We start from the raw sequence: 72,089 nt of genomic DNA on the forward strand, positions 1-72,089 counted from the left end.
ATCACCTTGAATCATGCGATCTCTTTAATTCTTGATTCCATTTAACCTGCTGGAGTCTCTTTGTTTAGCCCCACGTATCCATTTTTGGATCAATGATTCATTTTCATCAAAATTGGTCTGGAGTTTCTCATGAGTTGACTGTTTGGTTTTTTTTTTTGCTGTCTTTGACAACATTCTTTGTAATCTTATTGCTATCTCTATATGCATTACATAGTATCCTCATTTTTGCAGGAATCATCCTCTTGTAGCCATTTTCCTTAGCCATGGTTCTTTTCACTTTATCATTTTTTCAATCTTCTCATTAGCTTAACTATACACATTTCTGTGCCACGTTGTAACGTGATTGTTTTCACTCTGTTCCACACAGACCATTTATTCTGATGTAAGAATAATCTCTCCTCCTCTACCTTTTCTTTTCATACAGGTTTCATATTTTCTTTCACTGCAGCCATTCACTCTTATTCTTTCATTTCCCCCACCCCCCCAATATTTACTTTTGAAAATATGGTTGTCCACATTCAAAATACTTGTATACTTGACTAATTCTCTCATCTTGTTCCTACTCATCTAATTCATGCAACCTAACAGAATAACATTTTTCCATTGATCACATTCATACAGAATGTTTCACAATTTTTCCAAAACTCATATCTGGTTCTTCTTTTGTTACTATTCACTGAAGTGTAAGATGCAATTATCTCCAACCTATATAGGTTGGACTAGTGTTCTTCTGAGATAGCACTAAAATCCAACCAAAAGGAGCCCAGAATATCAACTGATATTCAGGCTCCTTTTGAATGCTCCCCCCCCCCCCAAAAAAAATACTAGAACACCAGGATGAGAATTATAGATGGCTAAATTCACTAGTTTAGCCATCTGTCCAAATTCACCTTGTTCCAAGACCCAATCCTATTTCTCATTGAGAAAAATGGTTGGTGGGTGTTTTCTCATTCATTGGTGATGGAAGAAGTGAAAAAAGAAACAAAGCTGAGTGAATCATCTTTTCTTTTCCTAACATATCTTGTAAATAAGTAATATATCATACAGTAACTTCTTCATCATTATAATCTTTATTGTTATCATTTCAGCCAATGTCTACCCCCTGTAGAAGGAAGGTCTCTTCTGCATTTTTCCATCCCATACGGGTCCTGAGTTTTCTTTTGCCAATTGGGCCTGCAATATTTTCTGATGTTGTTTTAAGTCTCTTTCACAGACACTTTTTATCAAGTGGGATCCATTCTATGACTGCCTTGGTCTATCTGCCATCAGTTCTTCTTGCTATGTGACTAGCCCATTTCCATTTCAATTCTTTCACTCTTGATGATATTGTGTATTTTCATTTGTTCTCTAATCCATGTGCAGGTCTTTCTATCTTGTCTTGTATTGCTGAGCATGTATCTTTCCATAACCTATACAGTAACATATCACTGTAAAAAAGGATAAAAGTAGTGCTTATGGCAAGGCAAGGGACAAATAACAAAGGATGCATTGAAGCCTCGGGTTGCAAAACTCTGCCCCTTCTATACTTAGATTGCAAAATCATAACCCATCATCAGAATGTGGAATTTTCATTGTGATATCAAGATACAAGTGCCATCATTTTTTGCATCATCTTTATACCAGAAATCTCTGTATTATAGACCTATTTGTGTAATGATATGTGACCTCACTGGTTTCCCTCTCTCATGGTCTTTTTCGGCTCAGAAAGTAGAAAAAGCCAGGAATATACTGATGTGGGATCATATGCAATAAGAATATTCTTTATCAGCAATCAAGTAGCACAAGCAAAGAAATTTCTAAAGCAGCTTGAAAAATGTTATAAAAATAGTTGTTTTTTTTCACAGGAGAGGAAACATTTTTTTAACAACATGACTACTGGCTGCTTTACTGGCACACCAAGGGCTTTAGGAGTTTGGAATAGAGTATTATCTGCTTCTTAGAACAGAAGAATCAGAATAAAAGTATGTTGGTCTCTAAGCTAGCATTCCTTTATCTACAATGGTTTGTAAATTTTGTAAATTTCTCTCTAATTGTATTAGCATCTAGACTTCTCATAGTTTAATAGAATCATAAAATAATTAAATTCAATAATTATACTAAAGAAAACAAATCTTCCAAATAACCCTTTAGATTATTATTTTTTTGCAAATGTCTTCTAAATAAACAGCTTCTGCATCTTTAGTTGATGGTATAAAACATGGGTGTCAAACTTGTGGTGTATGTTGCTGTCAAGTGACATTTCATTATATTTTTTTCCATGGGGTGGCCGTGGTCTGCACGCGACACATTTGGCCTGCAGGCCACCCAGAGGTAGTATTTAGCAGGTTCTGACCAGTTCTGGAGAACCGGTAGTGGAAATTTTGAGTAGTTCGTAGAACCGACAAATACCACCTCTGACTGGCCCCGCGCCCATCTATTCTCTGCCTCCCAAGTCCCAGCTGATTGGCTGGGTCTTCTTTTGTTGCCCTGCAAGGAGAACGGATCTGGAAAGCAGGTTAGTGGAGTGGGGAGGGAATGGGATTTTGCAGTAACCCCTGGAGTGGGGTGGGAATTGAGATTTGACAGTATCCTTCCCCTGCCATGCCCACCAAGCGATGCCCACCAAGCCACAACCACAGAACCAGTAGTAAAAAATTTTGAATCCTACCACTGAGGCCACCCATTTAACACCCCTGGAACAGAACAATAAGGGGATATCCACATTCATAGGCCACCCTGGAAATGAAAATAATATGAAAGAATATTGATGTATTTGTCTTGCACTGTGACTTTTAACTCAAGAATCCATAAAATATCCATCCAAGCAGAGAGGTCTGCCTGGGCCTCCCTCCTCTACTTTTCTCCAGAACCTTGATAAACAAACTTAGTTGAGAATTCAGTTGCTGAAATTTTGATTGACATCATGCATGAAAATCACATTAGTCTGCTTGTAAAACTTGCTCTGCCTACCTGCATAGTAGAGGATTACTTGTAAAGCCCCATTTATTAATTTACAAGATATTAAAATTGACTTGGTTCCTGAATACCTCAGTAATAATGTGGGACCATATGTCTTTGGTCATTTTACCTCTGGTCTCTCTCAACTGGATTAGTCTTTTTTTTTTCTGGCTGAAAACATCAAGCCACAGGGCACTTTTAGCATTTGCTTCTACCTGATTAAATTCGTTAACCACGCAGGTCAGAGTGTTTGACTTTGCAACACATTTGCAACCTTAAGTTCAAGTGCTACATTTTCTGGCTGGCTATGCAGCCTTTATAAAACTGAGGTGATTCTCCCCCCCCTTTTTTTGTTAGGTTTGTGCCTTCTTTTTTATTTCTGTGGAACAATCATGCTGGAAGCATTGGTTTAATATTTTATGATTTATTTTATTTCTTCTATCTTGTTTTTGACTGCATACTCTTTTGACAAACAGCATTTTTAAAAGCATGAGATTCACATGAACACATGAATATTGAATTTATTCAATAAGATGAGGAAAGCCATTTAGAGTAGTGATTAAAATGTTGGTTTGGACTGGAAAGACTATATTTTTAAGTCCTCACAAGCTCAGCATGCACTGGATGGCTGGGGCATGACCATTCTCTGTCAGCTAATCTATTTCCCAAGGTGGTTGTGAGGAGAACATTTGGGAAGACCCCAATGTAAAACTACACTGATCTCTCCAAGAAAAGGCAGGATGTAACTGCAAAAAAGAGATAATAAATATTATTTACCCTGGAGATACAACATTCAAATAAATATGTTTTAAATATTTATTTCTTTTGTTATACAGTAATGCAGTGAATCAGTCAGAAAGAGGAAGAAAAGAGTTCATATTGCACATTTAGAAGCATGTATAATATTTGAAAAGATTATTATAAATAGCAATAATCTGAAAGGAACACACAATCCAGATTTTCCTTGCTATTAAAGACTTCTGTAAAAATACACTACTTTTGTACCAGTCATAGTGAATCTAGACCAGGGGTGTCAAACTCACGTTGTCATGGCAGCATCATGTGACGTATCGGGACTTTTTTCCCCTTCACTAAACTGGACATGGAGGTGGCCATATTGGTGGATGTGGATACTTGTACGTGATGGAAACACAACTATTCAGTGCAATGGACAATATGTGAAGTTGAAAATCCAAGTAGGCTATATCTTATTCCCAGGCAAAGAGCAACACTAGATTCCTGAGCAATCTTTCTAAAATATATGGGATATATACAAAAGGAGAGATAGCAGAGATGAATATGTCATCTCTTTTCCCCCACTCCATTTTCTGTTACATTTTCAATGTTATAAAGGCGCTGCATCCATCTTACAGATCATATGTAACCCATGAGAGGAGCGGGGGAAGAAAATGATGAAAAGGATGCTGCTTTGCCTTTCACTAAAGAAACAAATACTTAGTGTATTGTAATAGGAAGATTTTCTAATTAATAATTTAAATAACCAAGATGTCATGTGCCAAGTTAACCACTTAAAATACATTTAAAATGTTGAAATCACCTGTGGAGAAATATAAGACACTTCCATAAATATAGGTTTTTTCCTTTAAATTTTGATTATCTTTGACGTTCATGAAAGAGAGGAAAGGTTTTAATAAAATTATCCAATCAAATCTCCCTTATTCAACCAACTTTTCACAGAACAAGTTGACAGGGAATTAAGGGATATTTAGAGTATATGAAAAAAGGTCACACATCTATATTTAGTAGCATCCTAAATAGCTACAGTAATTTATTGTAATTATTCCATTATGCTGTTTCCCTGGGAATGCAAATCTATTATGATTTCATTTCAGATAGAAACCAGTTAAAAGCTAACCCCAACCAAGATGTAATTTAAGGTCACAGTTAAATTCCTTTATCTTTTCTGTCTATGAAAATATGAAGACATATAGAATCCACCAGGTAATAAGTTGTTTTGCTATATCATAATTCTGAAGTGAAAAATACATTTAGACCTATGATATCATGGATCCAATATAAGCCAATGAATTAGCCATGTGTTTTATGGAGACGTAATTCTGGAGAACAAGGCAAACAGATGTCAACATTTTTAAAATTATTCCAGCCATAAATTAGTGAACAATATGCAGCCAACTTCATAACTTGAGCATTTGTATAACTTCTTATACAACTTCACATACAAAACACCTTGAAGGAATTTGTAATGAAAGTAAGGTATTTAGAAAACATATTCATTAAAGGTATGGGATTGGAGTAAACAACAAACAAAATGAAAACATTTATTCAATGCATAGGTGGGAAATGACTCTTCAACAAGCTCCTAAAAGATGTATTAATGATAGCAATTATCCATAATTTGGTTGGAACTCATCTTGATTACCTCAATGTGTTTTACATGAGGCTGCCCTTGAAAAAAGTATGAAAATGTCAATTGGTGCAAACTGGATTGATTAAACTGCTCATGGAACACAAATTATGCAATGACGTATTGGAATATCTGCACAGATTGCTACCTGTCTTTTAGACATATTTTAAGATGCTAGAGATGAATTTTAAAGGACTTAGTGCTTTTATTATTTTTAGAACCCTCTCTCCCATTACGCCTGGTTACTTAGGTTAATGGCCTTTCTAAAGATGATATGTATCCCTCTCCAGAAGCTTAGTTAATCAGTACATGGGAAGTAGTCTTCTCCTATGTAACTCCTAGCCCATGGGTGTCAAATTCATGTTGTCACATGATGTATCATGAATTTACCCCATTGCTAAAATGGGGCTGGGCATGGCCCGCAGGCCACGAGTTTGACACCCCTGTCCTAGACAATGGCATGCATTTCCTGAGGAAGTATGTTTGGTTCCCATTCTACCAATACCTGGGAAGATGGTACAAATGCAATGGGGTTCAAAAGCTTCTGCCAAGCTTTTAATTCTTACAGTAATTCTTTTAATGTCTAATTTTGATGTTGACTTTAATGCTGTTAATTCTTATTTTATGTTTTACTTTGTTTACTTTATTGTCGCAAGTGTTCAATTAAACATAAAATGAGATAAATTCAGGCATAAATAAAAATAAGAAAATTAAGAGCCTCACACATTTTGGGAAGGGAGAAGATTCTGAAATGCATTCACCTTGATTAACTACAGAATAATAGTGTAGGTCAGGGGTGTCAAATTCATGTCATCACAGCAGTGTCACAAGACATACCGGAACTCTTCCCCCTTTTGCTAAACCGGCGTGGGCGTGGCCAGCACGTGACACAACCGGGTCATGGGGTGGAAGTTGCTTCCACACAAGAACTCTCAATAGGCTTCACAAGAGCTCTTGATCTCAGTTTTGTTTGAGAATTAAGATAATTCATTTCTGGCTCATCTGTAGTTGCTCTACAAATCACAGTAAAGCTAACTGTTGGTTTGTTTGGGGGGAGATGTTGGAAATATTGCTTCTCTGAAGAGCTTCTTTGTAGTTGATTTATTTACATGAACAACCATATCAATAAACAAGTACACGCAAGAGGAAGTAAGAACTGATTATTTTCTTTATTATCCTTTTGTATGGCAAAGATAAGAGGAGTTTCACTAAGCAGAATCTGCAATATCTTCCTGCAGAACAGTGATTTTAAGGTTTTGAACTTGGGAGATTTGAAGATAATTATTAGATCATTTGGAGAAAAATATGGAGTAAAGTAAATAGAGTGGAATAAAAGTGGTGGTATGTGGAGAGTGACCTCTATCAATCTCAATGCATGAAGCAGGACCTCATCTTATGATCTTAGTTATCTAATCAGGTATTAGGAACAATCAATAGGGAATAGATGCTTGCTTATTCAGTCTGTTGCATGGTCTATAGAAACTAGAGAAAGTTAACTTGGTTTCTCCTTTTCCATATTGCTAGAAATAGAATTAACTTAACAAAGAGACAGCCAATAGAATCAGAAAGAACTCAAAATAGAATTTCTTTCTGCAATATCTAAGACATTTATGGAAGCGATCATGACAACTGTCTGGTTTAGAAGGCAATTAGAACCAAAAAAACAGACCCATCAAGATTTTGGTGGTGACTGTTAGATAAAACCATCAGAGGTACTACGATTGTAATATGAGTTGTAGGGCAGGAAACACAGAACAAGGCCTACTGGTGTGTGTATGTGTGTTTGTGTGTGTGTGTAAGTATTCATCAGGGGATATGATAAAGTACAACCAAAAATATAACTGTGCTAATATACACAACATATATAACATACATACATACATATAGAATAAATTAGTGACATTTGTAGAAATTAAATATATATTCATAAAATGATAATTTAGAACTGGCTCATTCTTTAAAATATCATTAAATCTAGCTATCTATTGCTTCATCTTCTCTGTTTTGGTGCAATATATTATTTCAATACAATTATATATTTTATTGTATATATTTACTACAATTTTTATTGTTCCTATTCAAGCCTGTATTTTTAAAATTCACATGTTCTCTGTTCACAAATGTGCAGCTATTCAGTTTAAGTAAGAATGAGGGCATTTCTTCAAGAGCATGACATACACATATCTGGGGAAAACCAGTATTTCAGACTGCGGAATAATGCAATTAAGCAATTATTCAATTCCAAAATTCTAGAGATTACAGACTGGATACAAACTTTGTAAAACAAAAATGACTTGGATAGTGTATGAGATTATCATATGCTCTCTCTATACATATTGAAAACATTAGAAAAAATGCTGTTGAAACATAAGGGTATGTTGTTGCATGTCATATGAGAAAATGTAAAGACAGAATACGTACAAGACAATATATTATCAAGCAGTGTTGCAAACAGAACCATTTCTCATCCCTATGTTTTAATGGAAATGAAGTATACACTTTGCAAAGGTTGTAATAAGAGTTAAATATAATTTTCCAGTGTATGATTATGGAAATGATCATTGAAATCTGGATTCCCCTCTATAAAAAATGTGGTATAATTCTGCATCCTTTTATCAATATTCTAATAGAATGATATTGTGTCAGATAGAAATATTTACAAAAAGTGCCAAATACTTGTCTCTGTTCTTGGAATGTTAAATTAAGATTAGCAAAGAAAATGAAATTTGGCAACAGAGCTATTAATGCCGTCCTTTCAATAACAAGTTTATGCATGCTGGATGCATGAAATGGTTTGGTGCTGTGAGGGGAAAAAAGGCCTGCAATCCTTGAGAATCCTGAATAAATAATTCTCAATTAAATGTTAGCACCTAATTATATTAACATAGTAATTACCAATGCAATTATGAAATTGAAGATTAACCTGGAAATGTAGGCTGCCTAATTTATTTTTATGATAGCTAGAAGTTTAATAGAATGTGTAAAGCTTCTACATTTGAGGTATAGTGGGGTTACTCTAATACATAATTTAAGCGATGCTAATAAACGAGAAAAGCATCCAACACTCAGAAAAACTCTCACAGGAATGGGCTTGCTGACAAGTATTTTTATTTTTATTTCAACAATATTTATTTTAGCATTTCTGCAGTAGGGTCTTCTAAGCTGCATTAGATCTCATTGTCCGTTAATCCATCTAGCACCATATCAATACACAGAAGGAAACAGGCAACCTTGTGGTACTCCCGATTTCCCACAATCCCTTTTGAGTGGCCAAGCTGTCTGTGGTTCATGGTTTAATATGTCTTCAGACAATTACATTGCTTTTCCTGTCCATGAATTGGGTTCTTCCTTTGCTGTAACTAGAACTGCAGGAATTAAATCTGAGAACTTTTGCATGCAAAATAGGTATTCCTTCACTGGACAAGTAGTCTTTCCTGGTTTAGGATATATCATCTGAATATGTCTCTTCAGAAGTTCATTCAGCGGCCTTTAAAAAAATACTGTGCAGAAGACACTGCCTGATAGGGAGGGAACCCTACCACGGGGAATAAAGAGACATTCTGGCTTAGAGTTAGGCATTCTGGCTCAGATTAAAAAAGACCTTGACAGACTTAAACAACATGAAATTTAAGGTGAAGAAAGCTGCCTTATACCTAGGTAGGAAAACCAAAGGTACAAGTACAGATTAGGTGAAACCTGGCTCAAAAACAGTAACTGTGAGAGGAATCTTGGAGTCCTAGTAGATAGTCACTTAAACATTAGCCAGTGGTGTGCGGCAGCAGCCAAAAAAGCTAATACAGTGGAACCCCGGGTCCCAAACGCTCCTGTTCACGACCAAATCATGTGGTGAACAAAAAAATCCACCCAATTTCCTTTGGATTTGTCACCTGACAGATAACACCTTGTCTAATGGACCGTGAATAAGGTCCACCGAGGTCACACAAAAGGCGGATTCAAAGGACAGCTTCAGCTCGTTATAAAGGAGTCCAAACTTCCTTTTATTTGGCCTGGACAAATAGAGCCTCCTGATTTATTGGGATAGGACAGTGATTTTTTTTCCTCCTTAGCTTTCTAAGTTGGCAAAAAGATGATTGAGGTTGTTTTCCAACTACTTTGTGCTATCATTTGCCCATCATTTGTGATTGGAATATTGCTTGCTGCTGATCTGGTTGTAAGTACGTAGGGCATCAGTTGACTTTAATCTGAGCCTAGTAAAATTTAGGAAGGCAAGGAAGTAAATTAAATACCAGAGAAGATGAAGAGGGAAACAAGAAGAAATACATGACCCAGAGTAATAAGAGGACCAGGAGACACACTCCTAATAGGTCACTTTATGTTATATAGTTGATTTCTGATGAAAAAAATCTTACGTACTCAGTCAGAAGTTACCAAGAATTGTATAAGATTTACCAAATGTTTGTTTTATTTTCAATAAAATGTTCCATAGTTTAATGAAAAAAGACAAAGATAAGGCATTTTTGGATATATTTTTTCTCTATGGACCATTCCCCCTCCCCCAAATAATAGCTTGCATTAGCTTATATACTCAAATATTTCATCATTAGGATTATATACAATATGGTGGTTACTTTAAACAGTAGACCATCCATCACAAAATTAATTCCATTAAAAAGGAGTTTATATGGATTCAGGGATGTGCCAGGAAAAGCAGTTCTACCATTTATTTTGTATTATGAATCTAATTTTATCCAATTTACAACAGTTTAAGAGATAGTCGTCTGTAAAAGAAAAAAATGTTACTAATATGTCAAAGATTAATCATTGGTTGCACTGAGAACATGCAATGTGTGTGACTTTCTTTTTAAAACATAAATATTTGCTTACATTCAGAGAACATTTTGCACAGAAGTTTCAGTCAAGATCAATGGGAGAAGAGATAGGCCATGCTAAAGACAAAGAGATAAGATAGAGACAAAGAGAAATAAATGGACATTCTTTCTATTCCCCCAAAATAGGGTCCATATAAAGTGCCCTGTGTCCTAATGTCTTTTTATGCAGGAAGGAAGGAGATAGATAGATACTTGTTGCAGTTTATATTTTAGTCAATTATTCTTTCTTGTGTGAAAATGGTGTGTGAATCTATCCTCCATATTAACAAAATTTACGTCACATGCCTGGATTTTGACTGATTTTTGTGAGCATTGATTTTTTTCTTTTCCAAGTGAAAGTATAACATTATGAGGTTTGCCGTGATATTTGAATGTTCAGTTTTACCAAATAATGTCAGATTTATCTAATTTTACATACTATACATTACACTCTTAGGAGTATATATTTTCTTTAATTACTAGAACTGGTAGATCTTGTTCAACATGAAAAGTTTTACTCAGGCATTTGAGAATACAGTTTCTTGTTTTATTGTAAGGACAGCCATGATACATACTTTAACCTGAGAAGTAATCTATATTAGGTTTAATATGTTTGTTGAGTAATCTGGATAAGATACTAGAAACTGCTATGGGAATATGAGTTATTAGTATTCACTGATTGAAATCTTTCTTGTCATTTAAATACGCATATCCTTCGTGTTTTATGTTGACATTGCATTCCTCACTAGGAATAATCTTCTCTTTAATTCTCTAGTACAATATCCAGATATATTTAATTTGAACACTATAAACCAAAACTGTATACTACTGCTATTTATTGGCTGTCAATTGTTCAGAAACATTAAAGTTGGCATTTTATTTGTTATTTATTAAGAATTTTTTTATGGACACTCAGCTTATTCATGGTGACTCATGGAGGCTTACAACAATAAAACCTCAATACAAAAAGCAATAAACCCTCATGCCCTTGGCAACAACAATCAGATCAACCAATTGATAGACTCCATATTACCTGGCTCCCCAGGCCTGTTGGCAGAACCATGTTTTCAGGGCCTTTCGGAAGAGTGTCACAGTGGAAGCAAATTTTATTTCTCCAAGGAGGGAGCCACTGCAAAGAAGATCCTTTTTCTTGGTCCCACTACATTATATTTACTTTTTGGGTACAATATTCAGATACAAACAGACATGGGTGATTCAGCTCCAACATCAGCATCCACTCCTACTTATTGGCTACTACTTAAAAGGCCTGCATCTTTTCTTAAAATTAATAGTCAGCTTTTTAAAGGAGCTGACAAAGGTAAAAAGAGAATGATCAAGCTTTATTAGAAGTATCCTTGCTTGCTTCAGATCTGAATGCAGCACATCTCTTGACCTCCAGTTTTGACTTCAGCTATCCAATCCTATCATTTATATGCTATATTTCTTATTTAATTTAAATATGTATGCTAATCTCAGTCCCTTTCTTATTCTGAACCATTCTATTCTTCCCAATTCTTTTTCTCTCTCAATAGCTTCCTATTAATTGTTAACATGTATCAAAATAATAATCAAACTAACTCTTAAATCTTAATTACATTGGCACAATTAAAGCAACCATTCAACCCAGCTCACTGATATGTCTTTGACATAATCAAGCAACAGCAATAAACTACAGCAAAGAAAAAGCAATTTGTACACTTTATGGGAGCTAAATGCTACAAAACTGCTTGAACTTGGAACTTATGAAGTTTCCTTCATGTTTGTTCTCCTCATTCTGGTATCCTACTCATAAGTGGCAATAGGAATATTAACTGGAAAGAAAGTTGCTGGCTGTAGAAACAGAGCTTTTCCCTATAGCTGGTTAAAGCCATTTTAATTAATCATCATTCATCTGGGGATAGTTCAGTAATATGCCTTGGAAATAAATGTGGTCTCACATAAAACTAGCAATCAGTTCAATTTAGACTCTTTAAATAATAGCAAGAAAAGAAAAAGGTAGTAAATCAGGATAAATATGTCAGTGTTCAGTAAAATGATGCTAATTCTGACCACACACAAATTAACAGTTGCCAGGTTCAGAAACCAGAATACGCACTCGCTCGCTCGCTCTCCCCTACAGGAACAGAGGCACATCCCCCTGTCTGATGGATTCATCTTTGACATATGAAATCCAGGCAGAGTTAGAATTCATGGTCTTTCAATTTCCAGTCTGGTGCCTTAACTACTACACTAAGGTCACTCTCTGTTATCCCTCTTGGGCACCACTGTGAAATCTCCAGATTCTGAGAATACAAATCCAACCCACCCCCCCCCCGAATATTGTGCTGTAGCTCAGTTTGCTTCAAAACACAATTTAAAAATTATACAAAACACCAATTAAGATGGAAAATTCCCGAGATGTGGCAGGTATATCTTACAATTCCTAGGGAAATTATTTTTGATCTTATGAGTGGGAAAAAAAGTATCTCTTGATTGGCTGAAGATGTAATCTATCTCAATAAATAGTTTGGGCCAACCTGATAGTGAAAAAGCCAATTAAGGTTCAAAATTAGGTCTTAACATATGATCAGGCCTTTTCACCATACAAAGCCACTTTCATAAATATAGAAAACCACTATCCAAGGGAAATGGACGAAATATAAAAGATGGTCTTTGGGATGAAAAAAAGGATCCCTATGAAGATTTCCTTCATCATTGTTTCTAAATGCTTTAAAAGATAGCTTTTAGTGGTACCAGCTCTACACTTGCTTTTCTCTGAAGACACTCCGATCGAGAGACACTGTGATGCGAAGAAGCAAAATGTCTTCAAAGAAAAACAACGAAGTCCAGTTGCCTCTTGAAAAAGCACCTTTGGAAGAAAACTTTAACGAATTGCTGGTTATTTTTGGGTTTTTTGCAGCCCGTGTCTTTTTATTTATTTATTTATTTGCTTTATTGGTTTGCTTCCTATTTCAGAAGGTTTGGGTGGCTAACAATCAAAAATATCATGAAGTGGCATTCCCCTCCCCTCAAATAAACTGCACCATTTGAATATGAGCTATTTCATCTGTTTTTAGTTTTAAGGAGTGAAACAGAAAATGCTACTGGGTGACATCCAGCAGACACAATAGGAACAGCAAAATATTTCCAATATTGAATAATATGTAAGGAATCTAAAAAATTACTCCATGTAAGTCTTCAGTCCCCCACCCCCCCCAAAAAAACCCTCCGAGTTTCCTAAAAAGTATTTTAGCTGGTCTCATCTAGCTGAAGCTGGTCTATTTTTCAAGCAAATCTAGATACAGACAAGTAAGGAAGGGAAAGAAAAGTATATAGTCATGGAGCATAATGGAGAACTTACAATGGATCCTGGTTCAGTGAGAGGACTAGTGGTAATTCATTTAAGATACACAACCTGTTAAACAGGTTAATTTCAAGCCTGAAATACAAATGAACAGACTCAATCCTCTGAAACATTTAAGTTTCTTATTGTTTTTTATGTTTACATTTGAGGTATGTTGCAACCCTAATTATCTAAAAGCTTCCGAATGAAAATGTATTCATTTTCATAAAAGTAAGGAATTAGAAACTTGAATAAAAGATTGTAATAATGGAGCTAGATATAAATGTCAATTGGGAAAGTGTTTTGATTTTAGAAAAGAAACATAATAATTTTATAACCAATGAACCTATTTTCTGGATTAATATCTTTTTTAAAAATTTGAACCATAATTTAAATCAGTGTTAACAACTCAAAAAAGCTAAAGCTACAATTCTTGTTCCCACTTTGGCAGTGCATTTCAACCGTGTAGGAACAATTCAAGAAGTTGGCCTTTGAACATCTATGACCGAATGTGTGATTACCTGAGGAGTCTCATTGATAATGAGCTCATTTGACACATGTCAGAAAGCATTCATAGGAAATGTGCAATACTTTCACTTTTACTCTGCAATTACTAATGCATAGCTTCTTTTTGAGGATCAAAGAGTAACATCATTTCCTTTTAGTTTAAATGATATAGACCAAAGTTTAATTACATGCACATATTCTTGATAATCACTATCTCATTTTGGAAAAGACATGTTCTATTTTTTTTTAAAGAGTAAAAATAAAATGAAATAATCTCAATATATTCTTCTGAAAAGAAAGGAAACTGTAGACTAAGAAAGCACTAGAAAATTTAAATAGCCTTGTATGTCAAAAACATATTTCTTTGATGCTATATTCAGTCTGGTCAACTGCATATTCTATAGGTCTCGTAGGTCTACTTCAAGAACTAAACAGGCAAACTTTAAACTTTAATCAGTGAAGTGAAGCATAACTTTAAGGAAAATAAGCGAGTTAATTTTTCCTCACTTAAATCTTTATCTCCAAGATTGGAAGCCTGTTAGTTTTCAGAAGTTGTTGAACAATAGTGCACAGCAGCCAAAAGCCATCGGCATAGCCAGGAGTACCAAATACTGGAAGCTACAGCTCAATAACTTCATGAGTTCCTCTCTCCTGTTTTAATCTTTGGCCATATTTTAGAAGTTTTATTGATTTTTAAAGTACTTCTGCTCAGCCATCACCTTCATCCCACCAAATCTCAGAAACTTTGTGTATATCCCTGTAGTTGTCCTTCTCTCAACGCTTAATACTCCACAGTCCATTCTTGTTCAAGTAATGAAACACAAAAATACATTCGGTTTAACTGGGGCAGTGTATCATGGTACCTTAACTTCAGGAGAAAAAGAATGGAAACAAACATTTTTGAGTGAGGCAAGTATTCTTGTCAGTGGAAAACAATTTCAGCAATGATAGCTCAACATCATGTACATTGCATTGGTGTTCTGGATGGACCAGAATTGATTGGCTTCGTACAAAAGACCTCTAACATAATGTGATAGAAAAGTATTTACAGTGGATGATGTCTCACACAACACACACACACATACACACACACACACACACACACACCAGAGATTCAATTTGGTAATTATTTCCTAACTAAAAAGAAGAATGACTTGACTTTAAGCCTCAGTTTGAGGGAGATGAGAGGGTTTAGAAATATGAAATGTAAATAAATAAATAAGCAAGCAAGCTGCCTTTCCCTGGCAAAAACACAAGAGTGATAAACAAAAGAACACACATTCCCTTACATTCACACACATAAAAACTATTCATGCCAGGAGCAACACTCTGAAAAGGACGGAAAGGAAAAAAGTAATTAAATAACTTGTTATTAAAATTAAATTATTTGTAAAAATAATTCCTGGTAAAATTAATTGATTGCCCATTTGCATAGACTACTGGTCCTCTCCCCCTTTCACATACAAATTATTCCTTCACACAGAGACACACGAGTATGCTTACATTCCCCACTCTACTTCCAGACAAGATAAAGAAGGAAAATAACAATCACTAGTAACCAGATTGGACATAGTGGCGAAGTAAGAGCACTGTAGTTGCAATGGGAACAAAAGAAATAACTGAGGGCAAAAGGAAGAACAAACCTGGATAGAAATATGATCAGGCGAAAATAGAGAAACAAAGATAACAGAAGAAGCTTTAAAATGAAGTGTCTGAAAAATTTGAAGGTAAACAGTCCCTCCCAAGAGACTCCTCAGAGGCATCCATGCTTCTGCAACTATGTGCATCTCTAATCAATTGGTTTGTTTCCAGAAAGGTCTAATGTTTGTGGGTTTTTTAAAATAATATACAGTATTTTTATATCAAATATCTTAAAATAACCTAAGTTGCTTAAGAGGAAAAAAAATCTGTTAAATTACTAATATTCTCATCACAGTTTCATCTACAAGCAATTTGACTATGATAAGGCAAGTGTCAGTCCCTATCTAGTCCCTGCATGCTTATCAAACTAATCCCCCCCTTTTTTTTGATTACAGGAAATAATAAGCAAAATCTTTCTATTTTGGAAATATTCTCCGTTTTCCTGAAATGGGTGGACAATGCATGTAACTTGGGGAGTAGTCAATCTAATATAATTATTATACCCTCTTAAAAATGAGATAAGCTTTAAACAGTTAGCTAACCCATTTTGTTCTAATATTCAGCAAACTCCAAGAAAATCTCTTCTTACACAATCTTTTGGATATGTCATTTGCCATTTATATTTCATGGCCCTAAGGGGGAAAAAGTTATAAAAAGGTATTAATGCAAGTAGATAATAAAGCTGCATTCTATAAATCTATAGCAGCTTAGAGTAATCATTACAGCATGCAAAACTCTTTCATCTATTCAAAAAATATGCAGAGAGCAGAAAGCCTACTAAGGTGCATGACAAGTCAGAGTTAAATATATATTAATAAATGAATTAGCTTCATAAATAATAGTCATAATGACATTTTAGGAGACAATAAGTCTGAGGATTGTCAGAAAATGGTTGATGCATGGGCTTCACGTCTCAGTGATTCTTCAAAATGAATAGGCTTTGTGGAGATAGTTCAGACCCACAACCAGCCTATTTCTTTGAATAATTTACTTGTTGTCAATTTGTACAGCCACATTACACATGCAAATTGTGTTGCCTATGCAAACACCACTTTGAGATGATAAAAACAAATTTACGAAGGCTATAGAGGAAGGATTTATTTCACTTTCTCACCCAGGTCAAGCAATACATGTATCTGACGATTGTGTGTACCCAATTTTGTTGTAATTATATCAGCAAATTATTCTTTATAATCTTATTATTTTTAGCAGTCTCCTTGTGCTTGGGATAATTAGCTTTCTTCACTCAGTGTAAAAACAATTCAACTTGCCAGTGAGGCAGGGCACAGCTCCATTATCTGTTTGGGGTTTAAATTTATTCCCTATATTCTTGGACACTTTGTGTAAATTAAAAATTTCATAGTCCCTAATACTGTACACGCTGTTCATTCAGTGATGAATTAAGGTCCCTAAACCTTACGTTTGCTATTCGATATCTCACCCACTTTATATGTTAATCTGTGCTAATGAATTCCACAACCCCTAGCTACAGTGAGATGACTAAAATTATTACCACTTACTGAGATATGCCTTTTTCATTTAAAGTTCAATTCAAATTGCTCCCATAAACAGCCTGCCTCACAAAGATACCTCCTTTAAAGAAGAGTTACTTACCTGTAAGTAGAGTCTTCTAAAGGTAGTATTATCTTTGGATACACATTCCAAAATCATGTGACCTCTGGTTTTAGCACATAGGAAAAGTGAGCTTGGTAAAAATACTGCCAACTTATGAAAATCCCCAAAGACATTTCCTCTTCTGTCTAACCTTATATTTCCCTTCTACTGATCTTAATACTTGACTCATAATGAAAGATCATCTATTTTAATATTTGTATTAATTCTTATAACACTGAAACAGGCATGCTTAAAAATAGAAAAGTAGATTTAATAAGATGTTACAGCTTTTTTTAACCTTCCAAATTCTGAGTTGGGCAACACTTGTGAGTGGTTTTATTTCTAAATCATTCAATCACTATCTGCTAACTCAGAATTAGTGTGTTTATTTATTTTTAAATCTTTCAGCTATATTCAGTATTAAGTCTGTTAAGCAAAACATTTTGTAATATGACTCAATTGCTTAACTGATGCTTTGCAAAAGAAATCAGAATTGGATTGAAAAAATGTTTTTTTTTGGTTGGCAGAATCTTGATTGATTTCCACACTGCAGCCAAAATTACAATGATTTCTGATACGTAAGAAGTGTGCTCCATGTAACTTTGCATATATTTATAATAGTTAGGAATATTTTCTCACTGGGATATAAATCCAGTTAAAATACAGACCAATCTCAAGTGAAGTCATCGTTTTTCCAGGCCCATCCAAATTAAGTTGAAAGATTAAGATGAACAAAAAAAATACAAAACTTTTAAACTAAAGTTTATAAATAAGGATGCAAAATAGATGTATGTTAATTGTAACAGAAATAATAAATTGAAAAGAAAATATGGTAAGAATACATTCTTGGTAAGATAATCAGAGATAATAATAGCGCTTGTGAACAATAGCCCCGGAAAGAACAACTGGGAACATTTTGTTTTAAAGTACATTTTGTACTTCAAAAAACTAGAAATTTTATTTTGCGGAAAGGTAATAGTTCAACACTGTACTTATGCTAGAGTCATTTTATCCTCTAAAACATAACCTCAATGGTTCTTTAAATAATTACTTGCTGGTATTCAGGCCATTTTATGCTAAAGGCCTAGTGCTACACTTGTCTTATCCTGGCACTTGGGCCATGATCTGCTTCAAATGCCAAATTATGGACTGAATTTGGGATATTAAATAAATGGAGATAAAAACTTTTTGTTTTTAAAAAATTGGACTTGGGTGGAAAAAAAACCCCCTTCTAGTAGTTTCATATAACGGCTGATGTAACACTCTGACCAGAGGTGGCATTCAGCAAGTTCTGACCAGTTCTGGAATACTGGTAGTGGAAATTTTAAGTAGTTTGGAGAACCCGCAAATACCATCTCTGACTGGATATTTTACAGTATCCTTCCCATGCCAAGCTCACCAAGCCACGCCCACAGAACTGGTAGTAAAAAAAATTAATTCCACCACTGACTCTGGCCCTTTCCATAATGGCAACCCTGATGTACAGGAGCAGTGATTTATTTAGTATATTTATATACCAACTTTTCTAAAATATTTCCAGGAAGTTTATGTAATCTACAACACAACAGTTGATCTCAAGGTCATTATAAAGCTTGAATGAATCCTAGTCTGTCTACCCAATATGAGTTAATGCTACAAAATTCTATTATTGGCTGCAATTTGCCTTAAGATTTGTCCTACGTGATTAAAAGATGTTAGAATCCTATTATAAATGTACCTCAAACTGACAGAAAATACAGACAGCATTAAACCCTTTTAAAACTATCTTGAACATTATTATTTCAAAAGATTAATACAAAATAAAACCTGAAAATTTAGATGCTATTTTTGTCTTTATACATCTCTTTCTAAAATCATTAGTATTCCTTTTCAGCAGGGGGTGTTTTATTAAAACACAATCACTCAGTAGAATTTCCCATTATGTTCACAAAAATGAATATGGCATAGACACTATCCTAACACAATGACTGTAATCTACTAATACAATAAATTCTTCAAAGTATGTTTAAACAAGAACATCCATTCTTGATTATTTCAGCTTATTTCTAAAACACTATCTAGAATGAAGAAAATTAATATTTTTCTTTGTTTTTGAAAGAAAATAATTTCAGATTCATTTTTTGTCAGCCACTGTCAAGAACATACAGTGACATGTGATTGTTTGATTTATCTTAAATATACATTTTAACATTAGGATTATATAATTTGCTTTCTTCTGTGCAAACACATGCAATGTAACTTTTAAAGAACATTTATTTCTAATAGTAATGTTTTCAAGCAATATCCAACCAAATGTTTAAACAAGAGTTGTTATTCTGTGTGAACCAAAGTTTTAAAAATCCAGAGTATGTATAAGATTGAGTTCCTTCATTTGATCATTTTCTAGAATCTTTTGCACTGAAATTAAAAAATAAATATCTGTCAACTAAAGGGATGTACTTTAGATATTGCTTGACATTCTGTTTATCTAAATCAAGAATAATTGCCAAATATCGTATGTTTTTCATATCATGGCTTTAATCAATTTATCACTTTAACCAGCTATGACCAGTATAACCGACTGTAGTGATCTAGAAATACAACAGTGGGGAGATGTTGTAATTAAAAAAAAAAGAACTTTGGTCAAAATATATAGAATACATTCTATTCTATATGTGATAGAAAGATATGTTAAATACTGATACTCCAAAGACACACTGATTGTTCAGGCACTATGCTGGACAATATAGACTTTGTATATGAAAATCAGAATTTGTGTGCAAGTCAAATTCATGACGCAATGGTATAATCAGTTAACCTGAGAATAAATAAATTACAAGAAATGTAATGGGACTTAGTTCTGATATGTATCTGATTATGAAATAAAAGTATAAACATAAAATAATAATCCTGGGCATATTTGCCAGCCATTACCAAGTAATTTTATTATTTAATAAAATTGCTTCAAATGTTAAAGTATGAGCTAATCTGCTAAACCCAAACTAAACAAAACTAAATCAAGGCTTAGTCAGTATGTTAGCCCTGCCCTTCTCAGTTTTGCCTGGGGAAATTAAGAATTGAACCTGTGAGCAATACATCTGCTACAGGACTATGCTATGGGTATGTTATAAAGCACAAAAATTATGTATCTCCATTCAATATATTACATGTATTTTTATCGATGGATGTTTGCTGATTTCTTTCAAATTCTACTTGTTGCCTCATGATTTTTCTGCAAGGTATTTGGGTGGGGCAGGTTTATAACAAATACAGCTCACAAGCCACCACTAGCCTTGTGGTCCCAGAATGTCCCCAGAAGGAACTATGGCAAAAATTAGCCTATTTTTATTTGGGTAAGAAAGCAGACTAAAAATATCCTGATTCAGTATTTTATCTCTTTGGACCATGGAACACTACTTAAAACCTGCTGTGGCCCTTTGTATGCTGATATTTCAGATTACACAACCCTGAAATATATATGTGCTTATTAATTTGTGCTGTTTACAATGTGGCATAGGGGGTGCTATGGCTCAGCAAATGGAATGGTAATCTGACAGCAAGACTCACGCACCTTGCCAAGGGGTGAGCTCCCATTCTTGTATCAGTTCTTGCCAACTAGTTGTTAAAAAGCAGACAAACACAAGTAGATAAATAGGCACTACTTTGGTTGGAAGGTAACAGTGTTCCATGCTCTTTGGAATATAGTCATGCTGGCCACATGATCAAGAAGAGTCTTTGGACAATGCTGGCTCCCTTGCCTAAGAAATGGAGGTGAGCACTGCCCCCTTAGAGTTGGACACAACTGAACAGGAGAACTCTTTACTTTTCTTTATTGCCTGTCAGATTACACAACCCTGAAGTAAGATATATATCCACTTATTGATTTGTGTTGTGTACAATATGGCATAGACTTTTTGGTGTTTGCAGTAGCAAATCCTGTCCTATTTAGAGAAGTTTGACTAAAGCCAATGCTGACACAGATGCGTGATATGCACAACACCTTTATTTTATTATTTATTACCTTAATTTTTCAAGCAATAGCAACAATGGTTCTATAGCCTACAGTGTAATTGCTGATCCTTTTAGTTATTTCACATTCTGACACATCTCATTTATATGAGTAATTGTTTGGAAGACTTCCAAGATAGGAATTTGAGTAAAAAAAGGAAGTTACTTCCACTAACTTGAAAAAAATAAATCAAATGTTTAACATATAAGAACAAGATTGCTGATGTGAGAAACACATACACACACAGAAAGTGAGACAGAGATTAATCGGGATGTAAAACTGGCCAACATTTGATATAAACTTAATTATCTTAGATACAAGAAAGTTTACTGAGCAAACATTCACTTTAATTCCTATGGCACTTGTGGGGAATCAATAAGCTAAGAATTGCTTGTAAAATAAAATATATGATAAGAATTATTTGTTTCCCCAAAAAAGGAAAATCATAAATTGGAAATATAGATTTACACATTTTAATCTCAGAACTACCAATTTTTCCAGTTATATCAATTCATCTATTTGTATTATTATCCAACCCTTGAATTCTAGGTAGATAGTATAGGAATTTATCTGATGCCAGCAACTCAAAGCACTGCATTCCTTGAAAACAATCTGTATTGGCATAAAAATCCTCTTCTGTCAATGGAACATTACTTGTAGCATAAGAGACATATTCAATTCAAATGACTTTATCTGGATTTTAAGAGTTCTGGGATTACTGGACTAATAACAGAATATCAAAATACACATTAAATTGCTTAACCAATGGAAGGTATAGATTTCAAGGTAAGGATAATGAGTCTAAGAAGACTCAAAAGATAATTATTCTGAACGATAAAAGGAATCATTTATATGGAGTCCTGTCTCCTTGTCGGAATAAAAGCTAACTGACTAAACTTACATTTACAACAGGCTACAAAATCTGCATTGGTAGTAAAGGGTATTTTCAAAATATTACTGCTCTCTATAGTCTTTTGGATCTGTGCAGCCCAATCCCATGGCCTTAAAAGAGATGCTTATAACCAATCATTTCCATAAGGAATGTTTGGTTTTAAGAGAGAAGGGCAATTCAAGTTGAAACATGATGATTACTAATATCAGTTTTGTAGTGTATTCAAATAGAGACTTCTAAGAAGACGTTCCTATTGGTTAGCAGTTGCAATGATACGATTGGTTAGTAACGTCTGTATCTGATTGGCCGCCTATAGCGGCGGGAAGTTTAAATAGATTTTTGGTTAGCAGCGGCTTTAAAGGTGTCGTTGACTTGAAGCCAGTTCTCTTTAAGAGCTGGTCACCGACAGTTGAACAAGTTTGAAGTATTCTTATGGATTGTTTGATTAAGTTGTTGAGTTCATAGTCAGGAAAACATTTATATCCAGCTTGTACACAAATCCTTTGATTAATATACAGAAATCAGTAGGTATGTTTATAATAAATAGAAGTAGCCTAGCAACTGTTGTGATCTTCTTACTCATCAATGCAAATGACATTATCTACAAAAAACTAACACAGCTGAACCTCTCTATAACAAGGGACACAAGGTTTTCATAGTTTTATCAATAATTCCTTATTTGATTATTCCTTTGAAAAGCAATTCTGTAATTTGATTCATTATTTAAACCACAATGTTTGGTTTGGGTTTTGCATGGTATATGATTCCAAAGATTGTGACTTGTAAATCATAGCTCATGGTTTAACGTGTCTTAAAATAAGGGAGAGATTACCTGTAGTGATGCAAGTAATTTCCCAATATGTATTGATAAATATGGCCAATTACACCAATGTATTAATTAATATTGCCATCATGTTGGCTAAGATGAAGCAGTTTATTATTATTATTAAAATTGTTTGCTGCACATTCACCACAAGGCAAGTCTGGGTGGCTTGTAACATTAAAATGAAACCATAAATATATGAATAAATATATAAAATCACATTAAAATTACAATAAAATACAAGTTATAATAAACATGGGAACAAAAGAAGGACAATATATGTGGTGGGAGGAAATGTGGGAACTGCTGTTAATCGACCTTCAGTGTGAAATTTCCCATCGGGGTACCAAACCAACTGATAAAGCCAGGACTATAGGCGACTACAGAAAGTTAGGAAGGTGTGAGCCAACCACACTTCAGGGGAAAATAGGTTCCAAAAGGCCAGGGTTGTGGCAGAGAAGGCTCTTCTTCTGGGTCCTGCTTCCAAAATTCCTTGACTTACAGCACCTGCAGCATGCCTCCTTTGCTGGCATGAATGGGGTGGACCTGTCCCATAGGATGGCTTGTCAGGTAATCTGGACATATGCCACACAGGGCTTTTAAAGGAAATAACCAACACTTTGAATTGCACCAGAAGCAAACCAGGGCTCAGAATAGTGGTGTAACATGGGCCACTCTAGGGTCCCAAAGACTGCCCATGCTGTTGCACAGTGCACCAGCTGAAGCTTCCAAATTCTCTTCAAGGGTAGTCTCATATACAGCGCATTGCAATAGTCCAAGCATGGGAGGACCAGGGCTTGAATGACTGAATGCAGGGACTCCTAATCCAGAAGCTGCAACTGACATACAACCCAAAGTTGTGCAAGGTTCTCCTACCACAACTGCCACCTGATCTTTGAGTCACAAGTTGAGGAGAACTCCCAAGTTGTGGACTAGGTCTGTCTGGGGTAGCGTGAACCAATTTAGATCTAAAAATCTCAAAGTCCAGGATCTTGAAGCTCCCTTCCCCGTGAGTCAATTGTATTATTTTGGTACCCAAACAGAAACAACTATCCCTTTCTTGGCAATTTGATGCCTTTATTTTGTTTATATATTTTTTAAATAATAATTTATATAGATAGTTTTGCTTATTTATTGCTTTATTCTGAAAGCCAAGGGAGGGGAATCCAAAGATGCCTTATTTAGTGATTGCTAGGCCTTGGCATAGATTAAAAAAAAATGCCATGCTGTATCTATGTCTATAAAGACCAAAATCATGCAAGCTTTGATATTCCATGTGATACTCCTCCACAAAAGTGAAAGATGAACTTTGAAGAAGCAGGATAGGAACAGTACTGACATCTTTGAACTTTTGTGTTGAAGAAGACTCCTGAAAATGCCTTAGACATCCAAGAAAACCAATGGCTCATCTAACAAATCAACGCAGAATTCTCTCAAGGCACAAACGACCAAACTCAAATTATCCTACTTTGTACACACCATGCAAAGAATCAGCTCTTTGTAAAGGCTCTAATACTTGGAAACATACAAGGAAGAAGAAGAGGTGATGGATAGATCCAGATAGAGTGGCAATTGGGTGCAATTTTGAAAGACCTCAAAGACCAGGTTATGAACAATTGTTGGTCATGGAGAAAATCTAAGTTATCTCCAGCAGGCCAAAACGATTTGATGGCACGTAATTAAAGTTAGGGTGAAGCCTAAATATGCGGGTACTCTCAGAATGGTATTTTAATATAATTTTTGGTAAGCGTGTATGTGTGTTAGGGGTGATACCGAGACCATTTTCAATCTTCTTGGCTTCTCTGAATTTCCCCCTCAACTTTGCTTCCGCGAACCCAGAGAACGGCCCGCCAGAAAAACTGGGAACTTTTCGACAGGAGCCTATCGGCAGGGGAAAAAGAAGAACGCGCGGTTGCTATAGAGACGCCCGTGCCAAAAGGCTGGCCAATGCGGTTCGGCGGAGAGGCGGAGCTCGTACCGTCAAGGCCGGCTATGGGAGAAGCTCCAAGATGGCGGCAATGTAAACAAGATCCGGCGGTAAGTCAGGCTGGTAATTTGAGTGGGGTTTTTTTTTTGGCGGCGGGGGGGAACAACTGGGTGGTTTCAAGGAACCAGAAAAGTAAGTTGCTTGGGCGGTTTGACTTGGATTTTGGGTCCAAGGCGTCTCGGTGGCAGACGCGGGTGTGCAATACGGGAAACATGAGCCCGGCCGACGGCGCCTTAAGGCGTTCCTTTCCCAACTCTGAAGCGTCTTTTGTGCCCGAGTTTCGTCCTCCCTCTCTCTTTTCACCCTGTTTTTCAGTTGTTTTTATTGACTGGTCGATGTGTTGGCCATCGTGAGGTGAGAGCAAAAGCCGCCAACGGTAGTCTGGGGGAAAAGGGAAATTGCGTTTAGGTTAGGCGGTGGTTGTGTTGCTGCTTTTGTGTAAAAGGAAACTAGAACGAGCTACACATCACCTCAGCTGCCACGGTCTCGGGGCTCCTTAGCATTTCATACTAACTGCAGAACATTTTGCGTAGATAAGTTGGTGAGGGATTTAAAGAGCGGGATAACCATGAACTGCAACACGGACATAGAGGGAGGTGCAATCCAGGTGCTGAATCATTTAACATCATAAATGTTTGCTGCAATATACGAAACGAGTCTGTGTGTATGGTGTGTGTATGACATACATACATACATACATACATACATACATGGGTGTAATACACAGACACACACACACATACATTAGTGTAAGATTGGTCAGTAATAGAAATAACTTATAAACAAAGTGTGTAATGGAAGAGAGTACGCTTAACATGGCTGTTTTATAATTTTGGATTAAGACCTGTTGCAGTGAATGACAAGGATGGTCTGGGAATAAAAGGAATGGTGATAAGCACGTTTACTTTTCTGTTTTGAAAACATTAAGATGTTTCTGATTATTTCCTTTTCAGATGGGCTATAATACTGCAATCCCATGAAATTAAATGTAGCAGATTAATTGATTGATGGGGGAAAGAAGTTTTAGCTATACTGATTCCATACGAGTATGTTTGCTCCAAAAACAGGATCATGTACCTGCTCTGTACTTAAGTGTAGTAATGCTGGATTAATATCTATGTAGGTTTGCCCCTATAATGAGATTTGAGGCAAAAAAGATAATATTCTTGTGTGAAGGAAGATAGGCATCTTTATATTCAGGTGTTGCTTTGCTGCTGAAATCTTTGTAGGATAATGTGGTCTTGTGTCATCTATTGTAATCTGTAGCTATCCTTTTGCATTCTATGTATTTTTGGATTAGAAATCTTGGGATTCTAAACTGGTAAACTTGATTTTTCTTCAATGAAGCATAAATAAGTGTATATTCAAGTTCTGTACCTAAATATAATCTATCGGATTCTTTTAATAATACAAATAAGTGGTGAATAGGAAAACAAAAAGGACAAAGGTAATTGTTTTGTATTGTTTCACTGTTTTAGGCATACTCAGAGTAAGGGACTATCAAAGTTCAGCAATACATAATTTTATATACATTTATCAAGTTTAGTAGAAATCAGTTGGGTTTTAGTTTATTCTTAGTAATGCTACACATGTGAGAAACGCTAACAATTAAAAATTCCATTCAGAAGTAGTATATATCAAGAATAAAATTAATGTGTTGTTTCATATTGTGGAACAGAGTAGGAAAGGATTTTGGAGCTTATCTAGTACTATCTCCTGCTCAATGCATCCCTAAAACATCCTGATAGGTGACTATCAAACCTCTGATGTGGAGATCTCTAGTCTTCTATCTATCTATCTAGACTGCACAATCTTATTTTATTAAAAATTATCAGAATTTGAATTTTCTAAAATAAAACCTAACAAATGGAGAGAAATGTTTATAATGTTGCTGTTATAAGTAACAAATATTCAATTGACTATCTGTTTTTGAAAGACTAACAAGAAAACCAAAATGTAGTAATAAGCAAACAGAAAAACATTACTGTAAAAAAAGGGATGATGAGTCATTCAAAGGAAAACTACACAAAATTTTAGAGAGTGTGGTATGGTATTTATTTACATAGCACCAATTTGAGAAAGTTAATAATGGTCCACAATAACAAATTAGGGCAATAAAAATAAAATATAACTGATAATTCATAAAACAAAAAAACTAGTTAAAAACAGTATAATGCCTCATCTGTAAGCACCTTCAGCACCTTAAATATTCAATCAACATCATGTAGAATAAATTATCCTTTGTTAATTTTACAATTTAGATTAAAATCTGTGCCAAGAGGGATGCTATTTTATAAAGGTTCCATAACTGAAAAATACTTCCTTCAATTTCACCAGATAACGGAGATGAATACAGTGGATAGCATGTTTTTTCTTGGAGAAAATGGTCATGATGGAACCCAGGTACCAAGCCAAGTTGAGCTTTAATGGTCTCAATCAACACATTGAACCTCATAAACTACAAGCAACCAATGCAATTTCTGCAATATTGGTAAAACATGAGTGAGATGGTTATCTTCTACTAGTATTTTGCACCTATGATTTTGAGTAGTTTTGCTATGTTGAGCCCATTGAGATCGTCTAGTTTGGTGGTGATATGGCATGGTTACTGTCACTGGACACTCAATCAAGATATGGCTACAACTGGAACAAATGCTGAAGCTCGATATAGGCCTATCTGGCCATATTCTGTGTCTGCCCAAAGAATTAGAGCTTCGCAGAAGGATAGCCCAGATATTTTTCAAGGAGAGTGCCATACCATTCAGAATTATAACTGAAACAGACTGAGTCCAAAATAGCTTTCTATGTTCATGGAACAATGCAAAATATTGAAATGACATATTCCATTCTGTATTTTTGTCATCTTCCATATTTTTGTACTGCACATATACACATAAATTGAAGAGGGACATCTAGAACACCTACAGAATGTTTTGTTTGAAAAACTGGTCAATCATAAATCTGTCTAGGGAAAATATGCAATTGCCAACTTTTATAAATGTAAAGACAATAGTCCACCTTGAACTTATTTATGTATAAAAACATTTCTGTACTATACCAAGTGCTTTAAAGTACATTTGAAGACTAAAATAAAATTTTGTTCTTCATAACTTGAGAATTTTCTCCTTTTAGAAATAGGAGACAGGCTTTTTCAGTGGTAGTGCTATTGAATTGGAAATTAGTCATCTTCTTCCAAGGAACTGTTAAAGACTTCTGAAAATATCAGCAAATATTTAGCATTTAATTAATTTATCTTTTCACTTTTCATTTTAAATATGTAAGCCATGTTGCCTTTTTCTTATTTATATTTTTTACTTTTATTATATTTTTATTCTTTTTCTTTCTATTGTAGTATACTAATTTATTCACAAGGTTGAACTTGGATAAATTTTGTATTGCACTGTGTGTTATCTTGTTAAATAAGCATAGAGAATATGCTGCACATTTATTCAATGATTTCAAATGCATCTGAGTTTGCACTTTCTTATACCTCCTCTTTTTTTAAAAAAAGTATATGATTCAAAATATTTATTGTTATAACTGCTAAAACATCAGTTCAAACAAATACTTACGTAATATTTAATTGACTTGAGCACATTGATAATTTTAAAAATAATTTGTAGGGATATTATTGGACATTAATGTTAATGTATTTTTCAGCTATTTAAATGAAGCACTGTTATTTTTGTAATTTGTTTTTTTTTCTCAATCCTTATATGGCTAATTTATTCTCATATTCAATTTCTAATAACGAACAAAAAACTAATTTCCAATAATGAATAAAAATGGAGGAGTGCAGTGCATTTAATAATTTTGCTGAGATTTCTTCATGATGGTAGTGAGTATTTGATCTTTTCATTTGTAGAGATGTGGAGTGGTCTGCTACCTCCTGGTGTGAATGAAGCTGACGTTGCTGTAAGTTCAGATGACGAAGAAACAGTGTCTCTTCCTGAGAGTATGTTAAATGAAAAGCAAGAAGAAAAGAAGTTCCTAGACAAACAGACTTGTGATCATGAGGAAAAAAATATGGCTGAAAACCAACTTCCTTCTGCAGAACAGGAATGTCTGGCATGCCTTCCTGGAGTTCCCTTAGATATGTGGAATGTAGGTTTGTTTACAACTCTGTATTCAATTGAACCTGAAATATTAGGTTATTCCTGTTGTGATATCTAGGCACGTAATCCTTCTGGCAAGAGTAAATTAAATATGTTTTGAATGAAATGTAATCTTTTTGAACTTTTCAGTTATAGAGAAGAAATATTTTAATAACATTGTTTGACAAACTTCTGTCTTAAAGTAAGATTGGAAGATGTTGTGATCAATTCCCTTTCACCAAATATGTAGGCACTTCAGTGCTTATATGCTGGGATATGTTTGATCTTCTTTGGGGTTTTCAAAATAGATTTTGTCTTTTGTTGCTATATGTGTTTCTCTGTAGTAATGTTATGGAATTTTAACTTGCTCATAAATGATTACTTACTATCTTCATTAAATGTATTTCACACTTGTTTGTTAGGGCTTGCATATTTTAAGAACGATTTTGAAGAAATGCTTCAGGTATCATCAGGATAGCATCTCTCCTATTCAATAAAACATACATACATACATACATACATACATACATACATACATACACACATATATATATATATATATATATATATATATATATATATATATATATATATATATTGCTTCCACATGAACTTGAAAGAGATGTAGCTGTTTTAGAGCTACCTTAACTTCAGAAACTCAGCTCCTTAGGATAGTGTGAAAGACTAATTACACATAGAAAAAAGTTCAAAAGTGGCAAGTTTCAAAAGTGGTATGTTCAGTAAGATAACTCTAAATGAAGATGTGGCTGTCTTTATTATTATAGACAGCTGCTGTATTCTCATTCCCATGTATTCTGAAGTGTTCCACAATCATAATGCTCAGTGATGTTATGTTTTTTAGAGGAGAAAATAGAATCCCATTGGCCATGCTTGCTTATATTAAACTTTTTGGATCTTAGCTTTTATTTAGAGTTTCAAAGTCAATGTCTAAAGAATGTTCCTACATAAGAAAGTGAAAAGTATCATTTAGTAATATCAGGATAATTCTTGAATATATGAGAACTGAATTGCGTATGTTCAGTGTATATTGTAATCATCTTCATTTACTGTTGTGTTATGAATATTTGTACTTTTTTGGTATTGTGGATCAATTAAAATAATTTTTTGTTTTATGTTACCCAATTTACAGTAATGAAACAAAAGTAAAAGAAATCATTTTTTTCTTTCAACAGAAATTTCAGAATCTGAAAAAGAAAAACCTTGACATGAAAAATCAAGAAAAATGTCAAAGAAATAAACGACAAAAGAGAAAACATTCCCCAAAAGGTGGTTTGTTTCCAGTTGTTAAAATGTAGGGAACACTACAATAAAGTTCCCAAATAACTTGGTGTTAGGATTAGGTAATTTTATAATTGCCTTATTGATTTTATGTTATTTCGTTGTTATCTAGTAGAAAAAAATATTTACTGTAGTCTAGTTCATATAAATATTTACCTAAATTCCAGGTGTTTATAGAAGCTTTGGCATTTTTTTCTAAACCACAGCCTACTTGCAGTAGAACAAATCATGAAGGAATTTATGAGCACTTTTTCTAAACTTTTTTTGATAAGGCTATAGAGAAGTCATTCATCATAGAAAATATTCACATGGATGAAATAGGTTTATGCATTTTTGTTCGTTTATTGTAATTTTTGCATGTGGTATTACAGGTGGATATCTTATGTTTTACTGTGGAAGTATGCTGAAAGAGAACAAATGTCAATTCTACACTGCAATTTTTTAAATTTTGATCTTTTTCACTGTTAATTATATCCCAGACATTCTTTTCTGAGTTTTAATGGTTGGACCATATAGAATTTTAAAAAGGACTCTTCCGTTGTGGCTTTTGAGTTAACATCTTATTTATATGCAGTGCTATGAATCTGGTAATCTAGTTATTCTACAGGCTGAGGCTGGCAAATCACTTAAGGTCAGGAGTTATGGGCTACAGTGGACTATGCAGTTTGGGTATTCACATATTTATATTGTATGCAAATTAGTCTGAACCTTTGTACTAGAAACTCATTAAGCTGATTTGTCTCTGTAATTATTATTCTGTTTTGGAATAATGCTACTTTTGGTAATATCCACACAATGCTTATACAGGAAGTTGTAGTTGTAGTAAGTGATTATGACTGAAAATATGTATCTTCAGTGGTTAATGACCTGTTTCCTGATAGTGTTCTTACCTTTAAAGGGTTTACTTCATTCACACACACCTTTCCCAGTTATGAAGTATTCTTTTGACTGTCTTTTATTTATTTAATATTTTTTTGCAATTTTATATGGCTAAGTAAATCTTATAAGGAGGCTTGATTAACTAAAGCACCAAAAATAACTTTTCTACAAATTATTTGGCTGTAGGTATAAAGGCAATGTATAATGAAACTGATTCTGCCATTCAGTCTGAACCTTCAAAACAAAACAACACCTACCTCTGGCTGTATCACTCCATCACTGTTTTGAAAACTTCAGCAATGTGAGAAATACTATAAAGTGTATTTCTCAGATTTCTATTATAGCTAAAGGTGGTCCCTCCACCACTAGCTTAATATCCACATACAGCTAAATATATTATTCTTCAGAGCATATAAGCTTTAATTCCCTCTGAACTTAGGTGTCAGTACACATTTGTGTTTATTGGTTTGGAAGTAGACTGTGTCTAAGGTGGGATTTAATTTTAAATTTTTGTTTTTCACTGTTAATTATATCTCAAACATCACTGATTTTATCATGTCTATTACTGCATCAGAATTAAGTCCTAAAACATTTGTATCAATTTGTGATAAATTTTTCATACTAAATTTTAGAGTTTGATATTTTTTTTAGGTAAAATGAAAAGCAGTGAAGAAATAACTGAAAGGTATTTGAAACTATGACACGATTATTTAAAATTTATTTTTACATAGTCAAAATTTTCCGCTTCTCTTCACTCTCTTTGAGTGATTCAGAAATCGCTGGATTTTTGTATAGAAGTGATCCTTTCAAGTAATATTACTTGAAAAAATATTACTTATGCCCATCTGCTAAATAATAGATATGGAGGGTTTTGTTTTCGTAAAATAAGTATATTCTTTTATGTCAAATATGCAAATGCAAATAAAATTGAATTGTATTACAGTCACAAAATAGAAGAAAATACAATTTCTGTAAAATACATATTCTTTACATAAGCCAATAATAAAATTATTAATTTAATGTACTGCAAATATGTTACATATTTATATATGTGACTTTTCTTGTGGTAGGATCTTGCCCAACTTTTTTTTTCTTTTTTCCTTTCTTTGTAGCCAAGAGTCTGTAAAAGAAAAACACTTCAAAGAGCTCACTCAATATTTTGGAATCAATGATAGGTTTAAACCACTGGAAAGCAAGGAAACTACTCAAAAGGTGATTGCTAGATTTTTTAAAAATTGATTTTAAGCTTGCGTTACAAAGTGTATATGTTGCCCATCTCAACATTAGGCATTAAGAATTAAAACATTAAAATTAATAGCAAACTATATAAAAAGGACCAATATGTAACTTAGGTAAGGTGGAATGTGATGTATATGCATGCCTATACATAGACATACAGAACCCATGTAACCCAGCAGCCATAAATTACTCATGCTGATTGGTATGGCCAAAGTAAAGCAAGAATAGGGGAAATAAGGTCCGTATATTGACAAAGTTGATCTTGTGCTCTCGTTTTGGACTAAGAATGAGAGTACAGTCTTCTGGTATTCCATGGTCAGTGATAGATGTCGGTATAAAATGTATATATTCATTTAAAGCTTTCATTTTCACACATCAATTGGAAAAACCTTTTGTTTTATGAATCAGTAAGAAAAAAGAAAAATCCCCACTTTCAGGTTAATTGTTTAAGAAAGACACAAGTAAAAGAAAAGAATGGTTAAGGAAAAAGAAAGACAAAATTACTCAGGTACCACTTCTTAATATGGTAAGGGTCATATTGGTTGCTGAAATTTAATTGGAAGACATAATTATTTTAATAAACTTATGGTTCAGAGCTACAACTGCACTGAAAAAAAATGTGGTTTACAAGTATTTGTCACGCTTAATGACCATTGGAAACTGGCATGTCTTTACGACAGTTGCAGTATTCCTGGATCATGTGATCATCTTTTGCAACCTTCCCAGCTGGCTTCTGACAAGCAAGTCAGTGGAGGAAACCAGATTCACTTGACAACCATGTGTTTCATTTAACAACTACAGTGATTTGGTTAACATCCATGGCAAAGAAAGTCAGACAATTTAATACAATTCACTTAACAACTCTTTTGCTTAGGAATGGAAATTCTGGTCCCACTTGCAGTTGATTTGTAAAAGCTAAAATAATTTCGGATTTGCTGCTGTATTTTTAAAGCTTATTCTTATTGTTTGATTTTAGAAACTAAAAGTGTATCCTTTTCCTACATCTGACAATTTATAGGTTTGAGTTCAATAATACAGTGAAATAAATGAGAGGTGCCATTTTGGAAATCATTTTCTTGATTAATATAAAAACTAAGAATTACAAAGATACAGTAATAATTTGGATTTTCCATGCAGTTTATACAGATATATCATATTTTGTTCAGGAAAAAATGGATGAATCAGATATTGAAATAAAATATTATTATGATACACCTAAGCTAGTTAACATTTTAAAATGCTGAATTTATTGAAAAAAAGTGAAAATAATACAAAAGTTTGTTCTTATACAACAGTTCTGTAACTATCAATAGGGCAGACTAGTCAAATTAGAAATCAAAACCCACTTATGGTCAGACTTGATTCCAACCTGGATGGAAGACATTCCAGGACTACTCATTAAGCTGTAACGTTGGCAAGAATATCCCAAAAAGAATATCGTAATTGCAAGCTACTTCAGTTTTTTTGACAAGAAAACTATATGGATTTGTCTTGATAATTAGCAGATTTTGAGCCCTACTCAGTCATTGCTTCCTTATCTACTTTTTTTCTTAATTTTTCTCATGTGATTTGCTATATATGAAAGTTACATATATGATGTTCATATTATTTTGGAATTGATAGATTTTTAGTACATTTTTGTAATGTTCAGTTAATATTCTAGGAGGACCATTCATTTTTTTCTCTCTTTTTGGTATGTTTTCTAGTCTGGCCTTGAAATCAGTATAGATAAATGTGTAGCTGAAGGCAATATTGCCCAAGCTGAGGAATTAAGTGATAGCTTAGCTACTCGAGAGGTAAGTTACAATTTTGTTATATTTTCAATATGGTAATTATATTATTAGACATAATTTACAATTGTTTTATGGAACAGCTTTTAAGTTATTATTGCTTGGGAATTGCGGGAGTTATTTGGGAAATCCTGTGGATATATTCTATTCTTAATTGTCTCTATTGCAATTTGTAGTGCAATGGAATAAATAAATAAATTGTGCCAGAACATGAGACAAGTTTTAAATGAATACTTGGATCCAATAGATATAAAGACATAGTTCTTGAATGGCCAAGTTGCTCTACTGATTATCCTCTAGATACTACTTCATGCTAGATTTTAATATGCTTAAATATTATAGGGACTGCTGGTATAAAATTGGGAAATGGCAATATATATTGAGCAGTATAAAGTGGAAAAAGGATTTTTTAGTATATCAAGATTATAAGTGTTCCATAATAATACAAAAGAATGAGGCCACTCTGATTAATTCTAAATGTTCACATTAAGAAATCCTCTTTACAATCTGATGTCATAGCCTACAAATAAATTAACATAACGTAATAGATTTTGCTCTTGTATCTAAATGGTAAATTATACTATATATTATGTATGGTTTATCAAATCTATATTTTCTATTAACTGTTTTACATGAGTTAATTAAAATAATTTCTCAATCTTAATTGAAAGACTGTATAAACTGGTAAGGGATAGTGCCAAGGTACAAAGTAAAAAGATACATCAATAGTCTGTGGCTATTATTTATTGAGCTATGATTAATTAATTGGATTGAAGAGGTGAAGAACTATATATTTGACCTGATTTAGGATAGCCTACCAGGTTTAATGAGAGAAAAACAGTCAATTATGTTATTTGGAAATAAAAAGTTTTATGATGAAATTGGCAACTAAGGGGAAAAGTTTGATATTGTTTATTTCCAGCCTTTTATCTAATTAATTATCAACTTTCATATAAAGTATAATGCAGGTAGTCCTCTGTTAATGACTATTCATTCAGTAGTTAACTATTGAAACAGTAATAAATGAATGAATGGTAATTATGACTTGTCCTTAGCATTCGGGCCATTGCAGCATCCCTGTAGTCACATGATTGCAATTTGCAACTTTCCCATCAGTATTCCACAAATACAGTCAATGGGGAAGCTGAGAGGTTTGCGTTGTGTGGGGTCATCGCATAATAATGACTTCTAGGACTACTAGCATTGCCATCACTAAATGAAGGGGTAACATGACATCATGCTTTATGATTGTTTCACTTAGTGGTGTCAGTTCTAGCCCAAATTCCTTTTGTTAACTGAGGAATAACAGCCCTTGTTTTGTATGACTTTTTGTATAATTAATATTTGAGGCACATTTATTATTTTCTTTTATTGATGGGATGAATAGACAGCAAGTACAGTTACTAATTGTTCTCTACTGAGAACTCTAAACAAGGTTTCAATTCCCTTTTTGAGATGCAATCATTTAACAAAGACTTTCCTTACTATTTTTGAAATTCTGAATTCTCAGAAATGTAATCAGTGGCCTGAATATTAGGTAACATTGTTTGCAGATTTCTATTCTTTTTTATTTCATATTCTTTAGATGACCAAATTCTAAAAAATAATAATAAAGGTTGACTACAAGTTACTAAGTGTCACTATTGCTTTTATGTATTTTCAACTAAAATAAATAAATTTCTTGATATAGTTGTTTTCTTTTGAATTTGATGAATGAATGTTTAGTAAGTAAGTATTCTGTAGAGATCGGGTACAGTTTTGATCACTGATATTTTCCTTTCTCAAAAAGCAGTAACAGGAACCCGCTGATAAAGCCTTTGCTTTGAGGCATGGATTCCAGAATGCTTTAAAATGTTTCCTTCTGTAATAAGTGAAACTAATTTTGATGTATAACATTTATAAGCCTGTGAAACAGATAGAGCAGCATGAGTATTTAAAGGGGAAATGAGGCCAAAAATAAAGAGATGGCTAAGAGAAGCTATGAAACATGCCCTGAAGAGCTAAGCAATGCTAAAATACAGCTGTCAGTGTACTATCATTATGTCACAGTGAGAACCAATTTTTATGGAATCAGATTGCCTGGGAATTGAAGAAATTATAAATAATATACATAATCCGAATAGAAACAGCAGATTGAAACACGAGTAACTTTATTTTACTATGCTACACTTGATGCAATTACATTTTAATATACCTGACAATCCTCTTTGCACTGTTATTGTTAATTTGATATAATAGTGTTAAGAAATGAATATTCAGAAGAGTTTGGGGTGCTTTTTTTTTAACAAGTGTGAACTTTTCTCTGAGGCATCAGGAATTATGAGAAATATTTTAATTTATTCCTAAGGTGAATATTGATAGAATAGTTTAGGATATTCTGTGTAAAAAACAATTTTTATTGTATGGGTGGTACATTTGTTATATTTCTGTGAATTGTCAACAAATAATGTTTACAAAATAGTCAGATAAATATCAGATTTGTTGATATTTTTGTTATCTGGGTATCTTTGTAAGATTTTGAGATACTGTAATAGTCAACTGTTTGATGAATATCTTCTTCAAAAGCTTTTGGGGAAAATACTATACAGCATAACAGTGTTTGCCAGTTTACCTGTGTTCATGGTCAGTAGTGCTCTTAATATATATTTTTCAAATAATTTTATTAAGTACTAAATTGTACAGAAGAAAGCTAATACAAACTACAAAAAATAAAGTAGAAAGAAAAAGTACAAAGTACAAAAAAGAAAATGAAAATGTAAAGAAAGAAAAAGAAAAAAGACTATAACAAAAAAGAAATAAAGTAACTTCCCTCTTCATCTCAACTAGTATAAACAATTTAAACAACATTTTCTCTTAAAATATAGGAAACCATCACTTTATCCCATATATCTGTTATCAATGGGCATATTCTTAAACCCTCCTCATTCAGCTTGGTCAACAAAAGCCTATTAATAAGTAATAACATCTGGTTTAACTTTGATCAAATAGACAAATGCTATATTCCTTCCCTTTTAACAATATTAATGTTTAATCAAATAATGTCATAACATGCTGGATATATCTTGGTTCAAAATTGTGTTGACAATTCCAGGGGATAGTAGAATAGATGATAAAGATTTGGGAGAAGTTTTAAAAATTGGTATCAAGATGTCAAGATTTGAAAATTGAAGTTAAACTGGCCATAGTAGCCCCAGTTGTTATCAGCACAGTGGGTGTCATATCCATAAATCTTAGAAAATTGACAACATTTCCATCTATCAGTTGCAAGATTCCACATTGCTTGGATCTGCTCATATACTGCGCTAATATATTATGGCATCCTAGATTCTGGGAAATAACTTGAAACATCTGAAAACCAACATCAATTAAAGAACTAGCAGCTGTGACTTCACATTATTGTGAGTATTAACCCTCAGTAAGCACTACCTTGAGGTGGTTGTGGGGCATTTGTATTCTGAGGAAGATGACAGCTAGAGATTCAGCTATAATGTACAGGTCTCATTAGAGGAGCCAAGCAAATAATGTCTCTCCCATAAGCAATATGGTAAGAAGTAATTTATACCAGAATAGTTGTCAATTGGGTCAATAAGGATTCTGCTGGATGTACCTGGATATCTGGGGACAAATGAACTACAGGATTCAGGACTGTTGGTTGTCGAACAAGGGCCAGCAGCTGTGGATTACTGGAAGAAAAGTTGTATACTCATCAAAACTATACAAAGAATTAACACAAAGAAATAGTGATCTGTTATTAACATTTTCAAGAAGTACTATCTGCCCACAAGCCAGAACTGGTGGGATTAATAGAAGTTATAGAAAATGAAGAAGCTCAAGTATTCTGGGACTTTAGAATTCAAACAGACTTGCCACATAACACCCCAAACTCAATTGTCAGTAAGAAAAATAAAAAGTCCATAAATTGGACATTGCAGTACCAAATTATACCAGAGTTGAAGACAGAAGTTAAAATTATGCCAAAAGAAAACAAAGATAATAGTAATAGGTGCCTTGGGTACAATCCCAAAAACTCTGGAGCACTACTTGAATATCATTGGTATTGACAAAATCACCATCAGCCCGTTGCCTATTGCAAAAGGTAGCTTTATATAGATCTTGTGACAGTATTTTTAACATCCATCAAACAACATCTACTTGTCACAGGTCCTTGGGAAGGACTCAATGAGTAGATAAAATGCCATTTTCAGTCTAAATACCTGGTTGACTGTGCAGCTAACCATAATAAGATTATGGCCTTTGGTGTGTTGTTAAAGTGGTGTCCTAGAAAGCTAGTCCTGCATTAACTATGAAAGCCAGCTGGACAACTTTGGGCAGGTCACCCTTCCATACCCCAATCTACCTTAAGGGTTGTTAAGAGTGGGTAAAATAGGAGCAGGAAGGAGTATTACGTATATTTGCTGCCTTGAGTTCCTTATAACATAATAAAGGCAGGATAAAAATCCAATAAACCTGTGGTGATCCCAGTGGTTATCAGCACACTGGGATCTTTGACAGCATTCAGAAAATCAGCACATTGACAAAATATCCATCTTGTCAATTACAACATATCACATTGCAGAGATCTGCACATACATCCACTACTACATTACACATCCTAGGTTGTTGGGAAGAACTTGATGTATCTGAAAATCAACATCAGTTAAAGAACTATAGCTGTAATATCACATTATTATAAACAACAACAACAATTTCATTTTTATACAGTTATTTCTTGCTTGTAGGCAAGACATTTCTTGGTGATATTCTAATGCACCACTGTTATTACTTTGTTATGCTGCTGCTTGTAATCAGTCTGTGCAATTGTCTTGCAGCAGCTAACCAGGTGGTCCACTGTTTCTTTAGCTTCTTTGCAGAGATGGTATTTTCTGTTGATGTCTTCTCCATTCTGGCTTTGTATACATTTGATCTTAATGCTTGCTCTTGTGCAGCCAAAATTAGCCTCATTGTTTTTTGCTTTGACTTTCCTGTTCTTAGCCATTGCCAGATCTTGTTGACTGATTTGCTTGCAGGTTCTTTTTTTTATTATTAAATGGCTGTGTAATATTTTGCTTTGCCATGCCTCTTCTCTATTCTTCATCTGGTCTTACTTTTAGACCATTTTCATCTCTTTGGTGTTCGGTAAGCCTTCATGATGTAGTAGCTTCAGTGCATCTTCTTCAAATATTCTTCCATTCCTTCCCCCGCCCTTAACCAACTATCTGGTTATTTGCTACCTTCCACACCCATTTTCATTACTGACCTTCTTAACTTCAGTGCGCTTGATGTTCTCAACCTGAAGATATTTAAAGTGATCTTCTTCATCCAAACTCTTGATATTATTTCTACAGGGCATCTTGATTCCTTCAGTGTTCACTATTTTCCCACCTATTGTTGGCTGGCACATTTGTCCAATTGAACAATTTGATCTTAAATCAGTGGTCATTTTGTTTTATAAGAACCTTTTTTGTCAATAGGGTATTTTTTTTACAATTTCTATTGATGGTCATTACTTGCTCTTATGCATCTCAGTTCAGTCATGACATATATTTTATTTGCTTTTTTTTGCATGGCATAGAATTTATCTGATTACAAGATTTTCTGAAGTAGTGGGAAACATAGCATAGGTGTTCAGCACTGCCAGAAGTGCTGGCTTAGCTGGTTGAAAAGATGGTCCCTCCTGGGAATGATCCACTTTCACTGGCCTTGGCCTTGTGCCAAGCTGGGTAGGGCACATTGACAAAACTGGACCTCTTCCAGGAAGGAAGATTTATAGGGATCGTGAAGGTGATCACTGAATTTCTTACGGAGTCAGGAGGGTTCATGTATGTTGTTGGCAAGTTTGGCTTTCGTGGAAATGACCTATTCAATATCAGTAATTGATTGTGCCAGAATTGTGGCAAGTATTGGGAGAAGCAGCAGAAGTAGCTTGCTGCAATGTAACAAAGAAAGAGACTCAGAGAAAGAATATCTGTAGTCTTGCTACAGATCATTTCTGCTTTTAAAGCAGTAAATTTGAGCCATGTTAATCTGGTGGCCATTCATTCATTATCAAGGCTTATATCTGCCCTATTATGTAGAATGTAAAAGTAAGATCAGCCTTGAGCCAATATTTAGAATGCTGAAAGCTGAATTAAGGCCCTAATTGTATTTGCAGCAACAGCATGGAAATATAACATTCCATTAGAAAAAGAGAGAGCAAAGTTGGGGCTTATGGCTAGCCACATTAAAGAAGCTGAGAGGTGAAAAAGTGAATGAAGCCCAAAGTATGTTAGCCTTGCTACTCCAGAAGAGCGTGAATCACCCTAGAGTTTAATGCAGTGGTAAATCTTATTTACTGGTTGCTCATAATAATAATAGAGAGCCTATCACAACACTCAAATATCCCCCCAAGGTATGGAACTGAGGTTGTAATATTCTGTGTTTGCAAAAATTCTAAAAGCATCAGAAAAAGCTGTGGAATCTCTGAAAAGCTTTAGAGCCAATCAGTTCAGTTTGTTGCTTTAAATCAGCTACCCACTTCAGTTTGTGAATCTCCTTCAGTGGAGTGGTATGATTGAGGCTTCCTTAAAGCAGATAACCCATTCAAGCCTTATATACCCCAAGTATTAGTTGCTGTTATATGGATGCCTTAAAAGTCAAGGGATATAAAAAACGAAATCAGTCTTGCAGATTTCTAAGATGAAAATTTTTGCTTGTGTGATGACATAAGTATAAGTAACCTGTAGGTTTGCTATATTTTTGCTTTTTGTGTTTTGGTTAAAAAAATAAATAACTATGTCTTGAAAAGAGAAAAAATAATTCTTATTTGATTGCCCATCGAGAAACTTGATAGGTTAATTCTTCTCATGTCTTCTCAGAAGTAAATTATATTGAGTATATCAGGGATTACTCTTAAGCAAATGACTACAGAATGACATCCTACATTACTTTAGTTGTTTTCTAAATACAAATAATACTATCAAAACTGTTCTAGATATCAGCCAGTGCTTTCTGGCATTTGATATGAATGATTTCACAATTATAATTATTGTTTGAATATGCTCTTTATTTTTGTTTGAAATAATTCAAATTGATTTGTGTATTCTATCATAATTCCTAATTTTTACATTCTTTCTGTTGACTTACTCACCTTGTTGATATATAAATAACTGTATGCTTGATAGCCATTTATGTTAAGTATCCTATCAACATTTAAACTGTTTCCCACTTTAAAAGAATCAATAATCAGGTTCTATTGCAGTATTTAATATGGAGCGCAATGTGGTAATTCATAGGTACAAGCCCACAGAAAGCTAATGATTTCCTCTCCTATGCATTATACCCTCTATCTGAAGTGTTTATGTAGAAGAATTTTGTGGCACATAATTTAATATAGAAAAAAATATTTAAATTTATATACCACAATTTCAGCAAAAATAATGCTTAAAAAAACAGTTTATGTAATATAGAGAAATATAGTTTATTAATATTTTAACTCTTCAAATATTTTTAAAAAATTAATGACAAAAACCATATATAACTTTCAAATTATTTATTATATTTGGAAAGAATTATGGACAAATACTGCACTGTATTGTTAATTATTCTGTTTTCTTAATCGAATCATTTTCCCTTGATCAGGGTGTTTTGCCTTAAACTTTACTATATGACAGGGGTTATCACCTATGATTGTATAGCATGTGCCCTCTTAATTATGTATATCTTTTTTAACAAACCTTTAAAAAAATCAAATGTTACAAGTCTAATTAAAGAGACAAAGCACAGTTTATACTGTAGATTTTTTCTGCAGTTCAATTAATCAGCATGTTTTCTCTTTTAATTAAAACCATTTTAGTAAATTAAAGCCCACAGCAAAACACATATATAATTTGTTTGTAATTAGCTCTTAATTGGTGGTAGTTGAAGCTTAGCACCCTTGGTTTCTTTCTTCATGATTGCCATTTTATTAGCAGCCAGTCATTAATTAATCTTTTTTTCTAATTAGCTTATAAAACTGTTGATGGCACATTATTGTAAATGTGATTTTAAGTTCAAAGCTTGTTAATAAGCTTTCTTTACTTAGAAGAACAGAGATAAAGAAATTGCTGAAAACAGTACTACAGTTTTTTTTTTTAAAAGCAGCCTTTCTTACAAGGGAACTGTAAAACATCTAACAGCTTATGGTTAATTTTTTATTTTTTTATGAATGGAAGAATTTACTTGCATTAAAATATTTTAATAAAAAGCAAAACTAAAATATGTGAACAGTATTGTATTTTTATATTTTAATATAAATATCCAGCAGTAGAATGTTATTTTCATACAATAAATAGCAGTAGCACACAACAAAGAGACTGGAGTATTTTGAAGTTGAACAAACAATTGGGAGATTATCATTTTCTCTTTCAAAATCAACTGAGATTCTTGTTTGCTTTATATATTTAATATACATCAGTAGTGGATAACATTCCATAACATAAAAGGGGGAAATCATTGCCAAAGGCTGAATCTGAAATAACTAGATTCATATTTGATGAGAAACTGTAATACAGTATTAAAAGGCTGTTTGGTTTCTCTGATAGACCACAGGATGCTTCAGGACCTGTTAGAATAGAGATGTTCTGCTAAAACCCCTTTGGGTTTAGCCTTTTATAGAACAGATCTTATATGACATTTTTGAATTTAGCTTTGAATGTTCCATCAAATTATTCTTATCCTAGAGTGTGTATATTACAATAGGTCTTTGAAATAAATCTTTATCTCTAACTGCCTGGCTGTTTCACTGTTTGTCTGTTGCTTTTTTTGAATTTGATACCACTAAGACCCACCAAGGTATTCAAAAAGTAAAATACAAATATTTATAAGGAAATATTTATAAGGTCAACCACAATTTTAAAAAGTTATGAGTCCACTAAAGACCAGCTTAAGCAAAATAGCATTGTATTACCCCTGGAAATAAGTCAGGATTATTATTTATTTACTATTATTTATTAAATTATAAATATAATTTATTTATTAAATTTATATACCACTTACCTCTCCAATAGACAACTCTGTGTACACAAATTTACAAAAGGAATGAGTTTTATGACTTTTACTTTATTGTAATAGTTAGTTTCCATACTTCCAGTGTCCTAATTTGGTTGACACATAAATGGTAATTCTAGAAGAGCATTTCTAGGGGATATCAAGGCCCATACAGCTCATGAATGTTCACCTTTAAACAGCCTCTCTGTCTGCCACGTAACATTTTAAACATTTTCACCAAACATATTAATAATTTTATAATGATTTCTGAAAGTTTCAGTTAAGTATCTTTGCAGCTGAATGAGATAATGTGTTTTTTTCTGCCTCAACTTTATTTACCATTTGAACTTCATCTGTTTCATAGCATTTTTTTTAAAAAGAAGGGGGCTTTATGATGCTGCTCAAGGAACACTAGAGAGGGATAGCTGAGGAAAGGAAAAAATTAAAAATTGGATAAAAAGTAAATGAATAATGTCATATTACTAAAAAGATGAGAGGCTAATTTGTGCCGACTTTTTGCTAATTTTGTTCAAGCCTTAAAATGAGGAGCTGTCACCCGTTCTGTGTAGCACTGATGACAGTGCCAATGATCCATGAAATAAGCTGCCGCTGGCTTTGTTCTGATAAGAATGAACAAATCTGCACAATGTACGGCTCCCTGAATCTCATTTTCATACTTGCATGCAGGCTAAAAGAAATAAGCTGTTTGCAGGCTTGATTAATCAGACATTTGAGGGGGTTTTGTCTCTTTGATCTCTTTCGTCTCCTAGGTAACTTGCTTGACATTAATGTTGAGCTTGAGTAAAGACAATAAGGAATTGTAGACCAAACTGATATAAAAATTAAAGACTTTAGCACTTTAAGTACTTCAGTAATGGTTCCGCTTTACTTTAGAAAACATCTGTTTTCATTTAATTAAAGAACAAAAGTGAATAGCATGAATATTTTATATAGAAACCTGTTATTTTACACATAGACACAAAACAACTTTAATATGATAATTGGTTCTTTTTTAAAAAAAAATACCTTCAAACTGTTTGGCAGAAAATGAAGATTTTAAAAATTGTCACCAGGTATTCTTGATAGCTATTTAGTTTTTCTTTGTGAAAAATAATGGATAGGAAATTTGTGCTCTTCTCTTTAAGCTGCTAGAGCAAGATTTCTGAAATGATTATCTTTGAACTTCAATATGAATGAATGCTTTTTGCCTCATGGAAAACTTACTTGATTAAAAAAGTTTTCCTCTTAAAAATGGTAATGAAGATGAATCACTATATCAACATTACTCTTTACATATTAAATACAACTTCACATATTAAACCTATAAAATTGACCGGATCTTTAAAAAAAATGTTGCAATGCGTTTGCTTGAGGTTATGCAGACGCTTTTACAAATCTTCCAAGTGGCTGTAAAGATGAATGCCTCAAGGGTCTAGCCAGGGCCCTGCTTTTCCAACCAGCTAAAGCCCTTATCTTAAATCCAAGCAAAGTACCATTAATCTTTTTGAAAGACCTTTTATGGCTTTTAATATATCCCAAATTAGAACATTTTACACCCTTGGTTCCTGAAATGTGGTGATAAAAAGCCTTTAGAGCTTAATTTTCTTTACTGCATGCTCTGACCAATTTGCAGTTCTTTGTGATAATGTTTAGACACCTTAATTAAAATGCAGCAAAATATTGGATGTACTATATGGAAAATGCTGATACTTTGACTACATAAGAAAGTGTTGTATATATTTTTATTCAAGTTTTATTGCTTCTTATAGCATTGCAGCTTGCTACATTATCTGATGACCTTTTTAAAAACAAATATAAAACCTATTGACCAAGATTTGGGGGGTCCTGTTAAAATGGGAAATGAAACTACATGCATGAGTGTATATGGAAGCATAAAATGTTAATTTCACTAAGGCATAGTCAGTTTTTTATTTTATGTGCTTTCTCTGCAATTAATTTTTTAAAAGTTACTTTTAATATTCTGTAATATCTTTTTACTTTCAATACAAATATCACTTTTATTTATTTATTAAATTATCAAAACATATTTTCCTTCTGTAACAGTATGTACCATTTTAAGCCCTTTTGAATCTATGATTTGGTAATTACACTGAGTTATTTTATTCCTAAGAAATCAAAACAAAAGATAGCAACACAAAGAATTTATATAAGCCTAATTGGTGATATTGAAAGACAGAAAAGCTGCACCTGTAGGGCCTCTATGTAAGTGCTTGGGTCTACATCACAATTAGGCTGTATTTGATATTATAAAATCTTTTCAGACAGTCTAATGGCAGAAATATGGGAATGTGGATATGAAATTTCAAAATATAATGTGCCCTGTGTAATAAGTCCTGTATATTTGGGTTAATGGTTAATACCATTACTATATGTGTAATTTTATGTTAGTATACTATACTTTTATCAAATAATAAGTATAATAAAAATCAGTGGACATAATTCTGGTTAGAGTACAGGTAGTCCTTGGCTTAGCTAACATTTGAATTTATAATGGACCAACCTGGGGCAGTACGTAACCCTCCAGATTCAAAACTCCAGTGGCCAGTTCCCCCTCCCACAGACACATGACTGCACTTAATGCTCTTGGCAGCCAAGTTGCATTTATAGCTGTTTGCAGCATCCCACAGTCACATAACCACATTTTACCTTGGTCTTGCCAAAAACCAGCATTTACTTTTGGTTTTCAGCAAAAGTGACCCTATAGCAAACCATTGTTTTGCTTAACGAATATAGCATGCACTTAAAGTCTGCTTCAAAAGTCATAAAATCAGATCAGTCATGTGGTGACCCAATTGATTATGATCATGATTACAACCATGAGGGGCACACTTCATTAAGGTCAGTGACGACCTATATAAACCAATTTTGTTGTCCATGAAGAAGAATTCCTTACTGGTATTGTAACATATATTTTATCTAACAAAAATAAAAGTAAGCTGCAAAATATATTTTTGGACAACAAACAAATGTAATCCTTTTCATCTGGGAGACTTATTTGATAAGCCATTTTTAAAAGATTTTACCTATTTGTAATTAGAAAATATGTTGGATGCAATTCATTAATTTATTAGTGATGCAGTTATATTTATCAAACCTCCACATACATTATTCAAAACAAAACAAAACACCCAATATTACTCTGCATAATATTTGAGGAAAGCCATTTGTAGAGCACTTCACTCCATTTGTATTGTTTTTGAAGACTTCAGGAAAAAGCATATGTGACATTTAATGTCCTTAGACTTCATGGTACTTATGCTAGATTTGTTGTGGAAACAATAAACATGAGTTCCCTGGTCTAAAATGAGTTTAATGATCCAGGTTAATGATACTGTATATTAAGCATTTCTCTCTGAATCAAAATTGCTCAGCTGATGCAGCCCTCTGGTGTTGGCAAAAGACTCTCAATCCTTTCCATTAAAGTTCATCATTCATTCCTTTCATAATAAGTGTTATTTTTGAGGTATAGGTAGTCCTCAACTTACAACAGTTCATGTCGACCATTTTTCATATTTATGACCATTGCAGTATCCCCATGGTCACCTGATCAAAACTCAGACACTTGGCAACTAATTAATATTTATGATGGTTGCAGTGTTGTAGGGTCATGTAAATCACCTTTTACAACCTTCTGACAAGCAAAGTCAATGGGAAACCAGATTCACTTAACAACCATGTTACCAACTTATCAAGTGTAGTGATTCACTTAACAACTGTAGCAAGAAAGCAAAGTTGTAAAATGGGGCAAAATTCACTTAACAAATGTTTCACAGCAAGAGAAATTTTGGGCTCAATTATAGTCATAAGTCAAGGACTACCTGTATTCATAAAATTGCAAGTCTATAGTATAGGAGCTATAGTATCTACAATATTAATTACAAAAATTTGAGAGAATGAGATTTATCAGTTAGTGAAGTTCCAGAATGAAATTACGGTTTTTATATAGTGTTAAATATATATATAGGAAGACAGTATGGAGTCCTCATAGAGAGACTAAGAAAAATGATTATATAGTCTCATCCTCCTAAATGTTTGGCATGGTTGCTTCTGGGATTCTCTCTGTAGAGCGCTAATGAAATAAAACTCCGCCAGGATTTGCTGTTCAGTAAAAGATACATTGGATAGGTAAGGAAATCCCTCAAGGCTGTTGCACAAAATCCTTGGGAGGATGGGATTACTTTGATTTGATAACACATTTTTTTCATGCACAGCCTTGAGATAAATAGACAGACAGACAGACTTGTCTTCTAATTGTAAAATAAATTATAGGTGGGGTTATTCTTGAGGAAAAGATTGCTTTTCTGCATTTGTATATGTACATGAATAGAAGTGAATATTTGTATAAAACACATGTATATTCATGCTAGCATGCACTATGTATACATATGTATATTGATGCTAGCATGTTTTCCCCTTTTCTCCTAACCAATCATATATGTTCCATTATGTATGTACATCTTCTGTAATGGCTTTTGTATATCCTTCCTCAAGTTCTCCATTGAACAATTTATGTTTCTATGCAAAAATATGAACCAAGAATAGCATGCTTATTTACTGTTTACATTAAGACTTAACAGCATGATTTGATGATAACTTTTGGTTCTTTTCTTGCTTGTCTATATTCCCTCCATACATTTTTTTATATTCTAACCTTTTGGTGTCTTTCAGTATTCCTCCTTTAGTATATCCAACTTAAGAAAGTCAGAAAATTCCAGTCATAGACCCATTTGTGCCCAGTTCCCAAGTATTATATGTATAAGCAAAACTCAAGGGACACTTTGATTTTAACAGATAAATTTGTACTATAAGGTCCACTTTGCCTTATTTTCAGTTGGAAGAAAACTTAATATATATATATAATAGCTTAATATATATATAATTTTAGTCAGCCTACCATGAGTATTGCTAGCTTCAATTTTACGCTTTTATGTTGTCTTTTAGATATACAATTCACATTTACTTCACAAAATCAGAACTGACCACACCATCCACTGAATATAAATAGTTAGTTTCCATGGTAGATACAGGACAAATTTGATCCATGCAACCATTCCCCAAGTATCTTTTTTAAAAAAAATGGTTTTGCTTTGCCTAATTTAATTTGTCTAACTTCTGTGGACTTACTTATATTCTTTTTTCTTAGCTTGGTGTGAAAATTGCAAAAGCTGTTGCTTGCCGAAATTTTGTGAAAGCTAAGCAAGATGTAGAGGTTATTCAAGAGGCCCGAAAAAAGAAGAAACTTGCATGGGGGTAAGTGGATATCTCTTTTTGCAGCTAGTTGATTATTAGACTTAAATGTTTTTCTTCTTCAGATTGAGCCATATTTGTTTAATTCTAAACTTGGCTTTTTCTTTGAATAGTTTATTTTGTGTGGGATTTTTAGTGCAACTGACACATTATTCAAATGTTTACACCAAGGGTCTTCAAACTTGGTAGCTTTAAGACTTGTGGACTTCAACTCCCAGAATTCTTTCTCCAGTCATGTTAGCTCATGAATTCTGGGAGTTGAAGTCCACAAGTCTTAAACTTCAAACTTGGTGTTTGAATACCCTTGGTTTACACTTTTCCTTTTTCATTGTTGAAATATTAAAAACTTAGTTACAATTTAGACATTGCTGCTAAATGAAATTTCTCTGAAAATTCCTGAAGAGTACTTCAGTGGAAACTGACATATGCTTGTATTTCTTTACAGTTTTGAAGCAAAGAAAAGATGGGAAACAAAAAGCAACATGGGATACATGTAATTAGTTTTGTCTAGAAAAGCTGAAAAATTGTAAAGCAGGGGGAAAGGTTTGTTAATATATATGATGCATAAATTATACATTTGTTTGTTTTAGTTTGTAATGTTTCTGTTGCTGAATGAGTCATTGAACAATTGGTTTCTCTTCCAAATGTTACTATATTTCAGGCCTGCTACCTTCAACCTTTTAACTTTTCTGTCTTTTTCATTACACAAACATTCAAGTTGTAAAGTGTTTTATCAAAAATTATTAACATTAAAAATATAACAGCTTTATTAACTTATTTTTAATATGAATAAATTGTCTTAATTTAAATTAAACAATATGTTAAAATTCCTGTTTCTTTAAATATTATTTATATAAAATTATTTATTTTCTGAAAACATCAAGTACATTTTTCAGTAATTTCTGAAGTATATTTCATTTAAATTTCTCTTATTTATTTATTTAGAGCACATGTAGCCACCTACCCTAAAATATCTGACCCTGGGTGGTGTAGTAATTAAATAAAAATTCAGAAAAACAACAGTATGTGCCACTAAAATAAATTAAAACCCTTAAATGGCTACCAGAATCTAGACCTCCCCCCACAGAAGGGGAGCTTGGCTTATCTTGAATCAAATGCTTGGACAAACAGCCATGTCTTAATTGCTTTCTGAAGTCCTGCAGGGCCAATTGTTTATTAGGTGGAAAATTGCTTGAAAAGTCAGGGGCTGCCACTGAGAAGGCAAGGCTTCTGGTTCTTATCAAGTAAGATGATATATTTCAAGGATAAGGAATATAAATCTAACAATAACTGATTGTTTTTGAAAACTTGGGTTAAACATTTTATAAAGAAATAGTAATTTTAAGGTTTATGGCAAGTCCTTGGTTTTTTGTACTAATATAGATATTTTTCTTGTTTGTAGCCTCAGGATGTGTGATTTCCTTCATCCTTTTCCGTAAAACATAATATTTTACAAAGATGAGTTTTCCATAAAGTAATGTGGAATTAACTATTATTAGTTATATTGACAGTTAAATACACAGCAAATTCTATAAATTATTGACCAAGCAGGTTTACTGCATAGTATCATAAATCTCTGAAGAATTACTGAAAGGGGAACAGGCTGTTGTAAAGAAAATAGGAAAAGTTTCCAACTTGAGTTACATTACAAGTGTACATAATGTTGCTAGAGTTAGATATTCAAAGACAAATGAATCTACATTTGAGTGTAAAACCTTATCAAAGTAGTTTTTAATACATCAACATATACAACAAATTTCAACATGTAGTTAGATTCTTTCCTTAGAGTTTAGAATTTCAACTAGTTTAAAGACAATATCAAAAAAAAAAAAAAAAAAAAATCTACGTTCTTCAAGAGCCAACAAAATAGAGTTGCCATCTTTTTCTTGCCATCAGTTTAGAACAGGAACTGGACACGTAAAGTCATTACTTATGTTTATTTTATGACAAGTGTTTTTGTGCTACAAGTACTCCTCAACTTACAATCATTTGTTTAGCAACCTTTCAAAATTAGAACACCACTGAAGAAAGGACTTATAATCAATCTTTGCAGATAATCAATCTTTATGACTGTTGCAGCAACAGTTCATATTCATATTGGCATTCATCATATTTTTGATCGCACTTCAGTGAAGTTCTATGATGAATGCCAATGGAAATATGAATATAGTTAACCTTTGAGTATGACAATTAAGAAACATCAACATTGCGAAGAACAAGATGGCTATGCATAAATGCTGTTGCTACTTTAGAACTAACTTTTCATTGTCCTAATTTGTTTTATTCAGCTGAGCATCAGAATAAGTGCAGAAAGCTTTCCTGTAATTCTGAATTGTTTACAGGATGGTGGTGAATAATGTTGGAAGCTAAATCAAATTGAGGACAATGTTTTTTGTTCTCCTTCAAACTTTGTATATACAAATAACAACTTTGTGTTGATTTGGCATTGCCAGTAGAACAATGAAATGGATGGTAAACTAAACAAACCAACAAACAAATAAAACACACATGCAGTGGGGAAATTTCAGTTTCCTTGAAACAGTAACAGGAATATTTTCATTAGTTCGTAACTGACAATACAATATAGCCTAAGGAAAATGTATGACTAGTGAAAATAATGATTATTTTTCCTTGCTTTCCCAAATGAGTTTCCTTATTTCTTCTTTGAAAAGAAAGATATGACAGAGAAATTGTAGATAAATCTTGTTCAATTTAATGATGTAATTTATGTAGTCAGTTTATATCTCATCCTGCTACTCTAGCAAATATATATATAAGAAAAAACCATTCTGGCACAGCAGTAGGCTAGCCTCAAATTTAAAACTGAAACAACTGTAAAAGTCTGACTCACAGACGAACACAATACAGAAGCCTGATGATGGCAGATGAGATTCTGCCGAAATGTTGCTACAACTTTAAAAGCACAACTATAATGACGTGGGAAAATACCTGAACAAAGCTGAATACCATATATATAAATACCCGCGAGAACTTAAGAAAACACACACACACACACAATAAAAACTAAAGGCATAAGCTAAAGAGTTGAAAACAAAATTAGCATTAATATTAACAAAGTCTTGCAAGAAAAATGAATCTATTAATGATGAGAACGTTGGGGAATAAATGCAACTCCTGAGAGAGTTGCCATCATCACCTAGAGACAATTAGGGAGATGGTCATCTCCCACATATTAGAAAAACAGTTCTCATCAGGAGACTTGAAAAAGTATCTCTTTCACCACACTCAGTTTGAGTTTCCAGTTTCCAGTTGAGATGAAATACTTGAGCTGGTAGAATCAAAAATGCAAACAGCAATTAAAAAAAGATGTTGATGATACAATAGATTCAAAATAGATTGTTCCTACCTAACACTTGCTGATATGAAATTATTTAGAAAAAAGCTCAGGTTTACCTAGTAGGTCCAAAACACCTTGGGTAAGGAATCAAAAGTTGACATGTCTAGGTTAGGTTACATAAAGCCATGCTGGAAATGGGCTGTGTTAATATTGGGGAAGGCTTAATATTTCATAAATATTAATATGTAGCAGTGAAGAAGAGCATGAACAGAATGCTGAGGCTTAGAAAGCCAATTTTAATTCGATATCTGAATTGCATCAAACATGGTAGAAATGGTGTATATTCTGTAAGGAATATACCAAATCTTTTCTTTTAAAACAATTTAGAAGGGCAAATGGAAAAAAGAAGACTGGTTCTTTGGGATTTAGTGTAGCAATCTTAGTTTGGGGAATAAGATTATTTGCATACATAGTATCTCTCAATAACACTTTTATTTCAATTATATCTCATCTTTTTGATACGGATAGTTAGTTGATGTCATGTTTACAAAGTAGGTGATATTTATATTATAGGAACCAACTAGAACAATTTTAATCACTGATATGCAACTATGTGACTAGCTTGCTTTAATTCTGTCTCCTTGTTCACACTGATGATAGGCAACCTGGAACACTCCTGATATTTCGAACCAATTCTCATAGCCTTAGACACTGCCATGATGACTAAAGGTTATGGGATATATAATCCCATAATTCCTATACTGATTGAAGTAACAGGTACTCACTGATTAAGACCATTATAACATAATTAATGGAATATTCAGACCATTTCACACTGCTTTGACTCATCTAGAACAGCCGGGGTGGGGGGGCTATGCAAGGATGCTTTTTGTGCATTTTAGTTCTGTGTTTAACAATTCTTCCACATAGACTAGTGTCTAAACTTCTGGACCTTGGGCTTTCTAATTCAATCTGCCTTTGGATTATGGATTTCCTGTCTGGCTACTCACAGAGGGTCAGATTAGGTAATTATACCTCTTCAGCCCTTATTCTTAACACTGGTACACCACAGGGTTGCATGTTGAGTCCCTTACTCTATACTCTTTATGTGCATGACTACATTCCCATTCACGCTAGTAATATTATTGCTAAATTTGCAGATGATACAACAGTGGTGGGACTTATCTCTGGGGGGTGGGGATGAGTCTGCCTACCGAGATTAGGTGGACCGGTTGCTTTCGTGGTGTGGAGACAATAACTTGGTCCTCAGCACCAATAAGTCCAAGGAACCTATAGTGGATTATAGAAGGAACAGATCAGGCATCCAGCCCTTGCTTATCAATGGAGACCGAGTGGAGCAAGCGGCCAGTTTTAAGTTTCTGAGCATTACCGTAAAAGAGGACCTCACCCGCAGCACTGGTCAAAAGGGCCCAGCAGAGATTATACTACCTGAGACTTCTCAGAAAACAACAACTGAATGAAAAACTGCTGGTGACCTTCTACTGCTACAGAGAGCATTTTAACATACTGCACCTCCGTGCAGTTTGCCAATTGCACAGTGGCAGATAGGAAAGCAATCCAGAGAGTTAATGTCATTGCTCAGGAGATCATTGGTTGCCCTCTCCCCTCTTTGGAAGAGCTTTATAGCTCCCGCAGCCTTAAGAAAGTTCAAAACATTCTTAAAGTTCCATCTCATCCTGGGAACCCTTTTTTTTTAACTATTACCATCTGGCAGATGGTACAGAATAATAAAAACAAGGACAAATAGGCTGAAAAACAGCTTCTATCCCAGGGCAGTATCTCTTTTGAATTCTGCTGTATAGTGCAGTGTTGTGGTGTCGGGGGTTTCTGGTTCAATGTGTGAATGGTGAAGGATGTGTGTTTGTGTTTATTTTCATGGTCATGGTCATGATGTGCACTGAAGATGGTGTTTGATTTCATTGTATGAGGTGCAATGACAAAGTAAACTAAAAAAAAATTAGTTTTGCATAAGCATTTCAAGAACATTTTAAACAAATTTTATGTAGGGTATCGTATTATTAACATTTAATGGGTCCATTAAAACAGTGGAAAAATATAAACCTGCTTATCCAAGTTTTTACCTTGCACTAAGAATTTTATCTTTTTATAGCAAATAGCACTAATGGCTTTTAAAGAATATATAGGCATTTCAGTTAAATAAAGGTTTTATTTCACGGTAGACATGATATAACCACTTTAAACTAAGTTTGATTTTCTATATCTACCTATCTAAATGACATTTATTTTTATCATCCACCCACCCTAGAAACTAATATTTGCAGGATAATAATCTTTATAACTAAAAGCGGTAAAAAGCAATTATATTTATTGAAAGAAATGAGGAACATGACATATAACAATGTTATATTTTTCACACATGATATTCATATTCTGGGCAGATGTAGTTTGTCAATGATCATAACTACCCAAGTAAATTTTGAAGTACACTTTCAATTTTGTTTCAGTTGATTTATAGTATGTGTCACAAATAATACAGATGATATACTGTATCTGAAATGATCATGGATAATTTTAGATTCCTTGTACAGGAGAATTATCTATTGTAAGCTTTAATTAATTGTCTAAATTGAGTGTCAAACTCACAGTGTGTTCAGAGGATGGGATCATCTCGTGAGGTGGCTGTTGATATTATTATCCCTCTGTCTATTCTCTTTTCTTATTTAAGTTCTGCTTTTATAGTTTTTAATGCCTGTTTAATAATTATTTTCTAATGATTTTAGGTAACACTTTATTTTAATAGTTTCTAATAGTTTTAGGTAAAGCTTTGTTTTACTGGATTGCTGTACACAACCCAGAGTAATTTTCCATATAAATTTGATTAATATCAATAAAATTATATAGATATACATATACAATTTGATATATATGCTGTATGCATATATTTGATATATGTGTGAAGGGCAATGGCATTTTTTTAAGAGACCATTGGATGCCTATCTGAATACTTTATGCCTAATATTTTAATAGATTTAGTTATTAAAAATTGGCATGATTTCACTTGATGTTAGTTTCCTTAAGTAATGGGAACCTGTCATTGATGAATCACAAATTGCTGGTGTGAATCATAAGCTTCCAGCATTCCAAATAATTTTTTTTACTGGTGTGGTTAAACTGGCAAAACAGCATTCAAAGTTTCAGGTTTTCTCTTCTCAGTGACATTTTTTAGCAAAACTTTTCAGTGATTATAGGAAGTAATTTTTGAAGCCTTAATTCAGCTGTAATGAGGATCTCAACATTAAAAGGGGCATTTGTAGCCAACACTTTAAATTTGAGTAGTCAAATATATTTCTGCACATCACTAACATTTATTGCAATCCGTGTCAAAATAAAAAATTCTCCTCATTTGCTTTCTGCTGGTTCTGTCAAACAGTTCATTAAAATTGTAGCTAGAAGTGATAATAATTTCCTGTACATAAGACTAAAACCCATCTATTTTCTTTATTTTGTCTGCCAGTGCCTTGTCTATATCTTTATCAAGGGAAGACATGAGTTTTCAACAGAATTTGTTAAGTTGCTGAGCAGGCAACATTTTACAATATGGTCCTTCTAAACTGTTCTCTGAATTTGGATGCCAAAATCATGTGGCTAGAGTTGTATATATCTTTTTACAATTATTGATTTTGAGCAGGAAAACAATCAAATGGGAAAGATGGCCTACATCAGGGGTCCCCAACCACCGGGCCGTGGACCGGTACCGGTCCGTGGATCACTTTGCACCGGGCCGCAAAGAAAATAAAAATAAAAAATAAAATAAAATAAAAATGGCGGCTTTCTTCGCCTTCGGTGAATGCTGCTGGGATCAGGGATCAAGGACACAAATGAAAGACGGGGAGGGAGGAAGCAACCAAAGCCTGTCCTGGTCTCCGGCTCAGTGCCTTCGGTTTCGTCCCGCCTCGTTCCTCTCTCAGTCGCTCTCTCGCTCCTCCACCAGCCCAGGAAGAAACTGCTTCAAAGAAGCCAGCAGGGTGGCTTTTCCTATCGGTGCAGCTCCCCGAGCGCCCATTCACCCCCACCCCGCCGCCAATCAATCCAGGTTCAATCCAGTGCTCCGTTCTGCCTGCCTGCCTGCCTTGTTTCTGGTTGTTTCGAACAGCTTCGGCTGAGAATAATAACTATTCACCTCTTTTTCTCAGCCGAAGCTGCTCCAAACAACCAGAAACGAAGGCAGGCAGGCAGAACGGAGCACTGGATTGAACTGCGGGCGGCGGGTGGGGGTGAACGGGTGCTTCGGAGGAGCTGCGCTGACAGGAAAAGCCACCCTGCCAGCTTCTTTGAAGCAGTTTCTTCCTGGGCTAGTGGAGGAGTGAGAGAGTGACTGAGAGAGGAACGAGGCAGACACCTGAGGGATGAGGCTGAGGGAGGCAGGGCCGAGAGGCAGGGCTTCTCAGCCGTCCTGCAGGGACTTGTCCTGAGCCGCAGAGACAGCCGTGGGCCGCCGCCGCCCAGCGCTCAGTTTTGAAGGCGCTCCTCAGCCCGGCGCAGTTCCTGAATCTGCAGCTGAAACCCTCCGTTTTAAATGTCCCAATAGAAGAGAATATCTGTCGCTCAGGGTTGCAATGAGGAGGCATTGGCGCTCCCTGAACTTGGTGGTTTGCTGGCAGACGTTTTATTACCCGACTAGGTAACATCATCAGATGTTACCTAGTCAGGTAATGAAACGTCTGCAAGCAAACCACCAAACTCGGACTCCTCCCTCCCCACCCGGTCCTTGAAAAAGTGTTTCTGCGTGAAACTGGTCCCTGGTACAAAAAGATTGGGGACCACTGGCCTACATGATTAATCCTGACTAGTTGTATAACACTGTGATGTAGCCTTTCCTACCACTAGAAATCCATGTAAATGGATATTAGATGTTTAATTCTACTGGATACTAAATCTTTTATTGCAATCTAAAATTTGGGTTTAAAAATGGTGCATCTTAACAATAGGGAAGTTGTACGCAGAATGTATACAGCAGTAACATTATTTATGATGTTTTAATCAATGAATGACAGCAGTTGGCATGTCAACTATAATTGAATGTTGAAGCTAACATAAGAAAACTTGATGAAATCTGTGGCAGGTATTAAAACTGCTTTTAATTCTTGTGGAGTTTACAGAGTATCTAATTAAACATTATGCCAAGCTGGATACAGAATGAAATGATTCCTTGGTTAAATCTAAAAAAAAATCTTGATTTTTCTTATCTACAGTGTTTTTGGTTGTATTTGTAGAAAAAGCCATTCAGCTGCTAGTTAGGTTGTGTATTATTTTGCTCAAAATAATATTTTGAAAGTATTTTCACGGTACTGATCATACATTTTAAAAAATTACATCTTTTAGAACTTTTTAGATTACAAAAAGTATATTTTAATCTGTCTGTTGATCTCTGATTGAATAGTTATGTTATACAAGGTGCATTTTATAGGCAATTTGTAACAGTAAGATCAAAGGAAATTTTGAAAGAAGCGGCAGAAAGCAAGAGAATTGCATTAGCAGTTCCGTAACATACGCAGTACAGCCATAAAAATAAATTTGTCTTAAAAATAATAAGGATTTAAAAATGTTTTACATCCAGAAATATCAACATTTTGCTGGCAAAAAGTAGGTGTAGACCTATAAAAATGGTAAGTATTAATTATGCAGTGTTGTGAGGATTGCACAATAGAGTGTACTAAGGGTTATAAATGTGCTTGAAAGAATTTGTGTCTGTCCATCTATGTATTTAGATACATGCACAAACTTATACACATCTCCAATTCTTGCAGTATTAGTATTGTATAGGACAGGTAATAACACTACAAATTGATTTCCAAATTTCATATTAACACATATTAGCATCCTAAAGAACCTATCTGATGAAGATTTAAGAAGCTTAGCAATGTTCACACCTCCATGAAAAATGATAGTTTAATATCTCTTTAAATAAACTTTATAAGCAAATCAATTAACAGTTATTATCTGCCACAAGGGAAAACAGGTAGACAATTCTGAAATGTCTTCTAAATCTTTGACTGCTCAGTATTAAAGCTACCTGTATTAAAATACAGGTACTTTCACAGAATGTTCCTATTTATTTTTACCATATAGACATGTTTAAGTTGAATCCAGGGGAAATTATCTCCAACTCCTAGAGCACTGACTATGACAAGCCAGAACGAAATCTGCTGTGCACATTATGTGGATAATGTTTTCATGCCTTAGATCAGGGGTGTCAAACTCAAACCCAAGGGTGTTTAGATCTGGCCTGTGGGGCAGCCCGGGAAACAGCAAAGAACCGGCCCACGGTTCCGCTTGCCCACCCTGCTCTGTTTTTGCTGGCAGCTGGCTAGCAAAACAAATTAAAAGCAAAACAAAAGGAGAAATGTTTTCCCTTTTGCATTTGAGCATCCAAGGCGGACAGGAAAGGAGAAAGGGCAAAAGGAAAGAAAAAGAAAGATAAGAAGTGAGCAAGGAAGGAAGGAAGGAAAGAGGGGAAGGAATAAGAAAGGAAATGAGGGAAAGAAAGAAGATTATAATGAGAGGGAGGGAGGGTCTGAGGGAAGTCCTGCTTTAGCACTTGGCCACTGCAGGTGACCCCAACACGACTGACATCGCAGTCAAACACAACCCTGATGTCCTCAATGAATCGAGTTTGACATCCCTGCCTAAGATCCAATGAAGTAATTCAAAGAACAAGACCCCACTATGCAAAAGTGAATGGGTACTAGAACTACAATAGGTACAATTATACAGATAAAATATGAAACTATTGGAAAATGAACAACTGGAAATTATTTTAAATAATGAAATGTCATTGCTTGAACAAATGTGTTGGTTGTAGCATGACATAAAGAGATGTTTCATTTCAACCTTGTTTCAAGAGAAGAATGTCTTCAAAGAGAGATAACTTCTTGATCACTATGCTCTGAGGCTTCTGCCAGCACTTCCAAGAAGTAGAATAGAATATATAATAGAATATTCTTTAGAAAAGAATGGAATATTGTAGCATAAATTATAAAATACATAAAATAAATCATAAGAGATAAACAACAAAGTGATGTCATAAGATACCAATAGGAGAAGATAATAGAAAAGATAAAAATAACTGCAATACTACATGGGCTGCATCCTTACTGCATCCTTAGGCATAAGACAATGAGGTGGAAATTAGGTGTTTAGCAGAGTGGTGGCTTGAACGAAAAAAACTCCTATGTCTAGTTGTTTTGGCATGCAATGCCCTGTAGTAACATCCTGAGGGAAAGGAGTTGAAACAGTTTATGTCCAGCATGTGAGGGGTCTCTACATATTTTCTCAGCCCTCTTTCAGGAGCCTGCAGTATACAGGTCCTCAGTGGAAGACAGGCTGGTTGCAATTGTTTTTTTTTCTGCAGTCCTAAGTATCTGATGAAGTAAAAGTGACTTCATAAGCCATGCAAAAGAATTTACAAGGAGACTTACCTAATACTGCACCTTTTCATGATAAATCACATCATTCTGCACCAATGCACCATTAATATTTCATGTCCAAAAATTGTCATTACCTTCAGTGTATGGTTATTTATTTTGTTTTCTGGCCACAGATTGAAAATAAACATGATTTATTGTGCCTATTATTTATTGTCATAAAATTACTTTTTTACTTTTTAAAAGTATGCAATATTTTAGCTATTCTTGCTTATTTTGCTGCAAATGTTTTGAAATGTGACCTTTGGCGTATGCAAAATCTGATGTGATCTTCAAGCTGGCAGAAGTTGTGCATTCCTGCTCCTGACTCATATTTCAAAACTTTATGAAAATGAAAGTGGTACAGTTTCCATGAGTTGATTTGGTTGATCCCTTCAAAATCTTTGTGATGCTATCAACATGCTATACTCCATTGAGGTTTATTATTGTCAATGGGTTAAGTTTATAGTTGAAGACCCAAAGAAAAACATAAATGCAGTATAAGCCCCCCCCCAAAAAAAAGGATGAAAACGAACACATTGGAGAGAACCCTGCAAATGTTAAAAATGAACCAACCGTCTGCACCTAATTTAGCTAACCAAGCCTAAATTGACCTCCAACCCAGAATTTTCTAACAATTCAATAGAATTCAGCAATTCTAGTAGGCATTTTGGAAGAATGAACTGATGGTGGAAAGCACACAATTTTCATTTCAGGCCAACCGGTACTTTAGGAAGGAAGTAAAATGTTAACTTAGGGGTTATCTGCATTGTTCTGTTGACCCATTAACTGCTTCTGGAGGCAGAAATGAATATAATCAGCATCTATTAACCTACCAAAGGAGCTCTGCAGCATGTTTCTCTGTAAATCTTACAAATCATATTTTTCCTCGTTCTGTTGCTTTGATTATTTCTGTCCATTTGGGTTAGAAAGCTTCAGTTGGTTGCAAACTAACCTCATTAATTTGTTGGCTGCTTTGCGAAGAAGGCATGCTTGTTCAGCTGAGTCACTGTGTATTAGCTCTATTACCTTTGTGACATCCACTTTGTATTGCTGTTGCAGTAAGTATAATTCTTGGAACTCAAATATTACTGATTTTAAACTCAGCAAAACGTCATTTTTTTATTTATTTTTTACTTACTTTGCTTTATTTTACATTTTTTTATAACTTATTTTTCCACTGATATTTCTAGTCAGCTGAAATAGAAGGGCATTTACATAGTAAATATTAACATTTTACTTTCAAGACTGTTGGTCGGGAGATTTGTCGGATGTTACTAATCCTCTATTCAGTACTGAGATTTAATACTAGTGTTAAATGCCCATCTAAATGAAACAGGGAAAATGATGGAAAATTATTAAGAGCAATTAAGAGTGTATATAAGGTCCCTTGCCAAATAAATTTAAGGGTTATTCTATTGAGTTCTTCAAAAAACTTTTTGTGTAATTTAATTGGGATCGTTTGGAATAGGTACAAAAATTTGGGGAGAATGTTCATTTTAATGGTGAAATTTCAGAATAATGCTCTTTGTATCTAAATAATGGTATCTAATAATGCTCATTGTTGCTAAAACACTACTTAAATGGGCTTTCCATAAAAGCAGTGATCCCCAACCTTTCTTATGCCGCGGCCCGGTATCCCCAACCTTTTTTATGGCGCGGCCCTGTACCGGCATCAGCTGGGCGCCGCCATCTTTTTTAATGAGAAAGTGCTTCCGGTGAGCTTTCTACCCGGAAAAGCTCACCGGAAGCACTTTTTCATCAAAAAAAGATGGCGGTGCCCAGCAAACCAGCGGCCCGGTAGGACTTGTTCCACGGACCGGTACCGGTCTGCGGACCGGTGGTTGGGGACCCCTGCATAAAAGGAACTTATAAAAGATGATGCCCAGGCATTTATTTAAAGAAAGTCACTGCTGTATTTGTTGGGCATTAATTGTCCATCTTTCTTTAATACTACCTCTGCCAAAACCACTAACTTTGTTTTATTTTAATTTATCCTCAGTTTTTCTATTTCACACTCATTAGCTAGTTTGGCCAACAATTTCTAAGGCCAATCTCTTTACAGGAAATAAGACCCAAGCCATCAGCATACATTAGTATTGAAATTTTCTATCCATTAAATAAGAGGGAGAAAAACACTGACTTCATGGCCACTACAATACTGTTAATATAAAAATTACATAAGAAGGAGCTGGTAAACTACTATTTAACTCCTCTTTACAATAAAATAGTGTCTGACAAAGGACCTTCGTGGGCCTATTTTTATTTAGCTGCAATGTTACTATGTAGTTCAATTAGTTGAGAAGGCAATGCTGGCTGGGAAATTCTGGGAGCTGAAATCCACGTATCTTAAAATTCCCAAGGTTGAGAAACGCTGGAATAGACATTTCAATATATATGATAGATTGACTGCACTTTTCACCTTCTTTTGGTGAAGGTGGATGAACTGCTTGTCCAGAAATTGTATTTGATTACATTGGTTGATGACATTCAACCTTCCCAGATATTAGGCTAATAGATAGTGTCAGCTTATTGGATGATAGTTTTGTAGTTACTTTTTATTTCTTTTTGGCTGCTCCTGTTTGGCAATCTTTTTTTCTTTTTTCATTTTTAAACTTCACCTTGTCCAGGGTTGCTTTGAATGGTTGGCTTCCAAATAAGATTTATACATAAATAAGCACTTTCAGGTCAAACCTATTTTGCTTGCATTTAGATTCACTCAGATAAAATTCCTCCAACTTTTATTTTATAAATTGTATTTTTTTTATTTCAAAAATAAACAAATGAAGTTCACATTCCAAGGCTATGGAAGTATAGCTCATATACATTAATTCCCTCATATTATTTTTAATAAAAATAAAATGCAAAATTCTAGTGCACTTTAATGTCTTTCTCTCACATGCAAATATCAACAATGTATATGGATACAGTTTTTAAAGAAACAATTTAAGTCTAAGGACCAACAATTATCATTCACAAAACAAAAGCCTTTGCTAAATTTTAAGTGCTTTTCAAAAGTGGAGTTGCCACAACAACTTGATGCAAAAAATCTTTGGTGGTAATTTTGTATTGAATCCTATTGAAAGTAAATAACTCCACTTTTATGTTAATACATATCCAGCCTAGTAGATACTATTGGTAAAGGAGAATTAAAACTTTTTAAACAGGGAAATTCCTTTTCTGAAGTAAAAGAAACCTCTTAACAGTAAGTGTTTTCCTTCTCCCTCTTTCTGTTTCTCTCACTCTTTTTTAAAAAGTATAATTTGTCAGACATTAAAATAACAAAAGGTCTTTGAAAAAGGATTATGTCTTCTGATGTTTCACCACTAGAATGGATTTACATTATGCCCCACTGAAGTTGTAATCTTGAATTCTGAGGTAATGTTTTAGCCCTTTCTTTCCAGATAAATACAGATTTCAGTGATAGCACTTCATTTGTCTTTGGAAGATTCTTTTATTTTTTAAACTCCTCATTTTCTCCAGTTTAAACTGTTACATCAGAGTAACATACAAATTGGTTGCAGTTCTTTATTAGGAGAGGAAGGAAAAAGTAGAAAGTCAACACATATTTTAATTAGATCCAGTAGTCATCAAATGAGGAATTTCAGTATTCATTTGTAGCTAGCTAGCTAGCTAGGTGGATAGATAATAGATAGATAGAAAAGTTGTTCTAAAGTATCAACTTGAAAACATTTTTCTTTTTTTAACCATGAATATACCTGTTTTCCTCGCTCCCCGCATATAAAAGCTGTATGTTTCCATTAAGTAGCTTGTTAATCAGATCAATTCCATTTCTCTTTGAAACTCAGTGGCACAGTTTTTGATATCTCTCTTTTAGCAGTACAAATTTATTTAACATTAAATCTCATTTTAGATTCTCCATCACTAATTCTTCATTTCATTATTGAATAAATGAAATTGTATTTTATTTAAATTTCTCAGAAAAGCTAGGCATAATTTCAAACAAAGAACTATCAATAAAGAAATAAGGAAATTTTTTAAACTCAGCTCCTCAAATGAGATTTTCTCTTCAACCAATTGCAAAATTGGCAAATTAATGTTGCCATCAGGCATCACAATATCATCTGCCCTTAAAAATAGGAGGGGGAAATCATACTCAAAATACTATGCATTTTTTCCCTTTACATTTGGAATAGTAAAATTAAAAGATAGTTCTTTAGATGTGTCAAAAAAAAAAAAAAAAAAAACTACAAGCATGGAAATCATGTTTGCAATTACCTTTAGCAAGCAGGTTGTAAAGCAAACACTTAGTGGCAATTGAATTTTTTCACATATAGAAAGAGGCCTTCATATTCCATAGTATATGAAGACATTTTCACTCACTGCTGGTTTTGACCTATAAAGGCTTTCATGGCATATGGTTGTGGGTTATCTGAGGAACCATCTCACCCAGGGGTAGAATGCTACCGGTTCTGCCCGGCTCTATAGAACCGGTAGCTCTGAAGAGCAGCAGACACAGAACCGGTTCTGTGTTTGCTGCTGTTTGGCCCACCTGCTTTTTCAACCTCAGCTGCTTTGCGCAGCATAGCTGAGGTTGAAAAAACAGGAAAAAAGAGGCTTTCCAAACTGCGCACCTGCGTGCAGCGCTTTTCAGCTGTCCGGGCAGCACAGCTAAAGGTTTTTTTTAAAACGTGCACGCAGCAAAATGTCACCGAACTGTTAGTAGCACCGGTTGAATCCCACCACTGATCTCACTCAGTTACATAAGCGTGGCCCCATCAGATTTGACAGAAAGTGTCAGGGAATTGCAATTGCTGGGGTCCCAGGAGGTGGGCCCTTCTCTGCTATGGTGCCAACCTTGTGAAATCTCAGTCCAGATTAGCTCATTCTACTTAACATTTTGCAAGTCCCCTCAAGAATAGGGATCTTGCGATGGCTCCTTTGCTGCAGTTAACATCCTCTCTTGTTTGTGTTTTTTATATTTTTACAATGATTGTCTTTATATGTATTTATTGTTTTTCTTTTCTGATTAAGTGTTCTACGCCAGAGTCATTCACTTATGGGATAGTAGCTGTGCAAATGTGATAAATACATCAGTAGACAAAGAATGTGAGATTAATAAAAAAAAGAAGCAAGTAAACTTTGAGCAAGAGTAAACTTCTAAACTATTCTACTAAAATTCAATCAGCCATTAAAAAAAATACTTACATGGCAGTAACGCAAAACACTGTAGCCAATATTTAAGGTGAGTGCTTTCAGAGCAGCTAATTCCAGCAAATACTGACCTCTAAATTTCATTGGGTGTTTCTTTAATCTAGTTAAAAAGCTTGCCTTCAACAATATACAAAACCTGGGATCTTTTATCATGGACATAGTTCACAATGCTTCCCTGGTTACAGGATATATGTAGCTAGGAGTTTCCAGTAGCACCATTTTATTTTCAAACACTAGGGGGAGCTCTCATCATGCCAATGTCGTGTCTCCCTCAAGCACTGTGATCCAAGATGGGCATTCTGCAATCTGTTTTTTGTTGGGATATCTTGAATGTTCTAACAATTGTGGGATCATCAAGATCCGAAAGGGAAGAAGGTGCAACAGACAGAAAACTGTGCATTTTGCATGGAAAGTTCCCAGTAAGATAAGAATTACAAGTAGTTGAAATAATCAGGATATCCAAAGTGATCAGTTCAGGCCTCAAAGACTATTGAAACTAAAGGCAGGGAAAGTACCAGGTTCTGGAAATACCATGAATCTCTTATTATATTTTTAAGAAGCCATGCCTAAGATAATCCTGTAGACCTAAGGAAAGCCTCATTGGGCTTCTTCTACTAGCTAACTCAGCTTTGATAAAATGAAAACTTTTCTTCTGCTACTAACAAGACGGCATTATTGAGAGAAGCATCTCAGACCAGCCATTTCCTCTGTTTATAAATTCATCCGGGAGCCATGCCCACCCAGCCACGCCCACAGAACCAGTAGTAAAAAAATTTGAATCCCACCACTGGAGGGAATGGCTTCTGTCTCTAATCTTGGAGGGTAATTGCCAAAATATTTTGAACTAAACTAATGGTCTAAGTTTGTTTAAGCTACCTTCCTAAAATCAAGACCAGTATTCCTCAACTTTGGCAACCTTAAGATGTACGGACTTCAATTTCCAGAATCCCCTCAGCCAGCACTGATCAAAGTATTCAATTAGCTGCAATCATCCCAGATTTTTTACCATGAGAAAGAACTACACAAGAATAAAATTATTGGACAGTGGCCACATAAAGTTTATTATATGTATATTCATCCCCCAACCCCAACAGATTATTAAGATACTACAACCATTTCCTGAGGTGATTTAGGCTCACTTTGGTAATCATAGTTATTTGTACTGGATTAAGATTAACATTATTTTAACACTGTGATTTCAGTTTTTTTCTCTTTAGCATGTGAAATCTTTAGCTCCATTCTATTCAAATTTGGCTTAGCACAAACTTTCCCAACCTGGTGCTTTTCAGTATAAGTGGATAAAAGATCCCTGAATTGCTGGTAAATATGACCAGTAAAAAATGGAATGACTTAGTTGAGGAATACTGATCAAAATCTTTCTCCTGTCTCCAAGTATTAGAACTTTTAAAATTAGTAATGGTCAGATGTCATATACATACCTACATACATTTTTGTGCACACGCGTGCATATACACACACACACACACATCAATTATTAACAATCATTATTATTACATAACCAGTATTAAATAATAAAATTAATTAATTTTATTATTTATTAAAATTAACATTAATAAAGAATCAGTAGAACAACTTGCCTCCAGAAGTGGGCGCTCAATTGTTCAAAGTTTTCAAGAAGAGGTTGGACAACCATTTGGCCAGAATGATACAGAATCTTCTGCTTGATCAAGGGGATTGAACTAGAAGACCTCCAAACTCCCTCCCAACCTTGTTATTATATATACCTATACACAATATATGTGTGGCTGTATATACACAGACATGCTTGTGTATACAAATATGTATATATAAATATACTTCATTTATATCTTTGTTGTTTTCTCCCCTCTTGAGATTATTTTAGATTTATTGCTCTTAATTTTTAAAAGCCACGTGTATCTAGTGTTTTTATTACTCCTAATTAATGTGAGAATAAAGAATCAGAGGGTATTCCTCCAATGAGTTGTTTTTGAAGAGTGACAAATTAATCCCCTTGGATATGGCTAAAGCCAGGAAAGATCTCTGTTTTGTTTCTTTAATAAATTGCAGCAATTAGTTGTGCACAACTCAAGGTCTTACTGTTCTAATACCTGTTCTCATTTTCTTTATTCTTTTTGCATGCTTCTTGAAAGCCAGTTTTCCAAAAATTCAATGAATGAATAAATAGAGAGATATTTGCCATAGCTCAAATAATAATGTTAGGTATTAGATCAATTTCTATACTGTAGTCAGTTTATTCAAAAATCTATTTACAGATTAGGATTTTTTAAATTTAATTCTTTCGCTTTTGCTTTATAACATTTTAGGAGAGGGAACTACATCTACTGTCATCCTATTATAATTACCTTATATTTTTTCACTCTTTTTTCACCCCTGCCACAAATAATCCATTGTACAATAAAGCCAGAATAATCATAGTAAGATGATAAAGTCAATAATGTCTATGTGATTCTATAGTCGCAGGCATGCATCCACCCAGGCATGCACACACACAGACTCACACACAAGCTGTAAAGTCTTAGCCGGCAAAAAAAAAAAAATCAGTCCAGATGGTAGGTCAATGGGTTATAACTTTCAATGACCAAACATTGCTTTCTTGGTGTACTGCAAAGAAATAATGAATGCTTTCATTTGGCATGCCTAGAAATACATTTTGATTTTCTGATCTCCTGCAAGTATCTTTTTATCATTTATGAAATAAATCATTAATATAAACAAGGCTGATTGTTTCAATATACAGTGATCCATTTTGTGTGATCTTTTGACTTTCATCTGCCTTTCCCGTGTTGAATCCATCACTTATTTTAACAACTGTATTTGTATGCTGTTTATAGACCCTCTTATCATGAGAATGGAGAGGGTTTAATGATTTCTGACTCAAGGAAACAACTTGCAAAGCCAGTGGTGCTAAGGAGGTGACTGACAGATGTGCAGCCAAAACCCGTATTTACAACAAATTGTAAACTTTTCTCTTTGTCTCTATGAAACCCTTCCCACTTCCAGAAGGACGGGTGAATGTTTACATTGCCTAGCTTCCACCTCCCTCCACCCTGACTGAAGAAGAAGAAGAAGAAGCAAGGTAGATTGCAGTGCCAAACAGTTATCGCTTTATTTCCTCCTGGGTGCAAAATGTGTGGGGGGGAAACTTCTTCTGGCAGAGATGAACTCAGTTCAAAGTGTTAACCTGTTTGCTGCTTTCAATCTGTCTGACGCTCCAAGCGAAAGTGCTGATGCGCTGCCTGCTGGCTCATGTTTGCCTTCAACTTTCAGATACTTCCCACTGCCCGGCACCTGAAATGCTAGAATTTTAATTATCTTTGAAAAGAGGATGGTTCTGCAACCACTTCAGACAGTTTTCTATTAACATTTGACAAGATCTCACAGCAATTGAAACATATTTAATGAGATTACAACATTAGATTGGGGTCTGAATATTTCTGATCAAATTCCAGTTTTGCCTAATTAATGCATTCCAGCACCTACTTAACTAGATTCATAACAACAAATCATTTTGAGCTATCTCCAGTGAGATGCACCCTGCCTAGACAGTGGATAATGGATAAATGCATATATGTTTATGTTATTTCAGTGGAAATCCATGTGCCTGTTGGTAATGAATTGAAGGTTAAGTGACAATTTCTCTTCACAGCCACTCATGTCTTACACCCTGTGAACAGAAAACTGGATTAACCTTTAATTACCCCCAATGACCTCTCAACCCTAAAACAACATTACCACTCCTATCCAGAGTATTTGCATATACTATTTTAATGAGAGAAACATCTGTTTGCATATTTGGTGTCTCTTATATTATGCAGATGAGCTGGCATTAGGCATAGCAGAGACAATTGTGGGAAGATCTGTTTCTCACTCCCTCTCAGAATTGGGTGAGGGTTTTTTTTTCCAAGTGGTGGTAGAAAATTGGTGCCCCTCCCCATCTCGCTGATGAAGTCTGACTTGTATTAATTAGAACAAGTACAGTGCCAACAGCATTACATACAACGCATGATGCACAGCTGCTATGTGATCCCAATGGCAAGCAGAACACTATTCTGAATTCCAACCCTGCCTACAAATACAGAGGTTATGTCTTGATGTAGCTATAGTCCACTATTTTTTCATTCATAAGTTCCCTTACTCCCTTCTTTCTGTTCTTATCTTTTTAAAAATATATATAAGTAATAAGTATATTTAAATATATATTAAATGTTTAATAAATCTTATTAATATAATCATAATAGATGTTCACAACCCGTGTGATTTTTTTTTATTGTCCCCAGTGGTCAAGAATGATTCTAAAACTCTGAATCCTTTTCAAGTGGGTTGTTTTTACATCCTCCATCAAAAAGTCTGAAGCAGGTGCAGTTGGGGGGAAAATTTCTAAACTCTGCATATATGTTACAAGGCTTATGGCTTAGATTGAGATAGTTGCATAAATATGAGGTGGCCGTGTGTTGGCCTTCCTGGGTTAACCAGACAGGAAACATGACCAGATGAAACAAATCTACTTTAGGCTACATTATTAACAGAATCTTGCCAAGTGTGAAGGTATAAACTTCCCATGTCCACTTTTAACTTCTTGCTCTGTTAGGATGGTACTTATTTAGTTTTTTTTCCTCTGACCATTAAGACACTGGGAACTTCTGCCTCCCATGTCTGATTTCTGTTTCCTAGGCAGTAGCTCTTCTCCCCTTTCCTAAAGGTCATCCATGCATTCCATTCCATTGCATTGCATTCCATTACATTGTGTTCCGTGTAAATGCATGCATTCCATTACATTGTGTTCTACTTCCAGGAACCCGCTACTGATTTCTAATATGTGTCACAGAAAATAAAATCTCATAAGTACTTCCTTTTTCTTATCTCATCTGTCTTGAGAAACCAACCCAGGTTTTGGGATGCTGTCATTTTGCATTTGGTGAAGTGATTCCCACACATTTGTTATTTGTCTTTTATATTTCAGAATATCATCTATCTGTTTTTAAAATTATATTACAGATGCAATGTTATTTTAATTCTTCATTAGAAAAATATTCTCTGCTCCTAAAACTCCTCCATTACCAGACAAAAGATGTGACAGGAGGTTTAGGGACTACATGCTGTAGGTTGGTAGATCTTCATTTTTTGAAATAGTGGTGGCAACAACCTAGTGTAGTGTGAAGATCCAATCAGGTTTCTCTTGATCAGCCAACTGGTAGAGCTAAAAATCTATTGGATGTATGGGTAGTCCTTCACCTATGACCACAATTGAGGCCAAAATGTTTGTTGTTAAGTGAGACACCTGTTAAGTGAGTTTTGCCCTATTTTACAACCTTTCTTGCCACAGCTAAGTGAATCACTGCAGTTGTTAAGTTATTAACATAATTGTTAAGTGAATCTGGCTCCCCCATTGATTTTACTTGACAGAAAGTCACAAAAGCTGATCACATGATCTTGGATACAACATTGGATATGAATATGAGCCAGTTGTCAAACATCTGAATTTTGATCATGTGACCGAAGGGATGCCGCAATGGTCATAAGTGTGAAAAATAGTCACAAGTCACTTTTTCAATGCCGTTGTAACTTTGAATAGTCACTAAATGAACTATTATAAATCAAGGCCTACCTGTAATAGAAAAGTGTTGCTACAGCTAAACGATGCTAGATGTTGATGATGATGATGATAATAATATGACTGCTGGCTACAATATTAATATTAAAAATAAGAATAAGATGACCACTTTCACTGCATTAGTAAAATAAATGAATACCGTGTCCCTAACTTCCTAAATAGTTAGACTATAGATCCACACTTTCTGATAATTGTTAGGATGTGGAGTTGCAGTCCAAGCACAAAGATAAAAAAGTTTGTTTTATTTTAAAAAGGGTTAAACATCACACATCTTTTACTCAACTCCAACATTTCCTGTGTTGAAATATGAATTGTGAAAAAACTAATGCATCATACGTCTGTTGATGATTACAACCCCCTTACGCATTAATTTCTTTATGTCTGTTTCAAACGAAGATTTCTTAATTGTAGAGTGTGCTTATGTGTGATATGTGAATTTTCTAAAACGATTTAAAGAAAACATCTAGAATACCACGCAATTAATTAAGCTGCTTTTCAATTTATTTATTCAATTTATATTCTGATATTAGATTTAGAACCATATTTGGAGCAGAATGACCTCAAGGCCATGGCCTTGCAACGATCATTACTTGAGTTTGCAACTTCTTGAAACGGGGGAATGTGAGCTGGCAGAAAATAAAGACTCAACTTAATTGAACGTAATTTAGTCTTGACTGAAGTCCCTTTCACATAAGATGTTTATTCTGCTCTAATACTTTGCACCAGTGTTATCATTTTGGCTCAGATAATTTATTCCTGGCTCAGCTGTGATATATGCTGGAAATAGAATAACAAAAGAGGTAATAATTTCATTTGCAACACAGAAGCTCTGCAAAGCTTGTGGATAATGCTGTCCCCAATCTCTCTTTTCCCTGATCTTTCTAATCAAGTTCCATATTCCCGTATGTCGGCAGTTTAAGTAATGCTTCTCTCTAACCCTCTCCCCCACCCTCACCCCAGTCTAACTGCTTATTATCAGGTGGGGGTAGCGTTGCAAAATGGTTGCAAAATTGTAACCTGTTCTTTTTACTTTATAGCAGGGGTGCCCAACCTTGGCAATTTTAAGACTTGTGGACTTCAACTCCCAGAGTTCCTCAGCCAGCTTTGCTCTGGGAAGTCTGGGAGTTGAAGTCCACAAGTCTTAAAATTGCCAAGGTTGGACACCCCTGCTTTATAGTTTTCAAGAAGATAGTAATTGTACCAGTTAGCTTTGCAGTAACTGCAAGAAAAGCTTTTCTTCATAAGAACTAATCAGCATTTCGGGGTGGTTTTTTTTCTTCTTTCCCTCAAATGGTCAAATATATTTACAATGTGGATTAAGTATGTGGATGAGGAAATTTTGTTACAGTATGTCAGGGGATAGGATACAGATTGAATAACAATTTTGCACACTCCTATTGGCCAACTGGAGACAAGCACATGAACACCAATGAAGTTCCATATATATGTCCAAAGGATTTTAAACAGAGGTGGCATTCAGCAGGTTCTGATCAGTTCTAGAGAACTGGTAGAGGAAAGTTTGAGTAGTTTGGAGAACAAAACTGCCAACTACCGGCAAATACCATCTCTGACTGGAGATTTTACAGTATCCTTCCCCTGCCACACCCACCAAGCCATGGCCACAGAACCGGTAATAAAAAAAAATTGAATCCCACCACTGATTTTGAAGTGTACACAGCTTGAAATTATTTTTATCAAAAACTGAGATGCAGAAATGGTCAAATGTAAAAATATCCTTAATTAAGTCCTATTGATTTTAATGAGACATTTCCATTTATGACAACATCTCAATCCAATGCATTGCCTGATGTAGTCATACATAGAACGGTCTTACTAAAACCAGTGGGACTTAATTAGGGTACTTTTACATCATACCGCTTCTGCAACTCAATTTTTGATAACACAGTTTGAAACTCTGTACACTTCAAAATCCTTTGAACATAGAGGACACTTCATTTTGAACACTCCAAATCACATTTAAGATTACTGCCATATGGAAAGACAGCTCAGATGAGGAATTATTAGTGGAATGAGAATACAGAACAGCTCAACCATACAG

The 72,089-nt window shown here is 34.4% G+C and overlaps 1 protein-coding gene across 5 annotated transcripts; it reads left to right on the forward strand.

Annotated features, from left to right (window-relative positions):
* The first annotated feature begins 24,836 nt into the window (after positions 1-24,836).
* Positions 24,837-49,325, forward strand: FAM204A (family with sequence similarity 204 member A). 5 transcript variants are annotated; one of them, XM_087964457.1, is made up of 9 exons: positions 24,877-24,976; positions 27,264-27,417; positions 28,792-29,030; positions 30,214-30,307; positions 31,850-31,883; positions 32,311-32,410; positions 34,144-34,233; positions 48,395-48,501; positions 48,944-49,325. In XM_087964457.1, the coding sequence occupies exons 3-9, from the start codon at positions 28,794-28,796 to the stop codon at positions 48,993-48,995; spliced, it is 714 nt and encodes a 237-aa protein (XP_087820583.1). In that variant the 5' UTR covers positions 24,877-24,976; positions 27,264-27,417; positions 28,792-28,793; the 3' UTR covers positions 48,996-49,325. The 5 variants fall into 5 exon arrangements, with proteins under 5 accessions (XP_087820585.1, XP_087820583.1, XP_087820586.1 ...); XM_087964460.1 differs by lacking the exon at positions 27,264-27,417 and adding an exon at positions 28,059-28,121 and having other exon boundaries at positions 24,936-24,976; positions 28,790-29,030; XM_087964458.1 differs by lacking the exon at positions 24,877-24,976 and adding an exon at positions 28,059-28,121 and having other exon boundaries at positions 27,343-27,417; positions 28,790-29,030.
* The last annotated feature ends 22,764 nt before the right edge of the window (positions 49,326-72,089 follow it).

Source organism: Notechis scutatus, chromosome 4 (genome assembly GCF_049901735.1).
Source record: "Notechis scutatus isolate UNSWTSFEM ecotype Mainland chromosome 4, rNotScu1.2, whole genome shotgun sequence".
In the NCBI taxonomy this organism is placed as follows: Eukaryota; Metazoa; Chordata; class Lepidosauria; order Squamata; family Elapidae; genus Notechis; species Notechis scutatus.

Bases quoted from the DNA above. Each gene is read 5' to 3' on its own strand.
- FAM204A (XM_087964459.1), top strand. From the start codon at position 28,794: ATGTGGAGTGGTCTGCTACCTCCTGGTGTGAATGAAGCTGACGTTGCT. The intron at 32,411-34,143 runs GTGATTGCTAGA...TATGTTTTCTAG, and splicing joins GCAAGGAAACTACTCAAAAG to TCTGGCCTTGAAATCAGTAT. The intron at 48,502-48,943 runs GTAAGTGGATAT...ATTTCTTTACAG, and splicing joins AAGAAGAAACTTGCATGGGG to TTTTGAAGCAAAGAAAAGAT.